This window comes from Bos grunniens, chromosome 21, assembly GCF_055505025.1.
Source record: "Bos grunniens cultivar Pamir isolate PY7600 chromosome 21, Bosgru_T2T1.0, whole genome shotgun sequence".
Classification (NCBI taxonomy): domain Eukaryota; kingdom Metazoa; phylum Chordata; class Mammalia; order Artiodactyla; family Bovidae; genus Bos; species Bos grunniens.
The window spans coordinates 1,340,942-1,401,889 of record NC_141185.1 but is presented as its reverse complement, the minus strand read 5'-3'; the positions used below and the strand labels follow the sequence as shown (position 1 = coordinate 1,401,889).

Here is a 60,948-nt window from a genome sequence, read left to right as displayed (position 1 = left end):
CGAGGGGTGAAGACCCTCAGACAGCCCAGACAACAGCGAGAGCAGACAGCCCCCTCGTTGACAAGAAGTCCTGTTCAAGTATAGAGAGGCAAACTCAGAGTGAAAGGGTGGGCTGAGTGTCTGTTGAATGATGAGCCATCTTTGAGCAGACATTCCTGGGCTGGCATCTACTTCGGGGAAGGCCCTGACCCTATGCCACCCCAACACCCCAGCCTGGCCGGCCCCTCACTGGGAGCTGGCCTGACCCGTGGGCACTCCAGATGCTAAAGGCCTTCTGTTCCCGTCTCCCTGTCCCTCGGGGGGCCAGCCTAGTGAAGGACAGGGTGGGACGTGGGCGGGCATTACAGCCTCCCTTGCAGGCCAGGCTGCCCCGCTGGGCCTCACTGACCCGGGGCCACGATTCACCAGGCCACCCTGCCAGGGAGGTGCCTCCACAGCCCCGCCTCCAGGAAGGTCTGGATGTTCTGGGGTCTTCGCCCCTGGCTCATCCCCTCTTGGCCCAACCCTCCCGGATGGGACAGAGATTAAGGTCACGCTTGTGTCCGTGCCCGTGACCTTGAAGCCTGTCCCAGGCCAAGGAATGTCCCTGGGGCCATCACCCCATCTCCCAAGGGGGTCCTGTGGGAAGGAACGGCTCAAGCCCCTCTCTCTGGCCAGCTGCCCCCACCACGCCCCAGCTTCAGCTTCAAAGGCACCCCCTGGGTTTCCACACAACATAGGCCACGTTGGGCTATCATTTACTTGAAGTCTGGGGATCATCGGGTACTGCTCCCTTTTTTATGGTGTTAAAATGCACACCTCCCCAAGACCCTGCTTTCCCCTCTCTGGGGCACATACATATTTGCAGGAGCGGGACTGCCGCGTCCCGTGGTGGTTCCAGCTGTTCTGAGGAGCCTCGTACTGTGTTCCACGGGCTGTGCCACGGTGCGTTCCACCAGCGCACAGGCTTCCAGGCTGAGGCATGTTTGTTTCTGAACTTGGTCCAGAGCATGCTTAGCAGGTAACATTTGGCGTAGTTTGGTTTCCAAGAGAGCTGCTGCATACTAGAGAGAGCCGAGAGTCCGTCAGAACGGGCCCAAGGGACCACCCAGAGAACTGGGCGGCTCCAGAGGCACCCCCAGGCCTGGACTGACCTCCAGCACCCCACACTGCTCAGGCACCCCGTCCAGCACAAGCGGGCAGCCGCCCCACTCCAAGGAATGCCTTGTCAGGGCCACCTGCCCCGGAGCCTGGAGAAGAGATGGCTCCTGCCCGTCCCCCCGCGCAGGCGCCAGGCCCTGTGACTGTCCAGCCCCCACCTTCAGGGCAGAGCCCACTGGAGGGGAGAGCGAGGCCCCATCCCTCCCTGCTTGTGCCCCGGTGCTGCGCGGCAACTTCTCTCTGCACCCAGCAGGTGGCGCCCGAGGCTCGTCTTAGACACCCTGGCCCCCCCGCCCAGCTGTCCCAGGCTCGCTGTGTGACCCCAGGCAGGCTGCCCTCTGGTCCTCTTAGGTCCCAGGGCCTGGTGGTGGCTGGACTGTCTGTCCTAGCCAGCAGTGGACCCTGCAGGGTCCCGGTCCGTCCTGGTGGTCAGGCCTGCTGCATGGACGGTGCTGCTGGGCACACAGCTGTGCAGCCTGGATGGCCTGCTTGAGGTGTGGGGCTGGGGTGAAGCCATGGGCACAGGGGCAGCCAAGGCATTTCCTCCGAGTCCCTGGCAAATCCTGCCAGAGGCAGGTGAGGGACACCTTCCCTCTCAGGTCGTCCCCGGGCCTCCAGGCAGGCCACCTTGGGCGCGGGAAGGCCAAGTGCGCCCTGCCAGGGGCTCAGCCACATGCTCTTCCATCCGCCACCCAGCAAAACGAGCCACAGAGTTGAAAAGCAATTTTTATTGAAGAATTTGGAGGGAAAGTCTCATAATAGTAAAAATACTAAAGTTGAGTATAAAAAAACGCCTTGGTGCAGCGCAGCGTCTGGCCAGGAGGCGCACAGGGCGCAGCAACGGCCCCTGTAGAGGGCGCCGGGCAGGGCTGGGGCGACAGCGGGAGTGAAGCTTCTAGAAGGACAAGTGCTACCGGGGGGAGCCATCGGAGAGACGGTCCCAGTGGGAAAGGGGCGCAGGGAGGGCTTTCTCCTGAGATCAGAAACCCCAGTACGCACAGACAGCGATAGGTGGCACCCGGCCCCTCTATCTTGCCAGAGCCCCAGCCCGGCCTGATCATGGGGGCCACCCTCCTGCAGCCTCCGCTCAGCCCCTCCCCAAGCGAGAGGGGGCTGGGCCAGCACCCCACAGCCAGACGGCTTCCAGGGCTGCGGGGTTGGGGGAAACAGGGGCAGCCAGGGACAGCTGACCGGACGGATGGATGGAGGGGCCACGGGCAGGGCCCATGGGGACCCGCGTGCACGCGGCTGCAGAAGTCCTCGTTTTCCTACAGGAATCTAATCATTCCAAAGGCCGAGGCAGCGTCTGGAGAACTGGATGAATAAATTAAGAGAAACCGCAGAACGTCTTCCTCCCGAGCGGGCCGGCCAGGGGCACTCTGCCCCCAGTGCGGGCGGCCCTGCCCATGGCATGGGGTGCCTCCCCATCCGTGTTGGAGGATGGCGTGGTTCCACTCAAACGCATCCAGAAATAAAAAACATTAAATACAGATCCTCCGTGCGAGGCTTCCTCCCAGTCCTCGGAAGCGTCGTCCAGAGCACGTGGCTGCCCATGGCGGTGTACTGAGCTCGGCCCAGCGGGCCCCTCAGGCCGTGCCGCTGGCCGAGTAGGAGAACTGGGGGAAGTGGGGCCTCCGTTCGCTGTCCACCCCCTCCATGCTGTCGTCTGTGGACAGGAGGGGCAGCTCAGCTCCCGGGCACCGGGGAAACCCAGGCAGGCCCCGAGGGCTCACCCCCAAGACTCCACAACAAGCCTCAGTGACCCCCGCCCCCACGATCCCGGGACCAGGGGACTGCGGCCCCGGTGCCCACCCTGCAGAGGGAAAGTGAAAAGTTAAATCGTTCAGTCGTGTCTGACTTAGCGACCCGATGGACTGCAGCCTACCAGGCTCCTCTGTCCATGGGATTTTCCAGGCAAGAGTACTGGAGTGGGGTGCCACTGCCTTCTCCCCTAACAGGAGAGGGGGCCACCCAGTAAAATGCTAAACAGAATTCTATTGTCTCAAGAGGAGGGGTCGGTGGGAAGGGCACCCTCACCTTGGTCAGGTGGCGTAATGGTGATCATCTGGGCCGTGAACTCCTCATCAAAATACCTGGTGTCCGTCTCAGATGTGACCTGAGGCTTGAAGGGCGGGCTGAGCTGCAGGAGGTAGGGGTGGGTTACAGCCTTGCTCCGTGCTCCCTGGCACACCTGGACCCAGACACAGCTCCCCACCCAGGAGACAAGCCTGTGGCCAGGCCTTCCCCTGCCTGGGTACCCTGGGGGACCTCGCCCTTCAGGGACCCACCTGCAGGGCTGCCCACCTCACTCTCGGCCCTGGGCATCAGTGGCCAGGCAGCGTCAGGCTGCAGAGGACCCACCATGACAGAGGATTCGAGGGCAACTTTAAAGGGCCAGGCTCATGGGAGGAAGCAAAGACCCCCGTGTGCTCCACCCTGGACTGGGGTCAGGACTGCCTGGGAACTAGCAGCAACTAGCAGGCTGGGTCTTGCTTGGGTCAGGGTTGGCACCAGAGCCCTCAGAAGGCAGGGCCAGGAGGCAAGCAGGCCCTAGGGCAGGATGCTGGCTGGAGAGGGGCAGAGTCAGGGAGCCCCGTCTCAGGGACAGAGGTCCAGCTGGCTGTGTGCAGCCTGCAGAGAAGGGGTGTGCTGGCAACAGGGTGGAAGCAGGCTTCAGGAGAGACAGCTAGCAAGCCTAGGGACCAGCTCCCTGGGTCTGTGAGCCACGTTGCCAGCACGGGCCAGGGCCTGGAGCTCGTGGGTCCCACAGAGGGCAAAAAGCAGAGAACCACGTGTGCAGGAAGCATGCTGCCTCAACCCTCGAAAGCCTCCTCATGTGTGTGGGGGTGTGAGCACGTGTGAGGGGTGTGAGATGTGAGTCAGGTGTGAGCAGGTGCAGGTGAGCGGGTGTGCTGGCTGGGGCACGGCCCCACGCACCTTCTTCTCGTACACGTCCTGCCACACGATGCTGGCGAAGAATCGGTGCTGCATGATCTCCTTGGCGTCCTCAGAGCCCCCACCAAGCCTGGGGGGGGGAACGGTAGCCACGGTGACCGGTCGTGCCTGCCGGGCCCGGGCCGGGCTCAGGCTGAGGCCGGCTGCCAGGCAGCAAAGAACAAGAGGAGCCCCTTCCGCGGCAAAGTCCCGCAGGTGCGGGCACTAGGTGGGCAGAACCATGAGCCGGGCAGGCTCTTCCTGGCCAGGTATGAGGGGCCGCCCTGCCTGGGCCAGCCCAGGCCAAGTACATCACACACAGCCACCAGCAAAGCCTGCTGAGCAGTGCCTGGGGGTGTCGGGGGACAGGCAGCTGGAGGGCGGCTCGGGGCAGGGCTCACCGCTGCTTGGGGTCCTTCTTGAGCAGCCCGGAGAGCAGAGACTTGGCCTCCGGGCTGAGTGTGCGGGGGAAGCGGATCTCCTCCATGAGAATGAGCTCAAAGAGCTTCTCGTGGTCCTGGTTGTAGAAGGGCAGGCGGCCGCACATCATCTCGTACATGACCACGCCCAGCCCCCACCAGTCCACTGCCCGGCCGTAGTCGTTGTCCTCCAGCACCTGGGGGTGCAGGGCACGGGCTCAGAGAGCACAGGGGACATGAGGACCCGGCGGGGGGGGGGGGGGGGGGGGGAGGCGGTGCGCACCTCGGGGGCCAGGTACTCGGGGGTCCCGCAGAAAGTCTTCATGGTGGCGCCGTCCTTGATGCCCTCCTTGCACAGTCCGAAGTCGGTGATCTTGATGTGCCCGTCCTTGTCCAGCATGAGGTTCTCCAGCTGCAGGAGTTGGCCTCCAGCTCAGCCCGCCTCCCAGCCACCTGGCGCCCGGCGCCCGGTGCCCCAGGCCGGCCTCCCCTCCCCCCTCCCCCAGCCCCGCCCCGACCCCCCTCTCGGCTCCGCCCCGCCCCGCCCCGCCCCGCCCCGCCCCGCCCCGCTTCTCCTCCCCACGTCCCGGCCCCACCCCCGCTCGCCTCCCCCACCCCAGCCCCGCCCCCAGCTTCTTCCGCGGCCTCGCCCACCTTGAGGTCCCTGTACACCACGTTCTTCTCCGAGTGCAGGTAATCCAGGGCCGACACGATCTCGGCGCCGTAGAAGCGGGCCCGGTCCTCGGGAAACACCCGCTCCCGGGACAGGTGAAAGAAAAGCTGCGGGACGAGAGCCTGAGCTGGGCCAGCCACCTGGGCCAGGGCCGCGGGGCAGAGAGCCTAACCCGGCGCGGAGTGGGGAGGGTGGCCCCCGGACACCCGGGTCTCAGAGAGGGCCGCTCTGGGGTAGGGCCCTACCTCGCCCCCGTTGGCGTACTCCATGACGAAGCACAGGCGGTCGTGTGTCTGGAAGGAGTACTTGAGGGCCTGCGAGGGAAGCAGAGCTGGAACCCGGCCCTGGGCCGGGCAGGGGTCTGCCCTGTGGAGTGGGGGACCCCCGCTGTCCCAAAGGCCACGCCTGAGGACCAGCAGCTGCAGGTCCAGTGACCACGTGGAGACGTGATCACTGCTCTCACGCTTCAAGCCACAGGCAGCCTCACTTCAAAAGAAAGGCTTCTGATGGGATGGCCCGCTGGCTCCTGAAGATACAGACAAGAGACCCTCCCCCACGCCCTGCTCCATCCCCCATCCCCAGGGAGAGCCAGAGGGAGGCAAGCATCCCCAGGGAGAGCAAGTCTGGATCTCTGCAGGACTTGAGGTGGCCGGTACCCAGTGGAGGGCGTGACAAAGCCTGGCCTTCTCCTCACAATCCTCTGGCCAGACAAAGGGGAAGGCGCAAAATGAAGCCGAAGAGGCAAAGCCACGCTCATGCTAAGTCTGGGCGGACAAACACAGTGTCTGCTCTTAACGCCTCACGCTTCTCATGAGAATCTTAGGGACAAAAGCACCAGAAGCCTGACTGCTCCTCGGCTCTCTCCCAGCGTTAGACCAGGCGTCCCCTGGAGAGTAGACACCATGCTGAGCACAGTGGTCCTGGGGACAAGACTCTGGAGGCTGGCCCGGTCGCCTGACCGCTGACCTTCTGGAGCGCGGCCAGCCAGGCCTGGCGGCTGAATCCAGCCAACGCCTGGCTGCTCCCGAGGGCGCAGAGGGCTCAGGGTTCAGGGGTTTTCCATACATCCCCCCTGGGCCGAGTTCCCCCAGGACAGGGAGTGCCGTGAGCCTCCCAGGGGAAGCAGAGGGGTGGGCGTGGGGAGTGCAGCCTCCCGGGGTCTCAGCAGGACAGAGGGAGGCCGGGAGCCCCTGCTCACTCTGTGTACCCCCACGCCCCGCACCTGGCACCGCCGTCCGCCCCTCCTGCAAGCCCGCCCACCATCGGCCAAGCTCTGAGCCTGCCGGGTTGGCAGGGAGGACAGGCTGGGGTCCCGGCGCTGCGCATCCACGCCTCCACCCCAGGGGCATGGGGGGCACTCACCGTCAGGAACGGGTGCCGGGAGTTCTGGAGAACGCGGTTCTCTGTGAGCGTGTGGGCCACCTCGTCCTGGAAGACAGGCCCTGCTGAGCCGCCTGCCTGGCCCCACCCGGCCCCCCGCCCCCAGCCCCAGCCCCAGCCCCTACCTTGGCCACGATGACCTCCTTCTTTAGGATCTTCATGGCGTAGTAGCGGCCTGTGGCCTTCTCCTTCACCAGGATCACCTTCCCGAAGGTGCCTTTGCCCAGCAGCTTCAGGTACTCAAACTCATTCATGGTCTGAGGGCAGCATGCAGGCGCCAGGATCAGGGGGCAGCACGGTGACTGCTGGCAGCCCAACAGCGGAGGGGGGCTGGGGTCTCTGCGGGCAGCCTCGGGGCCAAGCACAGTGAGGCCAGGGCAGCAGGCAGGAGAGATGGTCCTTGCGGGTCCAGGGCTCAAGGGAGATAGGAGGGCTGTGTGCCCTGACTGGGAACGCTGGGGTTTGGGGGACGAGATAACAGTACCCAGGCCTTCCTGCACCCAGCATTTCTCCCCTGCTTCCATGCAGGGGCTGGGAGGTGGGATGTGGGGGGGCCGTGACTGCAGGGTCCCGGGCAGGGCTGGGACTTACCACGCGGTGCTTGGGCTTGGCCAGCGACACCTCCATCTCCTCGGCCCCCGAGTTCTCGCCGGGTGAGCCCGACCGGAAGTCCATCGTCTCCTCCTCCTGCCTCTTGAGCCCGTCGGCCACCGTCTGGATGGCGGTGGTCCACTCCTCCCTGCAGGATGCTCAGGTGAGACCCGCGGCTCTGCCCAGGGCCCAGGACCTCCCCGGCCGCGGCGCCTGCACTCCCTACCGCTCCTCGGGCGTCTCCACGTGGAACGTGCGCTCGATGACCGTGGTCCACTGCAGGCAGCGGATGATGAAGGTGTTGGGCCGCGGCCGCTCCGTCTTCATCAGCTGGCATTCTAGGGGCAGGCAGCAGCTTCTGCACAGCGTCCCAGCCCACCCACCGCAGGCCAGACCTCTCCAAGCCTCAGTCTCCCACCCTGTAAAAGGGGGCCAGAGCGCCCCTTCCAGCTGGGACCCTGCTGAGAGCTAGGCAGTGCCCCTGAGGGGGTGTCTGCGACTGGGCGAATCCATCTCCATGGTCTATTCTTTGGTCTCTGAGATCTCCAGCTGCCCAGGACACGGTCCTCAACCAGTAGGAGGGTGGGGGGTCTGGGGGGCCTGAGGAGGGGCTGGCGGGGAGGAGGCCTCTGGGAGAGCAGCTCCCCAGCTTCCCGAGCAGGAATGTCCCACCCCCCAGCCACACGAGGACCAGCGGGCTCCCTGTCTCAGCGCAGGGCCAGACCTGGGACGGAGGCTGATAATGACTCACCCTCTGGAGAGGCCGCCTGTCCGCTCCAGAGGCCACCTGGGCTGACCCTCCCCACACTGCTGCCCGTGACCCCGGGTGCACGCAGGAGCAGAGACAGGCTGGCAGGCCTGGGAACGCACGCACGTCTGGAGCACGCATGCCCCAAACATGCACACCTGCAGCAAAGGAGCTGTGGGTGTGTCGGGGCCTGGAGCAGGGCTGGGTTCCAGCTCGGCCTGTGTGAGGCAGGAGGGGCCTGGGGCCAGCGCAGGGGCCTCCGACATTCCAGCATCTAGGCCCTGGCAACCGCGAGGGGCCCCGCCAGGCTCAGCCGAGCGCAAAACAAGGAACGGTCTGCCAGGCTAGGGACCAGGGCAGGGGGCTCCCGGGCGGGGTTGGGGGGCGCGGTGCTGGAGGCCCGCGTCTACCGGGGGCAGGGGAGGGAAGAAAATCTGTGTGGCAGCCTTCTGGGTCTGCACACCCCTCCTCCAACTCACTCCGCCCATCGAGACCACCAGGAGCCCCCAGGACCCAGGCGGTCAACCCCCATCCAGGGCCTGACTTCTTGCCCCCACCCCGGGAATCCCTCCCCAGTGAACAGCCCCTGCTCCGGAGGCCCCTGCGGAGCCGCCGGCCCCCTCTCGGCTCTGCTCCGGAGCTCCTGCGCCTGCGCGCCTGTGGCCTGCCTCAAGCCCCGCCTCACCTGCTGCCGGAGGCCCCCGGGGTGGTGCCCGCCTCCCGTGTATCCCGACGGCCCCCACACTCCCGTGCTGGGTTTGGGCAACACTCCTGAGGGACGTCCTCCCCCACGAGGTGGCAGCTGCCCAGCTGAGCATCCTTCCTAGGCCCAAAGCCCCCAGCCCGGCCCAGGGGGACCCGTGGGGAGCCCAGACATGCGGCCACGGGGCTGCCGGGAGGGGGATCTGCCTCCGTGGCCCCCGCCTCTGTTCTACCTGCTGCTTTGCTGACACCTGAGGAGCCTGGGAGGAGGGCTCAGGGCTCACGGGAGCCGGGCCCTGGTAAAGCACCCCAGGGGGCCCCCAGCCAGGGCCTCGTCAGGGCCAGGTCCTCTGCTCCCCATGTTGGAAGCCCTGGGGTAGGGTGTGCCGGCTGGGCCTCCTCGCAGCACAGACAGCCCAGGGAGCAGGCAGGCCCCACCCGGGGATCTGCAGGCACAGAGGCTGGGGGATGGGCCATGTGCTACCCCCCGACCCTGCACCACAACCCCCATTTGATGCAGGGTTGGGGAGCTGGCAGGCCCCGGGCTCCCAGGGCTCGCGGCAGGGAGGGTGGGGGGCTTACGAGGAGCCGGGGTGGGACTGGGCCTGTGTTCTGTGACCCAGCAGCAGGTGGGCGGGCCCCGGGGCCTGCCAGTCAACAAGCCATCACTCACCCACCCCCAGGCCCACGTCCTGGGCCAGCCCTGGGCACGGCACCCGGGCTGGAGGCCCTGCCAGGCCGCCCGTCCTCACGCCTGGGTCCCCCCCGCCTCGGGTAGAGTCGCACCTGCCGTCCCCCTACAGGTGCATGAGGCCATGGCAGCACTTGCTTTAGAAAAAACGCGCCCATCCGTTGAGCCTCCTGAGACACCCCGGGCTGCACTGCGGCACCCACCCAGCCTGCACCCTGCTGAGGTGGGCACACGCGCCCCCACAGGGCCAGGGCCTCTGAGAACCTGTGATGGGAAGACAGAGGTCCCCAAAGCCGGGCGCTCCGGCCTGCCTCGGGTCCGGCCTTGGGGAGAAGCCCTGGGGGCCCGTCAGCGCCTCCGGGGGGAGCACTCCACCCCCAATAGCCCTGGGCCTCGGCTCAGAGACCCGCGCAGCCAAAACCAGCGACTAACAGTCCCCGAGGGCTGCCGGCCCGACGCAGAGGCCGGGGGGCCCACGAGGGACTGCAGATGTGCAGGGACCCCCGCCCCTGGCTTCCACGCACTTACGGGCCACGGAGAAGTTGTTGAGGGGCGACTCACGCTGCTCCAGGTCCTGCGGCCGCTCCTTGTAGCCGATGAATGTGCCGTCGTTCTTCAGGAGGAAGTAACGCGGCCGCCACGTCTTGATGTACTCGCCTGCGGAGGCGGCGGGCGTGAGGCTGGGCCGCTGCGCCGCGCACCGGGCCCACACACCCTCATCCCCAGGTCGAGGGTCAGGCCAGGCTAGGCACGGACCCCGATCCCAGGGTGGAGGGCAGGTGGGCGTGAGGCTGGGCCGCTGGGCGGCGCGCCGGGCCCACACACCCTCATCCCCAGGTCGAGGGACAGGCCAGGTCAGGCACAGACCCCGATTCCCCTGGGGTGGAGGCCGGGTGGGCAGGCGGGGCTTGCTGTGGGATAGCACCCACCTCTGATGGACAGCCCACCCCAGCCTGTGTTGGAAAGGGGGTCAGGTGGGCGCCTGGACCTGATGGAGGTTGGCCCAGTCCTAAGGGCCCTCCAGGAACCTGGCGTCCAGCGCCGAGCAGCCAGCACCACACTCGAGAGTAAGACGCCCGGGCTCCCCTGGCAGACGCGAGCCCACCCTCAGCAGGTCCCCAGGGTGGGCACTCGGAGCAGAAGCCCCTGCCCACATGATGACCCTCCTGCCGTCCAGGGGAGCCCAGCACGCTATTGTGAAGCCAGGCCTGGAAGGCCCTGCGTCCCACCCATAGGTCACCCAGGTCCCCGGGAAAGTTTCCCCCCAAGTTCTGCAGCATCAGCCGTACACGCGCCAGAGACCAGAGCAGATGTCCTCCGTGACGTCCCAGCGACTGCCATTTTTCATACTGACACCCAGGAAAAACGTTTCATTTCCATTTTGCCGAGCAAGGAGTTTGAACGACAGAAGAGAACTTACTAATTAGGCACCCGCTTCCACAGAGGGCCACCGGGCAGTGGAGGGGAGGGGGCCAGGCTTTCCTGGACACGGCCACCTGCAGGCCAAGCGGGGACCAGACCCCCTCCCCTCGCCCACTGCTCCGCCCCAGCCCACTCCCATCCAGGGCCTCTGGGGGATGCGAGGGGCATCCAGGAACTCCCTGCTATCCGCCAGGGATCGCAGGCAGGGGTCTCCACCAGGCCCAGACACTACTGACCCACCCGGGAGGGCCCAGGAGGCAGCCAGTGACCTGCCTCCACTCCGGCAGCATTTAGCAGGGTCCCCACCCAGTCCTGAGACCCAAACCCCAGGGGAGGTGGCCAGCACGGTGCTTCCTGTCCCAGGACTGGGGGCCCCTTGCCAGCCTGTACCAGCGCTGGGGGAGGAGGGCGGGGGTGGGGGGCAGAGCTGGCTGGGGGCCGCCCGCCCGCCACTCACCCCACCCACCCGCCCGCCCGCCACTCACCCCACCCGCCTGCGCGCCAGTCTGGAGCTGTCGGCCCCTGATGGAGAGCCTCCCGTCCCGCCAGCTGCCGCTCCCCGGGACGCTAAGTGCGCTGGGAGAGCGATGCACGCCGCATCCAAGCAGCCCCCAGATCCATCTTCATTCACCAAATGCTGCCGCCCCCACAGCGCCCAGCGTGGGCCCCCAGCGCCGTGCCCCACGCGGGCCGCCAGCAATACCCCCCCATGCCCCAGCCCAGGCCTCAGACCCCACCCACTCTCCCCCAACGAGCCCACTGCCAGAGCCACGCGGGGTCTGGGACCCGACCCGGGCGGGTGGGGGTGGCAGGGAGCACGGGCCGAAAGAAGCCGAGGGGCAGGCACTCAATATGGACAGACCCGTGAGGAGGGGTCCCGGGCCGGCCGCAGGCCTGCTGGGCTCCCCGCCAGCCCGCACCCAGGGCACTAAAGGGGGGCCAGGCAGCCCACAGTGGACACGACGGCCGGAGGAGGTGGCCTCTTGCCGCACCCGCCTCGGGCCCCCAGCAGCCGGCACACAGACCCCCGGAGGAGGAGCAGGAACCCTGCTGCAGTGGGGGGACGGCAGGAGGAGGCCAGGGCTGAGGCTCGGAGACACACAGACCCCGTTCTTCAGTCTCTGGGACACTCCCGCCTGCAGACGTCCAGCCAGGCGGTCACTCGGGGGCCGCCAGCTGCGACCTGGGCTGTGGCCTGCATGTGAATGAGCTTGGCACAGGCAGGGCGTGGGGAGGGCCGCCGGCCCAGGGCCTGGCCACACCATGCTGTCCACTTGGCCGTAACATTGGGGGCCGACGACGGGGGAACGGCAGGACAGACACCCCCAGCCCGTGCTGGGGACAGACAGGGAAGCCCAAGGCGGGGACCCCTCCTCTCCTGCCCCCCAGGTTCCCCTCAGCATCCCCAAGTACGGTTTGCCAGCAGGGCCCTCCCACCGCGCCAGCTCATCCCCAGGAAGCGGCTACAGGACTCCCAGGGAAGGGTCGGGGGGGCGGGTTCCTCTCCAGCATCTCTGGCCTCCCACAGCCGGGCCGGGGACCAGCTAGGAGACAGGACGAACGCAGGCTGACGGCCAGCCCCCCACATCCCCCAGCACATCTCCCAGTGTGAGTCCCAGCACGGGTCCCAGCGCATTGTGGGTCAGGGCACCCGGGCAGGAGACGCAGAGGCCGAGACCCGAGCTGTGGGCCCCGGGGAAGCAGCACGCGGGCTCTCAGAACCCGGGCCTGCCACGGGCACACCCTCCCCCGCCGGGGGTCTGGCCCCTCCGAGCCCCACCCCGAGCCCCCTGCATGGGCCCCTGAGCCAGTCCAGAGTCCCCAGCTCTCGGGGAAACTGCTGGATGAACGCACTGCCACGGCAGTGGTGGGTGGCAGGCAGCGGCTGGCAGGGGGCCAGGCAGCACTACGCTGCTTCTCCAGAGCAGAGCAAGCCCCAGCAGGCCCGGGGAGCGGGCGCCAGCTGACGGTGCTTCCTGTGCGGCGCCCCCACCCCACAGCCATCGGCCACTGACAGCCACCGCGCGCCCCAGCCAGCCAGGCCCACAGCCGGCCGCGTCCCCACGTCCGCAGGCCCCATCCCACCAGCAGGACACCCAGCCACGGACGGTCAGCACACGCTGAGAGCCGGTGCCAGGGAGGGGGCACAGCCCACCCCAGCGGAGCCCGGGTCTGCGCGCAAACCACACCGCCGGCTCCTTGCTCCTGGGGACGCAGCATTCACAAGGTCCTCCTGGGGGCACAACGGGCAGTTCGGAGGAGCGGAGAGGACAGGCGTCCAGTCCTGGCCCAGCGGAGGTGATGGGGGGGAGGGGTGCGCCCCCACACGGGCCCTGAGCCGTCCCCGGCGGCCCGCAGGCACAGAAGGGGGAGCGTCATGACTAGCCGCTCCCTGGGGAATCCGAGGCCCGAGGCAGGGGCTCTCGAGGTCCCAGAGAGGCGGCTGGGGGCCAGAGTCAAGGTCCTGCTGCCAGGCCGGGCCCGCTTCTGGACAGACTGAGAAGCCGTGAGGTCTCTGGTTCTGACATCGAGTGGGCAGGGCCCAAGGCACACAGACTGCAGAGGAATGCAGGGAGGCAGGGTGGCAGACAGGGGTGCAGTCGGGGGGCATGCTGGGCCCCCCCTACCGAGGCAGAGCAGAAGGCCCCGGGGGCTGCCCTCCCGCTTCCCGCTGCCCCAGGGCAGCACCGGGCCTCCAGGCCTCTTGCCACCCACGACCCACCACTGCCCTGCCTGCACGCCCACCCAGCCTGGACGTCCACCAGCCTGGCCACCCTCTCTGAAAACCCCGCCTCCGCCTTGGGCACCAGACATCACCCACTGTACCGGCTAGAGAAAACAGCCGCCCTGACCCCGGCCTGCGCGCATCCGGCCGGCACTGGGCCCCAGGGAACCCCCTCCCCGCGCCCTCGCCTCAAAGCTGCCCCCCTGGCTCTGTCCCGACCCCGGCCTGCACGCATCCGGCTGGCACTGGACCCCAGGGAGCCCCCCCACCCTGCCCTCACCTTGGAGCTGCCCCCCTGGCTCCATCCCGGGGCCTCTGCCTGGGACATGGGGCCTCCTGCCCAACCCACGGCCCCGCCTCTCATCTCCCTGTCCTCCAGTGGCTGGATGACCCTCACCCACATCACCGCTTACTCAGAAACCTCGCCTGCCAAACGGCCGCAGCCCCATTGCCCAGGGGCCACCATGGACCCGAAGAGTTCTCCCTACGGCCACCCGCCAGGCCTCATCCGCCACCCTGGGCCTGCGTGGGCGCCCAGCCTCGCTGCTGCAGGGGCGTCTGGGGGCCTGCGCTTTCGGGATGGGAGGTGGAGGGGCAGCCCACAGGCCTCTCAGTCCACAGCTTCCTCCCTCAGCTGCTGGCCTCTGGGTCACAGGCCCTGGCCCTCGGGCAGGGCTGCCCAAAGTCACGTGCACGCACGTGCTGGGTTTCCGCAACGTTCCCCCGGGGACATACCTCTCACCCCGCGCCAAGAGCCCAGGATGGACCCAACCAAACCCAGGAAGGCGCCAGGCTCCACGGGGCAGGGCAGAGGAGATGCCCAGGGGGAGGCGAGTGAGCAGATGGGCGGCGCCGGCTCCCGGGGGGCAGCGGGGCCTGCCCTGTGCCCACAGCCCCCACCCGCCGGCCCAGATGCTCAGAGCGGGCATCTAAGTGAGCCCGGCCTCCCCACGGCCAAGAGGCTCTGAGCACCGACGTCCCCCCAGGAGAGAACACCACCCGCACAGCAGAGGAGTCAGCGACCTCGGGACTGTTGGGGGCCCCCACCACCCAGCTGCCCGCCGCCGACTGCTCCCCAGTGTGGAGCCCGTCGCAGTGGCCCCTCTCCCGCGGGCCCCCCTGTGACCGGCCGGCGCCTGGCCCTGCCTCCTCACACTCCCAGCCACACCCACCCTGGCCCTGTCCCCTCCAAGCTCCTCAGAGCCCCCCACTCAGGTTCGCCACACACCCTGCACCCCAGCCTGGGGCAGAGCAGCACACCCTTGCGGCCAGAGGGCTCCTCTGAGGTCAGCCCGGTGTGGGGCCCCCGACCCTGTGGATCCCGCTGAGGCCTCGGGGCAGGCAGGCCCAGCCAGGCCCAGAGGGCAAAGCCCAGGGTTCAGGGGGATCGGTCCTGGGCGCACACCCAGTGGCCCCAGCCCCCAGCCCCAGGGTTGGCAGGAGCAACGGCACATGTAACCAGCCCCCCATCAATTCCAACATTCCTGAGACAGGAGTCTTATTTCTGACGGTTAGGGAGCCGCGTGACACAGGCGAGAAAGCAGGGAGGGCGTGCTGCGTGGGGCACACGCGGGCCCGAGTCGGGGCCCTCTCCCAAGCGGCCAAAGGGGGCCAGGTCTGGGCCAGGGACCCCCCCGGGGGGCGCACGGGCAGACACCAAGGGCACCCACCCCGTGGGAGCAGTCACGCGAGGCCCCCAGGGCAGCTGCGGGCCAGGAGCCTGGCCGGGGGGGGGACGCCCACACCGCCACCACACTTCTAGGAACTGGCCTGACGCAACCCGGCCCAGGCTGCCCCCGAGGACCGCGCCGGGCGGGACGCGCTCCCCGACCCTGTAGGGGCGCTCGCTGTGCTCCCAGGGGCCAGGGCCCTCCCCGCCTGCCAGCGTGGGGCCAGGAAGCAGACAGGGGCAGCGTCTGAGTCTGGGGACCCGGGGCGGGGGCGGGGATGACCCCTCACCCCCAGCGCAAGGACGCCGGAGTTTCCTCTTTTGTTGTTTGTTTTGAAGGGAAAATTCAGCCTGCTCACAAAACAGGAAGCTCGGCCCCACACCGGCCTGCGGGCCTCAGCCTCAGCCACACGCCACGGCCCCAGGTCGCCACCGCCCGCAGGCTGGAGGCGCCCCTCCAGGCACGGCCCGCCCCCAAGCGCCGGCCCCCACCCTTGGGGTTGGCCGTCCGCTCAGAGCGGCGCAAGGGGACCGCCAGGACCAAAGCCACGGCCCCCGAGACTTGACGCGGAGGGAAGCTGGGCACGCCTGGCCGGGCCGGACACTGGAGCCCGGGGACCCAGCTCAGCTGGCTTTCCGGGCCGGGGCACACAGCACGGGGAGCGGCCCCCGCCCCTGGGGCTCCCACGAGCCCCGTGTTCTGGCCAGCAGAACCTCGGCCTCCTCGAGAGGAGCAGGGCTTCACCCCCACGGCCCCGCCCTGTGAGAAGCTCAGGCCTGCGGTGGGGGGGAGGCTGTCAGCGCGCGGGACCACCATCTCCCGGGCCTAGAGCCAGCAGAGGGGGTAGGTGAAGCCCAGGGCGGCGGCCAGAAGCAGGAACCGGCCAGGACTGAGGTGGGGGCGGGGGAGGCGCCAGCACGGCCCAGAAGCCCACTCCCCACCAGGAGGGCTGGGAGCAGCTCAGTGAGCTGGCAAGAGCCTGGACCAGGGAAAGGTCCGGGCCAGCCACTGGCTAGGGTCGGGATAGAGGCAGGCCTGAGGCGCCCCCAGGACCAGACCCCGCCCCCCGCCCCGAGCCCGAGGAACGCAGGGCCCCGCCAGGCGGGCCTCACTGGGGGAGTGGGGGCCAGACCCAGGAAGGCTCCTGGGCAGGGAACCCCGTGCCCCCAGGCCGGCTCTCCGCCCGCCTCTCAGCCCCACGGCGTGGGGGCTCCTGCTGGACTGCAGGCCAAGTCCAGACAGCCCTGCCTCCTGGAGGAGGGCTGGTTTTTCGAACTGTCCACCTTCAGAAATCAGACGGCACACATCCAAGACAAGACCTCTGCGAAGCTGCCTTTGTGAGCCGCACTGAGCCCGCTGTCCCCAGCACCTGCGGTGGAGCTGAGGGGCGACTGCCCGCCCCTCCGGGTGTCCACCCACGGCTGGGGTGTCTGCCCGCCACTCGCAGCATCCTGCTTTACTCAGGGAGGCCGCCCGCTTCTGGGACATCCACTCGTACTCGGGACGTGCAGCTGTCTCGCAGGAGCTCTGCCCCCGGTCCCTGCAGCCCCACTTGGTCCAACCCTCGTCCTTCCGAGCCTCTAGCAGCTTGTCCCCGGCTGCTCCCGGGACGCCTGGGGACACGGAGGCCCGGAGGCCGCGCCGGGGTGCCGTGGGGCGGTGACGGATGCTGGCCGCCAGGCGGGCTCTCCTCTGCCCGCTCGGCTGCTCTGGGCCAGAGCACGCGTGTCAGTGATGCAGCCCCTGAAGGGCGGGGGAAGGAGCCGGGCCCGGAGGTCTGTCCTACACAGATCCTGGGTGCCGCCCTTCAGCTCTCAGGCCAACACCTGCTCGGCTCCTGAAGTGTCTTCGCCCCTTGCCCACCGGCCCACAGCAGCCCCCTGACCTCCATAACAAGAGGCACCGTGGGGGCACTTGGGGGTCCGTGAGGAGCTGGAGGAGAGTCAGAGCCCCCCCCACTCAGAATCAGACCCCTGGCGGTGGGGGTGGGGAGGGGAAGGTGGAGCCCCCTGCCCACTCCCGGCCCGGGTCCCCACTCCACCCAGAGCCACGGGGGGCCTTGGCGTCCTCCTCCGGCCGGTCCTGAGAGGTGGGGGCAGGGCAGGTGGGGAGCACACAGGAGCAGCTCACACCGCCCCCTCCCGCCCACTCCAAGGGGCTGGACGCGTACAGCCACCGGACCCCCAGGACGTGACCCCCAGGACGGAAACACAAGTTCCCCCTGCAGCCCAAGAAATGGCACGCTACAGCCCTCCAGCCCCGAATCAGGGTCACCCTGGATCCCCCGACCCTGGCTGTGACCTCTGCCCCTTTTACCCTTTCACCCCAAAGCGCAGCACACAGGAAGAGCCCACACTTGAAGGGAGAACAAATTTGTGGAAGACGCACGGATGTAGCGAACAAGACGGTAGTGACACCGGGGTCCCCCAGGGGCACTGGGGGGGCCGTGGGCGTGGACCCGGGGCGCCCCCTGGGCGAGGCACGGCCCGTCCTGGGCCACACTGCACACAGCCCGGTGAGCATGTGAGCCAGAGAGAGGGCGGACGCAGGACCTCTGTCAGGCCTGAGGCTGGCTGCACTCCGCCCAGGTGCTGGGGGCCCACCCCTCCAGGCCCGCCCTCCACTGCTCCAACCGTTCAGACGGGCACACAAAGGCCTGAGGACGCAACACACTTGCCCGTGGAGAAGGACACAGTGACGGGGCGCTGCCTGGACGCCCCCTGCCCCTCCAGAAGGCACACACCCTGAGTGGCCCTCTAAGACGCACCCAGGCATCAGAGGGGCGCTTCTACCCGAACCGGGCTGGCCAGTGGACACCCCAGGAGCTGGGCCAGGGGCCCCGGCAGCCCTGAAACCCTGGGCATCTCCCAGGTCAGTCCCTGGTCAGTCAGTCGACGAACGCTTGCCAAGGATCAGAGGCCCTGGCCCCCAGGGTGTGTCTGTGCTTCCACCAGGTACAGAGAAGACGACAGGGACCCGGGCTCAGGCCTGACCCCGAGGAGGGCGACGAGGTGAGGAGACAGGGCGGGACCTGGCGGGGGTGGGGGGGTGGGGACCAGGAAAGGGTCAACGCTGGGGGAGGGGACCCAGAAGGCTGGCCGCAGCAGGAAGCCCTGGGGGGGCCGGCCACGGACCACAGGCCCCTGCAGCAGCCCCACCTCCGTCCAGAGGCCGAGCACTGTGCCCCCGACCGCTGCCGGAGCGAGCTCTGAAAGCTCACGCTGACCGCATCCGTGACTCCTGATCCGCCCAGGGTCTCATCTCCGTCTCTCCTGTGCTTCCCAACCTGCTCCGCGGGGCAGCTCCTGCGCATCCCGCAACACGCACTTCCACTGCAGCTCCCCGGCTGCCCGCCTGTGCCTCAGGTCCCCCTCCCAGTGGCCTGTGGGGTCCTGAGTTGGAGAGGGGACACGGTCCCCGGAGGGCATGCGTGAGGAGGGGGGCTAGTGGCTAGCTAGTGTAGGGCGGCCAGAGCTCTGGGAGGGAGCTGGTCTCCAGGAAGGGGAAGTTGGGGGAGCAGGTGGTGACTAACCAGCCCCCGGCCTGGAGCAGGAGAGCACGCCCTGCCTGAACGCCTCGGACACCTCGACCTCCGGCCTGTCCTGCTCCCGGGGCCTGTCCAGCCTCTACGGGACAGGAGGCAGCAGGGCCACAAGGCAAGGGGCCCGGGCCCAAGCTTCCATCCCACCGGCTCCCTGAGAGCCCCTCCCTAGGCACATGGGCGAGCAAGAGGCAGGCTGGGCAGGGGCCAGGGCCTGGCAGCACCAGCGTGAGCCTGCCGCACGCCGGGCCCCGGGCAGTGCGGAGCCCCCTCCTGCCCACAGCCCAGCTGAGACTGGCCCCGGGCCAGGCCTGCCAGCCCTGCCCTGCCCTCAGGAGCCCTCGGGCAGTGCCCTGGGCCGCCAGCGTGCCAGGCCTTGGACGGGCCCCAGTCCTCGCTGCCTTCCAGGAAAACGGGTAGTTCTCCCCGCCCACAGCCTCGGCCAGGCGGCAGCTCCACGGGCTGCATGCCGGCCTGGGGTGCACGTTCCCACCCAGGAGGCCCTGCGGGGCCTGTGTCCCCCAGGCCGCAGGGACGTCAGGCCCCGGACGCACCGTTGGGCTGCTCCCAGAGTCCAGGCAGGCCCTGATGGTCCAGCAGCCACAGCCACCCCCAGCCCCTGAGGAGCCATGGGCCCAATTCGGGGTCCTCACGGGCCGGCCCGCGGGCACTGACCTCGCTCAGCCCAGCCCACCCCCAGCCCCTGAGGAGCCATGGGCCCAACTCGGGGTCCTCACGGGCCGGCCCGCGGGCACTGACCTCGCTTGTGCAGCCAGCCCTCCTTCACGATGGCCACGTCGTTCATGCTGCTGTGGCTCCCGCGGGCCAACACGGCCCAGACCTCACTCTCGTGCCTCTCAGCGGGGTCCGCCCCACGCCCAGCGGGCCGCCGACAGCCTCTGGAAGAAGCAAAGGGAAGCGTGAGGCTGTGCTGGGCCTGGGGAACACTCCTCAGAGCCTCAGGGGAGCCCAAGAGGCCCTTGGTGCCTGGGGCCTTGGCCCAGGCACGCCTTCCCACATGACCTGTCCCCCTTAGCCTTCAGAGCTGCCGCCGCCCCCCACACGGCCTTCCCACCCTGGCTCCAGATCCCAAGTCACTCACATGGCTCCCGGGGCCAGGCCTGCCCTCCCCCCAGGCTGTAAGCCCCCCTGCCACCACCCCTCCCTGACCCTGAAGCCCTCAGAGCTCACTGTCCCCCTCTCTGACCATTCCCATCTCCCCTGACCTTTGTACAAATGACCCCTGTGCCCAAAAGGCTCCCCATGGTATACCCCAGCCTCCCTAACCTGCCAACCCAGCAGAGGCCCTCTCTTCCAGGCAGTCCCCCTGACTGCTTTGGCCCACACCTCCTGGCCTCCCCAGTCCCCTGGCAAGGGCACCCAGGTCGCCCTGTCCATGATGCTCCTGCCCCAAGGCGGGCGTTCCCGAGAAGGACCCAGGCCTCCTCCTCTCCGTCCCAGTGTGGGTTAGAGGAATTCCAGCGTGGAGAAGGCAGGGCCAGTGCAGGCGGCTGCTGCAGACAAGCCGGAGCCCTCCAGGGTGACATGAAACCCCTCACACACCCACCCCAGAGAAACCCCAGGCCCCTCCTAAACCTCAGCGCCCCCACCGGCCTGAATCCAGTTCATTCATTCGGCCAACATGGACCAGGCATCTCTGGTTTTGCCAGGCTCAGCACTGGGCACTGGGGACAAAGAGAGGTTCAGACGAGTCCTGTCTGTGAGAAGCACCCAGTCCAGGGTGGTTATAGACCCATAATTACAGCATTCAGAAGGCAACAAATCAGGAATGGGGGGACTGTACAAACACAGAGGCCCAGCACCCGCCCTTCGGAGGCCCACCAGCAGCCTCCTCGTGAGCAGACACTTTGGCCATTGATCCTGTGTGGCCCACCCCTCTGCTCCCCTGTTGGACGAACTCCTAGGCACCCCTCAAAACCCAGCGCCCACATCACTGGTTCTGAGCATCCTGGGAAACAGCATCCTCCCCACAAGCAGTCCTCTCCCCTTCTAGTCGGGCACCCAGGAGGGTAGGCCTGGAAAGACCTCTCTGGGCCCTCAAGCTGGGCAGACACCCCTAAGTATCTCCGACATGGGATATACGTACATATACACTCTTCCTATACACACTTCCTATATGCATCTCCCACAGCCCACCCTACTGGGCTCCTGGAGAAAGCCGCTGTGCACTGTCCATCTTGGGCTAAACCTAGAAGGGTAGGAGGACCCACTCTCTGGTTTGCGTCTGATATAAAGGAAGCCGCTCTTTGACCCCCCTCAGCAGGCCCACGGGCAGGCGTGGCAAGTGAGACTGGAGAAGGGACCACCAGGGCGGGGACTCAGCCAGCCTGGCACACACAGGGGGCTCTAGTGGCACGCGAGTGGGCGTGGCCTGGAGGCAGAGGGCTGGACTCAAAGACCTGTGCACAGGGGGGCCCCGCACCCCCACGGGCCGAGCAGGTCTGCTGCTGACAGGGCCAAACAGCTATCGAGAGCCCCGCGTGTAAAAATATATCTGCACACACACACAGGACGGTGTGCCTGTCCACAGAAAGGTGCACGCGGAGCCGGGCCTGGGCTGCCTCCCACAGGGCGGGCGGCTCGAGGGGACCTCTGCTTCCCCGGCTTCGGTCCTGCAAGCGCCTTCACCACGAAGGTGAAGTACTGCTATGGCTGTTCAAGTCACGACCTTCCAAAAATAATACTCTCTGCTCCGAAAGGCCCCTCCCTTGGCCTCCAAAACACCCGCTTATGAACTAGACGTTCAGCTGCAGGGCAGAGAACAAGCCCCACCAATGCACCCCACTCTTCACGTGAACCAGAGGCCCGGGGCACCTAGGAGTGGCCTGAGCAAGGTGGCAGGGGGCCAGGGGTGAACGTCGGGGGGCTTCTCTGGCCACAGAACACAAGCCCACAACCCCAGCTCTGTCCACCCCAATCCCACCCACCAAGTTCACCAGCTGCCCCGGGACCCCCCCGGCCTGTGGCAGGAGCCCCAGCCTCTGGGATGGGTGGGCAGCACTCGCGAACCCACCCAGCTCCGGAACCGTCTCAGGGCCCAGGAAGGCTGTAGTCCTTTGTGGGAGGGCCTGGGCACCCAGCCACCACGGACAACTTTTTGTCCATGGGAAAATGAAGTCCTTTCCAAGGGCCCACCCACAAACTTGAACGAGAGCCGGGTCAAGTCTTTTCCCCGGGCCCCCGAGCACCCAGTGTGCGCCGGGATCCCGCTGGCCGGAGCCCGGGGAGCCCTCTGCCGCCACGGACCCCCGGCCCCGGCCCCCGGCGCGGGCCGCACCCCTCTGCCCCGGCCCGGGCCTCGCCCGCCGGGGCCGCTTCCCCAAGGTCATGCGGGAGGCCGGGGCCGGAGGCCCGCCGCCCCGCCGCCCGCTCGGCCCGCGCCCTCCCCGCCCAGGCCGCGCTCGGCCACTTCCTGCTCCCGCGCCTCCATTCTGGCCGCGCGCGGCCCGCGCCCCGGCCCGGCGGCCGCGAACAAAGCGGCCCGGCCGCGGGGAGGAAATCCGGGCCCCGGCGGCGGACGGCGGGCGGCGGGCGGGCGGGGACTCACCGGGCGCCGCGTCCGGCGAGAGCGCGGGCCTAGCCGGGCCGCGGCCTCCGGCGCCCGCTGCTCCGCATCCCCGCGGGCCGGCCGGCCGGGGCCGGGCTGGAGGCCGCGGCGGGCGCTGCTCGGGCGGGCCTCGCGCGCCGCCGGGCCCGGAGCTCGTGCGCGGCCGCCGGCTCGCTCCTCGGGATGCGCTGGCTGCGCGGCTGCGCTGGGCCGGCCGCCCGCCCGCCGCGCTCGGCCCCGCCGGCCCGCCCTCTCCCCGCCCCGCGCCCGCCCCGCCCGGCCGCCCGCCCACATCCGCCTCCGCCGCCCGGGGCGCCCCCTCCGCGGGGAGCGGGAGCGCGCGGCGAGAGGCCCTGGGGCCGGGCCGGCCGCCGGCGGAGCCCGGCCGCTCCCGCCCCTCCCCGGGGCCTGTCTCCGGGCCGCGGCCTCCCTGGCCTCGGTTTCCCCGTCTTGTCCGGCCAGCCCGCACTTCTCGGACCAGTCCGGCCCCGACCCTGTTAACAGGGCCTGCGTGGGCTGAGCCGCCTGCTTCTGACTCCCTCCGGCGGGAGCAGGGCTGGAGTGTGGGTTAGTCTGACTTTTAGAATATTCCCCAAGCTGGGGAGCTGTTGGCTCCAGGGGCCACGGTGGGCCTAACAGACCCAGTCCAAGGCCCTTTGCCTAGCGCAGGCCGCTTGCGGGTGGGGTGCCGTGCAGGAGACTGGCTGGAAGGTGGGCAGTCATCTGTCCGTGGGCTGAGGGCTTGCTTGGGTCTGGCCCTGGGCTGGGCCCTCATTCCTGGTGGGGGTCTTCCAGAAGCTCCCCTCCCCAGAAGGAACACACACACATCTGGCAACTACAAAAGCAAACAGGGACCTCACGTGGGGACCAAGGCCCAGGGGAGGGGCGCCATTCAGCACGCCTGGCCTGGAGGGACCCCCGAGTCGGTACAGACCCCCAGAGGGGGTGCAGGAGGACAGGCTCCAGGAAAGGGCCGTGACAGCTGGAGGCAGCCCGGGGTCCTCCCTGATGTCCCTGGGGGTCCCGGGCACTCATGGGGCTCCAGGGGCCAGCGAAGGGGCCAGCATGGCGCTGCAGACAAGCCCCCACCCGACCCCTCCCTGGGCCCGCTGAGCACAACCTTTTCCAACAGCTGCCCCTCCCCCCACCCCCCAGGCCTCCAAGTTGACGGCAATCCCTTCGCGAAAGAAAGACTTGGGCTACCTTCCTGGCGTTGGTGTGTATTTGGGGGAGGAGGACATTTTTGTTCTTCCTCCAGAGTCAGAGTTTTAGCCTGGTTGGGAGGGGTGGGGTATAGACACTTCATCTGGGTCAGAGGTACAAGCAGCTGAGCACCCAGGGCAGCGTCCGCAGCTGTCCCTTCCTCTTGGGTCTGAAAGAGAAGGACCAGGGACACTTGCTCCTTCGGGAGAGGATGCAAACCTCTGAGCCTCTGCCCTCGACACCCCCACCCTCCCACCCCAGCGAGCTGCCCCAGCGCTGAATGTCCACCCCCAGGCCCCTGTCTGCAGGGGCCAGGGGGGAGGCCTGACCGGTCTGGGCTGCTGGGGCGCCTGACAAGCACTCACCCCCCCCAAACCCTCCCCTTGGGCCCTCTCTGGGACCATCCCCCCCACCCCCACCCACCATTCTCCCAGGAGGGCTTTCCTCTGCACCCGCCCCCCCATCCTGGGCTGGCAATGCCAAGGAGAAGGCAGGGAAGCCCTGGTGGCCTCGAGGCGGGCACTGGGGGCCCGGGAGGGCGCCCTCTCCTGGGTCCTCTGGTGACTCGCAGCCGCCCTCGCCATCAGAAGACAGACAGTGTCTTGGCCAGGAGTGTCTCTGTGGTGGTCAAGCCTCCTCGGCCTGGTCTGTGTCCACGCGGTGAGCCCCACAGCCATGCCCTGCAGCATAGCTGGGAGCTGGCCCTACGGCTGGAGCCTCTGCGGGCAGGCCCAGTGCCCTCCTCTGGCCTCCGGAGGGTAAGCAGAGCCCCTCTCCTCTAGAACACCTCCTGCCCACTGCCCCCCAAGCTGAATGTTGCTGCCCTGGCTGAGGCTGGGGCCGCTCAGGAGCCCCCGAGGCAGATGTTGGCCACAAAAACTGCTGCACCAGCCTCCGGGGAGGGTGGCCACCTGCCCCTCCTAGAGCTCAGGGTCCTGATGCCCTGTCACCTCTGCAGCTGCCGGCCCTCGGGCAGGACTCGGGGGCCCGAGGCCTGGGCTGCCTGGTTTCCGCAGCAGCTGCAGGGCGGGGCCTCAAGGCAGCTCCCGGGCCAGATGGCCGCCTGGCTGGCCGTGTCCAGTGACGTTCGGCCCCCACCGTTGCGACAGCCTCCTGCCATCCCTGTGCCTCAGGCCTCGCCAGCCACAGCGGGGACACACAGGCCAGGCCTGCTGGCTGCCGGTGCCCTCTCAGGTGGCCTGGTGTGGCCCCTCCCGGGCCCGAAGGAGGATGTGACTCCAGGAAGACTGGAGACCTTCGGACCAGGAAAACGCAGGGGCCTCTCCCCCTGTCCCCTCCCCTGAGTGATGTCCCTCCTCCCTTAGCCACTCCTACCCAGCACACCCCCAGCCTCTCGCTGGCCGCATCGCCTGCTGCTACGTGGACCCCCTCCGTGCCCTACGACCTCCGTCTGGGCCCCAAGGAGCCCTTTGTCCCACCAGCCAGGCAGGGCAGGCCAGGACACTCTGCCCACCCCAGGGCCTTCTCCCCCGGCCTGGCTGGGGAGCTGTGTGCCTGGGCTGGGCAGGTGGGCACGTCAGAGCACTCAGGATCAGGATGGGGCACCTGTGGGCATTGGACAGACACCTCCACCCTGCTTTCACTCAAGAGACACGACTACACCCCCTGCCTTGTGCCAGGCCAAGTCTCAGCAGCAAGGATCCGGTGGAGAGCGCTGGGTGGCAGGGTCACGTGACACGGGAGCTCCTTGGAGAAGGCGAAGGCCCCAAGAGGAGATCGTGGGACTGGGGACACCTGAGTGGGAGTGATCAAGAAGGCCCACTCCCAGGGGGTGCTGCTGGAGCAGAGACAGGACTGGGGAGGAGCCAGGAAGGGCTCTTGGGGAGACTTGTGTGGAACCTGAGGACTCACGAAAGGCCCCAGGGTCTTGCCGTGTGCTGGGCCCTCCAGTTAATCTCCCCCGTTTGCAGATGAGAATATTAAGGTCTGGAGAGGTTAAGGGTCATGCCCAAGGTTGGAAGGGGGTAGAGGCAGGGCTCTGAGCAAGACTCCGAGAGGCAGTCCCCTCTGGGTTCACTCTGACCTGACTTGAAATCAGCTGCCCAAGCTGGGGTGGGGGCGGGGCGTGGAAGTGAAGGAAGGGGCTGACCTCCTCAGGAAGGGGTCCCCAGAGTGCCTGGGCCTTGGGAGCCAGGGCAGTCTTGCTGGCTCTGAGCACAGTGCAAGTCCAGGGTACCAAGCCAAAGACCGCTGAATTTAGGAAATAAAAATGCAAGCTGCCTGGTGAAATCTGAATTTCAGATAAACAAGTAATAGATTTTAGTATAAGAATGTGTCTTTCCTTCCCCCGGACTTTAAGTCCTAACTGTGGTGGGCCCCAGGGCCTCTGGTCACTCTTCAGGCCCCCAGCCCACCAGAGTTTAAATAGGACCCCTGGAGCCCCACCCCTACCCTCATCTCACAGCCAGGAACCCCCCCGCCCAGGGGTCCTGGCCTCCCAAGAGCATGGCTGGGGGGCTCCCCACCGCGTCTTGCTGCCTCTTTGCCCTTGTGTACCTGGCTGGCGGGGGTCCTGCCTTTGTAATCCAGCACCCCCGACACCACCCCTGCTTCTAGTCAAGGCCTCCTTTCTACTGCGCTGAACCCCACCCCTGCCCACCCTCTATCTCCCGGGGTTCTGGGCTGTGCAGGTGAGAATGCAGGAGACGCTGCCGGACTTGGATCCTGGTTCAACAACTGACTGCCTGCTGTGTGGCCCTGGCGCCTTCCGAACCAAAACCAGTGTGATAATCAGAGTGCCTCACTAAACCAACAGGGCGGCTGGGATAGCTGAGCAGCGGTCCACAGCGCCTCCATCCTGCTCTGTAAAGGCAGCTGGGAAAAGACTGCCAGCCAACAGTCACCCCCGCCCCGGGGGTCCCAGCCTCTCCAAGCTCATTGCTCTGTTTTTCTCAGGCTCCTTCCTTAACCCAGGACCTAGGTGTCCCTCACACCTTCACGTGGCCTTGCGCCTGAAAGGCCAGCTCAACCCCTTCAAGGCGTCACCTCTCCCTGAGCACTCCCCCGTCCCCCCTCCCAGCCCCCGGCCGGGCTCTGGGCTTTGGGTGCAGTTCCCTCTCTCTCCATCACCGCGATAGTCCCCTCACCCCATCATGCCTTCTGGGACCGGCACGGTCCCCAAGGCTCAGAGCTCCGTGCACCTGGCTCCCATCAGAGGCTGCGCTGGGTCTGCTGAGAGGATGAGAGTGCCCAGTTTTGGAATACCAAGGCTGAGAACCCGCCCAAGCGTCTGGAAAAGGGGCCCAGCTAAATTAAATTCAGTACGAGGCTTTCAACGAAAGGGGGTGTCATCTTCTGAATATATACGACTCCCCCCGCCCCCTCCTCCATCCCAGGGCGGGCACCCCCCGAGGTGGCGGCGCGTCCCGGCTGCGCCTTCGGGAGACTGGCGCTGGCGCCGGCTGGGAGAGGAGCTGGTCCTCGGAAGGGGTCTCTTAACAGACGGGCGCAGTTGGGACCCCATGGGGGGGACCTCGAGGATGAAGCGGCAAGTATCGCGAGAGAGCCCCCTCCCCCGCCGCGTCCCGCGTCCCCTCCCACCCCAGCGCCCCAGATGGCGGCGCGCGGGGCCCGGCCGGGCGGGGCGGACAGGGAAGGGGCGGCGTGGGTGACCTCAGCGGTTCCGCCGCTCCGGGAAGTCGCCTCGGCCCGCCCCCTCCAGCCCCCGCCCCGAGTTTCGCTCTCTCCGGGGCGGGGCAAGCGGCGAGTGCTGCCGGGCCAGCCAAGTTGGAGCGCGCCCCGCCCGGCGCCCTCCCCGTCCCCGCGCCCTCCCCGCCGGGGCGCGCTGCCCGCAGCTCCGCACGCGCCGGGGCGGCACCGGGGAGGGCGCGCGGCGCGGGAAGCGGCCGGAGAGGAGCTCGGGGTGGCGGAGGTGAGCGCGGGGGGCGGGCGCCGGGCATTGCCCGCCCCGCCTGCCGGCCCGCTCCCCGCGGTCGCGCTGCCTTAAATGGGGCCCCGCGGCGGCGGCGGCGGCAGCATCTGGCGGGCCGAGCGGCAGCTGGAGGCGGCGCGGAGGCGCGGACCAGGGGCGGCGGCGGCGGCGCGGCGACTCGGGCGTCGGGGGACGCGGCCGGCGGCCGCCCCAGAGTGAAGTTCAGGGGCGCCCGCGCGGGGAGGGGCGCCCGGGGCGCAGACGCGCGCAGGTTCGCGCGGCTCCGGCCCCCTCCGCTGGCGCCCCGGGACCCGCCCCCGCGGCGGAGCAGCTCCTGTTTACTTTCGATCGAGTTTTTCCTGCTCGGGGCAGGTGCCCAGGGCTGCTCCGGGCGGGCAGTCGCGCGCGGCGCCCCGCGCCCCTCTCCCCGCGCTGCCCGCACTCGGGAAGGGCTGGTCGGGCGCCTGGGGGGCGAGTGGCGGCCGCGGCGTCTCCAGGCGCGCTCACGGGCGTCCCGTTTGTGCCCAGGTGATGACCGCGGCGGCATGGAGTTCCCGGAGCACGGCGGGCGGCTGCTGGGCCGCCTGAGGCAGCAGCGCGAGCTGGGCTTCCTGTGCGACTGCACCGTGCTCGTGGGCGACGCGCGCTTCCCGGCCCACCGCGCTGTGCTGGCCGCGTGCAGCGTCTACTTCCATCTCTTCTACAGGGACCAGCCCTCGGGCAGCCGCGACACGGTGCGGCTCAACGGCGACATCGTTACGGCTCCTGCCTTCGGCCGTCTGCTGGACTTCATGTATGAGGGCCGCTTGGACCTGCGCAGCCTGCCGGTCGAGGACGTCCTGGCCGCCGCCAGCTACCTGCACATGTACGACATCGTCAAGGTCTGCAAGAACAGGCTCCGCGAGAAGGAGCGCGCGCTGCCCCCGGAGACGCCCGCCCCTGGGGCAGAGCCACCGGTTCGGCCTCCGGGCCCTCTGTCTGCCTGGGCCCCCGCGCCCTGTCCAGCCTCTCTGAAGGCCAGGCTCCCTCCCGCTGGGCCAAAGGCCACCCGCCCTCCGCCCGCGCCGGGACCTCTCCCCTGGCAGACGCCTGGAGAATCAGACGGGGCCCTGGACCTGTCGCTGAAGCCCGGCCCGAGGCGGCCGCCCGTCCGCCCACCCTGCGCCCTTCAGACCGCCCCCTGCCGCCAGAAGCAGCCCGGGGCCCAGCCAGTGGTGAAGGAGGAGCCAGACTCGGAGTCCGAGCGGGAGGACGGCAGCAGCAGCCCTCGGAGCGCCCACAGCCCCCTGCGGCCCCCCGGTGTTCCTGCGGCGGAGCCCCTGGTCGGGGGCTTGGGGCCGCTGCCGGTCGGCGGGGTGGGCAGCGGGGCGCCGGGGCCCGAGGCGGAGCGGGGGGAGCTGCAGGCCGCGTTGCGGCCGAGCGGGCGCCTCTGCCTCTGCCCGCTGTGCGGCAAGCTGTTCCCCGGCGCCCACGTGCTGCAGCCGCACCTCAGCGCCCACTTCCGCGAGCGGGACGGCGGCCGCGCGCGGCTCTCACCCGACGGGGCGGCACCCACGTGCCCGCTCTGCAGGAAGACCTTCTCTTGCACGTACACGCTGAAGAGGCACGAGCGCACGCACTCGGGCGAGAAGCCCTACACGTGTGTGCAGTGCGGCAAGAGTTTCCAGTATTCGCACAACCTGAGCCGCCACGCCGTGGTGCACACACGCGAGAAGCCGCACGCTTGCCGCTGGTGCGAGCGCCGCTTCACGCAGTCGGGGGACCTCTACCGCCACGTCCGCAAGTTCCACTGTGGCCTGGTCAAGTCCCTGCTGGTGTGAGGGCCGCGGAGGGGCCGCCGGAGGGGTCGAGGGAGCGTGAGGGCCGCCGGAGGGGCCGAGGGGGTGTGAGGGCCGCGGAGGGGCCGAGGGACATGACGCCCGGAGCTCAGCAGGAGAAGCCCCCAGGGCTGGGCCGGCCCAGCAGAAGGAACCCTGCTGCCCTGGGAAAATGGCCCCAGACTTGGACAGCCCTCCTCCAGACTTGGCCCTCCGTGCCAGCTCACTCTTGTCCCTGGACCGGCCCTGACCAGACACTGAACTCCGTCCAGTCTGTGAGCTCCTCTCTCCAGCCTGTCCCAAGGAGTGTCCGAAGGGCCCAAAGGGCCCAGCCTCCCCAGCGAGAGGAGGCCAGCTGACCCTCCTCCCAGGCTTTCCTGACCACCCCACGGGCAGGCTTGGGGGCACCCTGTGAGCCTGGCACTGCGCTTGGTGAAGGATGCCCACTCACAGATGCTGTCAGTGTGAGTCCCAACGGGAGCTCGGACGGAACAGACCACTCCTGACGGGTGGCAGTGGGAACCCCTGCGGGGCGCCCCTGGGCACAGTGAGCGCCAGCAGGGCCCTCAGGGCACAGCTGGTGTCCCAGGGGTGCGGCCCCAGCAGGAACCCGGATGGCAGCAGCAGAACCAGCTGGGGGCAGAGGGCTGCAGAGTTGCGGGCGCTGGGGAGGGAGGCAGGTCCTCCGGAGCTCTGATCCTGCCCACACCGCAACGCAGGGCGGAGAGTGGGGTTTGGAAACATTTCTCTAGATACAGGAGCTTCTGGAGGTTGCCAGATGTTGGTGTGTGGGTGCTGGGCCCTGCCACTCCCCTGCCTGAGCACAGGGACCAGTGTGCCTCCTGGCCTCCCCAGGGGGGTGCCGAGGGGGGCTGGGAATGCAGCCCCCCGCCTGGAGTATTCCTGGTCAGTGGTAGGCCTGACCCTGAAAGTCATCTCTCCACCTGATCGTGGTCTCCCTGGAGCTACTGGTCATTGCCAGAGTGCTGTAGGGGGACCAAAGGCTGCAGTTTGGATCAGAGCCGGGTGGGCAGAGTTTTCTTTCCCTACGGGGAGTGGGGGGCGTCTGGGTGAAAGCAGGCATTGCTCGGGGCAGGGTCGGGGGAAGGCATGTGGCCTCCAGGCAGCGGCCACAGGACCCCACACACCGCTTGCAGAGGCTGATGCTCCTAAAACACAGAAGGCTGCTGATTTTGTGCTTGGTGGAGGCACTCCGCCTCGTCTGCCTGCTCCCTGGGCAGGTCTCGCTGCTGGGTCCCAGTGGGTGGGCAGAGGTGGGGCCGCCCCAGGTTCTGGGGGTCTTGAAGGCGGCAGAGCCGCCCAGACTCCTGGTTTCCCCAGAGCGTGGGCTCTTTCTGCTGTGACCGGAAGTGGTGCTGAGGTCCGAGTTCAAGTTTTAAATTATTGCTCGGCTCCTGACAACACTTGATGTCGTATTTATTCGTTTGCCTGATCTGGAGTGAGAAGTCTGTTGGCTTTTGCAGCAGGTGGGCAGGCGGGGGCCATCCCCCAGCAGGCCCTCAGCCCTCCTGGTGTGTGGGCAAGCTGGCCTGTGGACCAGAGAGAGAACCGGGGGAAGGGGACCCTGCTTCTGAGTGTCCTGGCTCCCGGCCCTGCACCTCTCGAAGGGCTGGTGGGACCGCACGCATGGGTAACGTGCTCCATGATCGGATTTCCATGTGTGAGTGTGTGTGTGTGAGTGTGTGTGCGGTGTGAGACAGAGAGTCTGCCTGTGTGGGCATCTGTGTCCAGCAAAGGCGGGGCCCGAGCCGGACCAGCATCCGAGCCCCCGCCCCAGCGGGCAGTGGGGAGATGAAGCCTCAGCCTTGGTTTTCCCCACGGGGTTTCCACTGGGGAAGAAATTTATTTTCCTGGGGCAGGAAGCCAGCCTGTCCTGAGTTATCAACACTGGATTCATTGTCTTCTGCAAACAGTTACTGTGAAGTTGATGTACAGAGAAGTGGTCAGTTTTATGTTTAACAACTGACACAGTTCAGATAAAATATATATATATATACATACACACACACACATGTATTTAAGACACTAACCGTGTGGGATTGTGTCACGGAGGCGTGTGTAGAGAGACCTTACTGGGGGTGCCTGCTGTGTGGGGCCCTCCTAGATGGCCCAGCCTCCTGCCCCTCGGGCGCCGCTGCCCCTGGGTGGGGGGGGGAGTCCTCCGTGTGCCCAGAGGACAGTCGTTGGCGCTCAGCGGGAGGACTTCTGGCATGTGCCCGCCTGCTGTGACGGTCTCCTCCCCGTGCACGTCGTCGTCTCAGTGGTAATAAAGCCCACCCCAGGTGGAGATGGCCGTGGTTGTTCCTGGGGACACCAGTGCAAGTGGGAGTCGGAAGTGCCGCTGGTCTTCGGGAGGACCCGGGTGTGCAGTGGGCACTCTGGGAGCCCTGTCCTGGGTGCCACCTGCCGCGTCTCCTGGGCGCAGGGGGCTGCAGCATGCTGTGTACCGGTGATGGACCCTCTTTCCCCAGATTGTGACCTCGCCCCCACCCCGAATCCTGGGGAGCAGGCTGCAGGCTGGGACCTGGTGAGGCGGCTCGTGGCCTCACCTGGTGCAGGCTGCCTCCTGAGGCCCTCAGCCCTCTGGGTCTGGGTCTCGGCCCCTGCTCCAGAGGCGGTCCCCATCTGCCCCCCCTCACCCTGTGCCTCTCCCCTCCCTCCACACCCTGTTTGTACACCCCTGCCTCCCCCTGGGCGGGACCGACCCTCACGAGGCGAGCAAGGCTGGGCGGGGGTCTTGCGCCCGCCACCCCCACCTCCACCCTGTGGCACCCAGTTGATCTCGGGACGGCTGAGTGGGACCGGGTCGGGCGAGTCAGGCTGGACAGGCTTGACCGCTGGGGTTTCTAGGACCCCTGAGCCAGCTCCAGCTGATGGCAGGGCTGATGGGCAGTCTGCATGGGCATTCCAGCCCCCTCCCCACACAGGGGCCTGAAACTGGCTTCCCTGAGCCCCATCGCCGGGCCTGGGGCACACAGCCTGATGTGTGTCCCTGGCCGTAACACCCAGCAGGAAGAGCTGAGACGGACCCTGGAGGGGGTGGGTCCGGGGGCCTCGCTTGCTGAGAGGACCCCAGAGGCTGGCCGGGTGAACTGGTGCCGGGAGGACTGGGTCCTGGGCCTTTGAGGCCTTCCCAGCCCGGACCCTGAGTGCACGCGTCCTTGCTTCTGGGAGGTGGCACCTGCACCTCCCCTGCCCAGCCCAGCCTGCTTCTCAAGGAGCCTTCCTCCTGGACTGGAGCCACTGTCCTGCAGGGAGGCCCTGCCCTGTTCCCAGCTGGGCCCGTGACTCAGCCCAGGCCTTCTCAGAACCCAGAGGAGGCTGTTGCTGTGCCAACCCGGGCAGGGCAAGAGGGCAGTCAGAAGGTACCTGGAGGGGGATGTTGACCAGGATGGGCTTCCGGGACCCCTCCTGCCAGCCCGGTTCTGCCCAGCTGAGCTCACACTCTGCCCCCGTGCCCATCATTGAAGCTGCTGCCCCCATGCCTGGGGGGAGCATCTAGCCTAAAGCACATGAAGGGAGGGGCCTGGCTGGCCTGCAGTCGCAGAGCCAGTGGGTGGCAAACCCAGGCGCTCCTACAAACCTCAGCTGATGCTGCCCTGCTGGTGCTGGGCGCTGCCCCTCCCCCTTGGCGCAGTGGCACTAGAGGCAGTGTTAAGGGCAGGACTCTGGGCCAAGAGACGTCCGCACGACCACCAGCGGGGCGGGCTCTCAGGACCCTCCAGGAGCGCATGGCACAGGTGCCCCAGGCCGCAGGCCGCCCTGCAGAGGTGGCAGTGTGAGGGGCCGTGTGTGAGTGGGTGCAGATGTGTGGTGCCCAGGGTACCCCAGGGAAGCTGCCAGCTTTGAGGCAGGGAGCGCCCAGGACAGGTCCAGCCAGCCTCGGGCCCCCCTCCCCAGCTTCCTCTGCCCCCCGCCCCGGGCTCAGCTATCTCCCTGCCCCGGGCCTCGCCGCTCCCAGCACTCGTTCCCGCTGGTGAGTGAGGTCCACCTTCAGATCCTCAGGACAGATGCACAGGCTTCTGGCCCACCGGCTCCATCCCAGCCTGGGTGGGTGGGCTGTCCAGCCTCTGCCGGGTCCCCTGGCCCGACACTGCTCACGCTTTTCCACAGCCCCGAGCCCGCCCGGCCACCGTCACTGGCATCGTCACAGTGCCTCCCCTCCACGCCCCCTGCTCCGCATCCAAGATCACCTCCACCCACCCTTAGGCAGGGCCCCACAGGACCCCCCATCGAGCCCAGTTTCCAAGCTGAGGGCCTGGTGCTGAGCAGCCACAAGCCGAGGAGGGGCGGAGACGGTGCAGCCCCCCCAGCGGCATGGCTGTCTGTGCCCCTCCTGTGCTGCCCCCGGCCCATCGCCTCCCCCCACCTGCTCAGAAGAACAGATGTCTGCGCCCTCCCCACCCGGCCCGGCCACCTGGCCTCCCAGCACCTGCCCCCAGGTCCCGTCCTCTCCTGCCTCTGAGCCCTCGCGGGGGAACAGGCACCGTGGCAGACAGCTGCTGAGGGGAGCCTGGGCACGGCCAGCGGGCATGCCAGCGGCACTGCAGCTGACGATGCCAACAGGGAGGAAGGCGCAGGGCTTGGCCCCGGGGCTCCCCAGAGCAGGGGAGCGCGTCCCCAGGGTGCTGGCCGTGGCGCGGGGTGTGGGGCCTGCCGGCACTTGGAGGAGCGTCACTTTCGGGTCCCAGGCCTCCTGGGCCACCATGCCCCCGGCCTGCCTCCTCCCTCCTGCAGCCGCCCCTACCCAGCCCTGGGGGGCTGTGGAGGGTGGGAGGTGGTGGGCAAACCCCAGCAGCCGCGGAGGAGTCCAGGGATGGCTGGTTGGAGGGCCAGGACCCGGCGGGGACAGTTCAGAGAGGAAACCCACTGCTCTGACTCGATGTCCAGGCTGCCCGGCCCCAGCTCCAGCTGGGCCAGCAGGTAGCCCCGTAGAGAAGTCTGGCTCTGGGGCAACCAGAGCTCACCTCCCTGAGCTGGGATTCAAATGGGTTCATTTTCACCAGTTGGGACAGAAATCTGTGTGCAGAGAAAGCCCATTTCCTTGCCTTCTTCAGCAGACAGGTGGGGCCTCAAAAACTAGGTTCTGGAGCCAATTCCAGTGTGAGCGCGTGTGCCCATGCGCACGCATGCATGAACGTGCGTTGTGCGGGTGTGCACGTGTGTGCACGTGTGTGTGCACGTGTGTGTGCGTGCGTGTGTGTCTTGGGGGGAAGGTGTTCCCACCCCTCCAACAAGCAGTGCTCCAGTACCAGCTGGGTGGTACAACTCAATCCCATTCTGACACTGTCTACCCAGACAAAGCTCAGACCCACGTTTAAGGGCTCAGTCCCACGAGACAGTCCTGCCCCCAATTCTGATGCTAGTCCCAAGCCCGGGTTGTCCCCTGTACCGCTAACACTTGGGTTATGGAGCAGAGGCTCCCCTGACCCCAGGAAAACAGTTTATTACATCCTTGGCTTATAAAGAAAAAGGATATAATTCAGGATCAGCCAGAGGGTTCCTGGGGCGAGCTGTAGGAGCAGGTATGAGCTTCCAAGCCCCCTCTGGTTGAACTACTCGCCCTGAACCTCCATGGGCTGACCAGCCGGGACGCCCCGAACCCCGTCCTGTGGGGGCTTCCTGGAGGCTTTGTGCCTGGGTGCATTGATTAGGTCACTGACCGTGGGTGATCAAGTCCGTCGCTGGCTCCCCGCCCCCGAGAGGTCAGGGGGCGGGGCTGCCACGCCTGGTGGTCCTCCCGGCAGCTGTCCCCACCCTCAGGGGCCTCCAGTCACCTCCTTCACAGGAAACAGGTGACAGCTTGATGGGTTTCTTCACGCAGGAAACGCTGAGGGTTTCGGGGGCTCTGTGCCAGAGACAGGAACGAAGACCAAGTATGTATGTGTGTTTTTTTGGTTGTGCCTGCCATGTGGCTTGTGAGATCTCAGTTCCCTGACCAGGGACTGAACTCGGGCTCCGGGCAGTGAGACCACAGTCCTAGCCCCTGGACTGCCTGGGATTCCCTGTATTTCTCACTGTGAATCGTGAACCGCAGCCTGGCGTCTGTCTCTACTGGTACTGCTGGTTGGCTGGCACTGCCCTCACACAGCACCGCGGGGGCCTGGACCACGGGCATCGCCGCTCACCCCTGGAGCCTGGGACCCCGGATCCAGGAGCACAGGCCCGGCTCCCCATGAGGCCTGTCTCCGTGGGGTGCAGATGCCATGTCCTCACGTGGGGGCCCCTCTGTGCCTGTCTCTGTCCTCACCTCCTCTTAGAGGGTCTCCAGTCAGACTGGACGAGGGCCCACCCTGGGACCCCAGTTTACGCTCATCACCTCTTCAGAGACGCCACCTCCAGAAGCAGTGACGCTTGAGCTCTGGGGTCAGGGTCTGCACGATCTGAATTTGGGGGCACAGTCCAGCCCATACCTTTGGTGTTTCAGAAGGGCATGCAGGCTGGCAGACCCTGGCCTAGGAGCAGGGAGGCTCAGACCCCAGCCTGGCCCTGTCTGGATCCAGACGAGCCACCGCCGTCTTCTTGGAGGTGAAGTTTGTTGGTGTTTCCGTTTTGCCCTTCAGCCCACAGGCCGCGGGCTGCAAGGCACTCAGAGCCACAGCTCTGGGCACGCTGCCCTCCTCAGGAGCCCACAGGCCAAACCCTGTTCTGCCCACACCCTCCCCAGGGGCCACAGCCCTTAAACTCCCCCGCCCCAGGTGGCCCGCACGGGTTCCACTTCCTCGCAGGGGGCGCAGACGGACCTTTTCTCCTGTCAGCCCCCACCAGCCGGCCGGGAATGGAGGCGCCTGTTTCCCCATCACTCCTCACAAGACCCCAGCCCGCTCGGGGCGCAGGCGTCCAGGTAAAGCCCCTCCCTTCCTCACGCCTCTGGGCTCTCGGCCCACCTCCCCCCTCCATCTCCCCCTCCAGGTGCCAAGGCCCCCAAGACTCAACCTTGTGCAGGAAATGCAGCCAGCACCCCGCCCTGGGCTCCCAGGCCTCTTCCCTGCCCCCTCAGCCCCACCCCCGCCTCCATCACCACCAGTAAGGGCATCTGCTCCCGGACTCCTTCCCTCACCCCTGGCCTGATCCGGCTGCAGTAATAATTCAGCCTTGCAGGTATGAACCCACCAAACGTGTCACCTCCTCACCACGCCTCCCCCTGCCCCCCTCTCTGTTCACTGCCCCTGCCCAGGCCTTGAGCCACTGGCCCTCTTTTTTGATCAAAGCCCAGGGCAAAACTGGAACCTGGGCAGCTGTAAGTGTTCCCTTCACTGTGGAGTCCTTCAAAAAGGCAGGGCTGATGGCTCCAGGACTCGTGGGCATCTACCTGACCGCCTCCCGTTTCATAACAGAGACGCCAGCGAACCTCGAGGTCTGCAGCGCTGGGGCAGCACGGCTACACTGCCCCTCAGTCCAGTCGCTCAGTCGTGTCCGACTCCGACCCCACGGACCGAAGCGCGCCAGGCCTCCCTGTCCATCACCAGCTCCAGTGCTCAGTCGTGTCCGACTCTGACCCCACGGACCGCAGCGCACCAGGCCTCCCGTCCATCACCAGCTCCAGTGCTCAGGCGTGTCCGACTCTGACCCCACGGACCGCAGCGCGCCAGGCCTCCCGTCCATCACCAGCTCCAGTGCTCAGGCGTGTCCGACTCTGACCCCATGGACTGCAGCGCGCCAGGCCTCCCGTCCATCACCAACGCCTGGAGCTCACTCAAACTCACGTCCATTGAGTCGGTGATGCCATCCAACCACCTCATCCTCTGTGGTCCCCTTCTCCTCCTGCCTTCAATCTTTCCCGGCATCAGGGTCTTTACCAATGACTCAGTTCTTCACATCAGGTGGCCAAAGTATTAGAGTTTCAGCTTCAGCATTGGTCCTTCCGATGAATATTCAGGACTGATTTCCTTTAGAATTGATTGGTTGGATCTCCTTGCAGTCCAAGGGACTCTCAAGAGTCTTCTCCAACACTGCAGCTCAAAAGCAGCAATTCTTCGGCACTCAGCTTTCTTTGTAGCCCAACTCTCACATCCATACATGACTACTGGAAAAACCACAGTTTGGACTAGACAGATCTTTGTTGGCAAAGTGATGTGTCTACTTCTTAATATGCCGTCCCCTACCCCCATGGAAAGTAGTGAGAAATTCTGGGCCAAAAAAAAAAAAAAAAGGTGTGTTTAGAGTAACAGTCGGAAGGCACCGGAGAGCGAGTGAAGCAGAGCCTGGGCAGGAGCCTAGCTTTGAACAACAAACACTGCAACCAGCCAGACGTGTGTGTTTGTGGCTGCAGGGACACCAGATACGTCCCAAGGGAAGACACACACATAAATGGCTGAGAAGCTCGTGCAAGAGCGTGAAACTCACAAAACCACAGTGAGCCGTCACCACACCCCGTCCTGAAAGTCGGTGACCGACACCACCGAGTGTGGGTGGAGACGTGGAGCAACCAGAGCACCCCCACACTGCACGGAAGACGGACTGAGCTTCTTACCAAGGTCAACATGCGCCCACCATTGGAGGAAGCGATGCCGCTCCAGAGCGTGGCCCAGGAGAGCTGACGCACGAGTGTACAAAGGGGCCTGACTCAGATGTTCACACTGGGGCTTCCCTGGCAGGCCAGGGGATGGGACTCGGCACTTCCACTGCAGAGCGCGTGGCTTCAATCCCTAGTTCGGCAACCTAGAGTCCACATCCCTCGAGGCACAGCCAAAGTATTAAAAATTTTAAAAGCCTTAAAAAAATGTTCACAGTGGCTTTCCCATATTACGTGGAAACTAGATATGGCCTGAACGTCCGTGAATGTGACCGCTGCACACTCACACCACACGGTGAAACAGACCCAAAGGGAACCGGCGAGCAAGGCGCGCCGTGGGTGGACGTCAGCGTTCCCAGGGGACGAGGCGGATGGGGTGCGTGATGCCTGCCAGGAGCTCCAGGGCAGGCAGAGCTGTCTGGGGGAAGCCGCAGGAGGGCAGCTGGGCAGAGGAGGGCAGGCCAGGCAGGACACCGGGCACGTGCGGTGACAGGCATTTCCAGCTTCATGTGGGGGTGTGCCATGCAGGTGCAACCATTTGTCAAGATTTACAATTTTTTTTGTGTGTCTTTCCGCGCACGTGCTGTTAAGACTGCAAGACAGTTGTGGGAAAACGAGGGCAGTTGGGGGTCTGGACACGAAGAGAGCGGTGGAAGGACGGGTCGCTGAGACCCATGATGGGGCAGGGAGTTCACTGCACCGTTGTATCTGAGACTTCATGAAACAGATGTTTAGGGGGGAAAAAAAGAAAAAACGCAGTACACAGGTACATTCTGCATCAGTCTGGCGAAGCTGACAGCCTGGCTGGACCCAGGCGTTCTAGGAGTCTGCCCTACAGATAAGTGCACACGAGTGCCAGGTGACTGACGTGCGAGTCTTCCTCAGAACCTCGTTCGTGCAGCAAGCTGCTGTAAAAGGCTTCGATGTCCAGGGGCAGGGACCCAGTTAGTGACACCATGGCCTGCACAGTGGACAGAATACGTCACAGCTGCGGAGTGGAGGCGCCCCGTGTGGGTCAGGGTGATCTCCGCACCGAGAGGTGAACCTAGGAAGTGCGGAGAGGTGCTGGGCCACCCTCTCTGCGTAACTACAGGGCACCTTCTGTGCACGGGGGCATCGCCGGGGCGTGTATAATATCTCTGGAAGGATACTCAAATAGCTAACTTGGGAGTTTGGATCACTCACGTGGCTGAAAGTTGGTGTCTGGTGTGGGAAGTCAGGGGGTCCTCCCAGGGGGCCCTAGTGGTAAAGAGCCCGCCTGCCAATGCAAGAGACGTGAGAGATATGGGTTCCATCCCTGGGTCAGGAAGATCCCCTGGGGAAGAAAACAGCAACCCACTCCAGTGTTCTTGCCTGGAGAATCCCATGGACAGAGGAGCCTGGTGGGCTACAGTCCACCGGGTAGAAAGAGTTAGACACGACTGAAGTGACTTTGCACATGTGGGAAGTGGAGGACCTTTTTAAATTTTTAATCACCTTACCAATCATTTGTTCCCAGATCAAACATTAATTAAAACGTAAACTTCTTTATCCCACACCTCCTTCCACTTTTCATGACTGGTTAGTTCTGTGTACCTTCTATTTCCTTTTCCCCCGAACTACTGTGTTTCATTCTTTATCATTAAAAGACACACATTGGAGTGCTCCCCGGATGTAAATTCCCTGCCCGCTCTGTACCCCATCTTTGTTGCTGTTCGGTTGCTAAGCCGTGTCTGACTCTTTGTGACCCCATGGACTGCAGCACATCAGGCTTCCCTGTCCTTCACTATCTCCCAGTTTGCTCAAACTCATGTCCATTGAGTCGCTGATGCCATCCAACCATCTCATCCTCTGTCACCCCCTTCTCCTCCTGCCCTCAATCCTTCCTAGCATCACCATCTTTTCCAGTAAGTCAGCTCAGTTCAGCTGGTAAAGAATCCGTCTGCAATGCAGGAGACCCCGGTTCGATTCCTGGGTAAGGAAGATCTGCTGGAGAAGGGATCGGCTACTCACTCCAGTATTCATGGGCTTCCCTGGTGGCTCAGCTGGTAAAGAATCCGCCTGCAATGCAGATCTGGGTTCTGATCTCTGGGTTGGGAAGATCCCCTGGAGAAGGAAACAACTACCCACTCCAGTATTCTGGCCTGGAGAATTCTATGGGCTGTATAATCCATGGGGTCACAAAGTCAGACACGACTGAGCAAGTTTCACTTTCACATTAGGTGGCCAAAGTATTGGAGCTTCAGCATCAGTCCTTCCAATGAATATTCAGGACTGATTTCCTTTAGGATTGACTAGTTTGATCTCCTTGTGGTCCAAGGGACTCTCAAGAGTCTTCTCCAACACCACAGTTTGAAAGCATCAATTACTTGATGCTCAGCTTTCTTTATGGTACAACTCTCACATCCACACCCTGTCTTTACCTCCGCCATGATTCACTTCTAGTGTATTCTCTAATGTTTCCTTTTATAAATACAGGCAAATATTGTCTCCCCCATCATCACCCCAAAATGTGGCATACCATACACGATGTTCTGCATGTTGCTTTTTTTTTCACTTAAAAAAAAAACGGACCGTGGAGACCCTCTCCCGTCAGCACATAGAAAATTTCCTGACCCCGTTGTTGAGGGCTGCAGTGTTCCCTGGTGTGACTGTCCTGACACGTATTTGGTCCCCTAGAGGGACACCTGGCTGGTTACCACTTTTGCTGTTATAAGCAGCGCCTTGGCTAGTTAACCTTGATCGAGCGTCCTTCTGCACAGGAGGTATTTGGTGTACATCCGCAGTGGGGGAAAGCGCCCGGGATCCAGTCAGGGGTCAAAATGCCTCCTGGGGGCGGCCCCTCCCCTCGCCCCCCGCACCTGCTTCCCCGCCACCTTGGCAGCCGGGCATGGCAGCAGCCTCTGGGACTTACAGGAGGTTTCCCCCCGTCCGTTACGTTTCTCCTGTTGCAGGGGCTCGGTCCCCTCCCCCGGGCGCTCACTCCCAGCCCCGCCCACTTCCCCAGGGGTATCTCCACTCCAGTGCTGACGGTTCACCCGGTTCTTTCTAGCACACTTAGTTTCACTTCTTTCGTATCTTTGTTCGATGCTTTCGTTTTAACTGGTACGTGGTCACACTGAGGACCTGACATTCTCATTACTCCGATGAGCAACACTATTAAAGTGTCCGCCTGCACCTTCGCTGACTGGAGAGTGGGCCCCGAAGTCCCACGTGCGTCCAGGCCTGTTCCCTTCCACTGCTCCCCCAAGTCCCTGCCGCCCAGTTCTGCGCTGGACTCAGTAGGCCTTGAGACGTGTTTTGATCTCTGGCTGGGAGAGCTGCTCCCTTTTTTTCTGGGTTCCTTTGGCGGGGGGTTCTTTCGCTTGTCCATCTACATGCCAACTCGAGCATCAGCTCCTCTAGTTCAAGGGGAAGAGTTCTCTTTATTCTGCAATCCTCTCCAATAAGTTTCTCTCTCAACAGGCCACCAACATTGCAGGTCGCCAAGCCCTGTCGCCCTGCTCTGACTTCTCAGCTGACCACCCTCTGAAAGCCTGCTCCTCAGCATCTCCTAGTTTTCTTTCTACCTCACTGGCTTCTCTCCGCCCCTCTCCTCGGCCCCCAGGCCCCAGTGCCACCTCCCTAGGGCCTTTCCTCCTTGCCCCCGAGGTGGAGGGTCTTGCTGGGGCCTCCTAACGTGATGCTGCCTGTCGCCAGCTCCCTTCCGGTCACACAGGTGACACCCACACATCTCCTGAGTGCCTTCCAGGAACACAAAGTGAAACCCGGACTTCCCCGCCAACACACACCGTCCGCCCCCACTACAGGAGAGCTTCGGGGAGCCTGCTGATCAAGCCGCCGCCTGGAAGTCACGCCTGCCCCCCGCGGCCCACAGCGGATTCTGGAGCTGCGTGCAGAGCACACCGGGGCTCTGTCCACCTCCACAGCCGGGGCCCTGGTCCGGGCGCCCTCGCCCATCTCCGCCATCCCGGGTCTCATCTCCCAGCATCGTCCGAGCCCTTCCTCTCTGAGGCCCGGCGCCACGGCCCAGCCCAGGGCCCAGGCGCGCCGGCAGGGGCTGTCCCTGGCGGGGAAGGTGGTCCCTGCAGCGGCTCACGGGGCGGGCGCCGGGCCCGGGCCTCTGTGACCAACGCCCTGCCCGTCCTCCTGTGCCGCCCGCGGAGGCTGACAGGAGACAACTTCTCGCGCCCCCTCCCCAGGAGGCTCTGCAGCCAGACGGGCGGCGACAGAAGCCGAAAGCCGGGCGGCCGCTCGCCCAAAAGGACAGCGCAGCACAGCCGGCGCGGGAAGTGGGCCTGGCGGCCACCGCGAATCCACTACGCTCAGCTCCCGCCCGCAGCTCCGCCGGAAGCGCCGGGCGCGGGTCGCGCATGCGCGCCCCCGCTCCGCCTCGCGCGCGCTCGCACGTCACGTGGGACTACGCGCCGGTCGCTCCGGGAAGTCACCTCCCCCCGCCCCCCGGAAACGCGAGCCGCGCGGCTTCGGGTTCCGGCCCCGCTCGCTGGGCGCCGGGTGACGCGTTGCTGGCGGACGCTGCCCGGCGCCGCGGTGTGTGGCCTGCGCGCGGGGCCCCCGCCGCGCCCAGCACGTCCTGCACGCTCGGTGTGCGCGGCTGCGGGAGCGAAGGCTCGGCGGTTCGCTGGAGTGCGGCGCCTGCGGGCTGGGCGGCGGTCGGCCCTGCCCCCGTGCCCATCAGTGCGTGCGGGATCGCTTCACGTTGGAGGCGAGACCGAGGAGACGTGGGAGATGACATCGGCCGGCGCGCCGCGGCCACCCTGCGGGAAAGCGGGCAGAGACGCGAGGCCGAGAGGGGCAGGGCAGCGCCCGGGTCCCGGGTGACTGAAGGAAACGGGGAAACCTGCCCACGGAGGGCGCCCAACCTGCTTTCTTCAGGTTTCACACTCCCTGTGGGGCCCTCCTGTTTCCCCTGCGCAGCTCCAACCCTGCCAATGAGGAGCGGCCATAGGGTCCTCGAAACAGGAGGCCACAACCCCTGAAAGACTGATGCAGCCCAAGGGTACAGCATAAACCTATTAGAGTCAAACGGGCCCACGATGGCAGACGAGTCAACTTTGACTGGACATTCATCCTCGGTCAGCACGCTGAATGACACACCAGGCTTCCCTGGTGGCTCAGAGGGTAAAGAATCTGCCTGCAATGCGGGAGGCCTGGGTTTGATCCCTGAGTCGGGAAGATCCTCTGGAGGAGGGAATGGCAACCCACTCCAGTATTCTGGCCTGGAGAATCCCATGAACAGAGGAGCCTGGCGGGCTACGGTCCATGGGTTGCAGAGAGTCGGACGCGACTGAGCACATACAGCTGACACCCCCAGAGGCGCCGTGACAGTTCCATCGTAGTGCTAGTCACTGAGCCGCGTCTGACTCTTGGAGGCCCCACGAACTGTAGTCAGCCAGGATCCTCTGTCCGTGGGATTCTTCAGGCAAGGATGCTGGAGTGGGTTGCCATTCCCCTCTCCAGGGGAGCTTCCTGACTCAGGGATCAAACCCAGGTCTCCTGCATGGCGAGCAGAATCTTTACTGTCTGAGCTACAGGGAAGATCCCTTTCCAAGGCACCATCAAAAGACCAAAAAGCGGTTGATGGCCCAACTCCTGGAAGTCTCCACCCCTTCCCCAAAGTAGTTGGAATAATCCTCGCACTCATTAACCTGTGAAACTACCCAGCGCGTAAAAGCTAACCAGGCCACACTTGGTGGCTGCTAGACTCGCCTTCTACGATGGCCCACGTTCTGCGGAGTGTGTTTCTCACTGAAGAAATCCACTTCTTATCACTTTGTCTCACACTGAATTCTTTCTGTGATGAAACATCAAACACCTGAGGTTCATTAGGTCTCAAAACCAGACACTGTGGGTTTTGGCTGGGTTTGAGTCCCAGCCACGTGGGTTGCTGTTGTTTAGTCATGTCCGATTCTTTGCGACCCCACAGACTGCAGCACGCCAGGCTTCCCTGTCTTTCACCATCTCCCAGAGCCTGCTCAAACTCATGTCCAATGAGTCGGTGGGTTAGAGTCCCAGACTGGGTTTTGGCTGGGTTTGAGTCCGCCTAAGGTAAACAGTTTCAGTCCTGATGGTCCTTGCTCAGCCCTGGGGCACAAGGCCAGGGCGGCTGGGAACTGACCCTCAGCAAGGCAGTCAGAGTGTCTTCCAGGTTCAAGTCTCTAATTAGAAACCCTTCCGTTGCCTGACTGGACTGGGCTTTGGGGAGACATCTTGGTTTTGTCCGAAACCAGGCTCACCCCTGAGCTCACCAAGGAGGTTGGGTAGAAGAGGGTGATGGGGCCAGACAGCAGGGAGCTCCACGGGTGGGTGTCTCTCCAGGGCGCAGAGGGACGTTGGGGGCAGCAGGGGGATGGAGGGGATTCCGACCCATCTCCAAAGCCTGAGATAAGTGAATTCTAGGAGAAAAGCTCCACTACTTTAGAGGACTATAGTGTAAGTGGTATCCCCACTGGACAGCTTGGTTTTGTACAAATCTAGGAAGCCTTCAAAACTGTGCATTTCCCTAATCCTACTTCTAACAGTAAACAACTTGCTACAGAGGACTGGAATAACTCCATATCCATCCCCACTTCTGTCTTCCAATTGGTTTCCGTGCCTCCTCTTCTTATTCCAAGTCTTCAAGTAAATTTAAAACGTCCCTCATTTCCTTAAAACCACTGTAAATCCGTGCACACTTTCCCTGTAAAAGTCAGTGTTGACCAGAAAGACACAAGGTGAGAGTTGCAAGTTAAGTTTTTTGGGGGCAAAATGTAGACTGCAGTCCAGGAGACAGCACCTCTCCGGGAGATAGCTCTGAGAGACTGCTCCAAAGAGGCAGTGGGAGGAAGGTCAGTGTATAAGACTTCAGCAAAGGGGGAGTTCAGCGCAATCAAGTGCTTACTTTACAAAGGTTTTCTGCTAGTCACGAGGAGCTGATGTCACCATGAAGGGATTTAGTGATTTTCTAGATAAGAAGAAGTGCAAGGATTGGGATCATGGAATCAGTTACTGAAAATATCTAACTATCTAAAGACCTGTTCCACCAGTTTCCCTGGAGCACAGAGTGCCTCTCTCCACCCTGAATTCTCCTCGAGGGGGTGGGGATGTGCAGCCGCACAGGGTTCAATCTCCACAGAAACTGAAGTCGTTCAGTCGTGTCCGACTCTGCGACTCCATGGACTGTAGCCTACCAGGCTCCTCCGTCCATGGGATTTTCCAGGCGAGAGTACTGGAGTGGGCTGCCACTTCCAGATGGCAAATGCCCTTGTTGTTAAGTCACTGGCAAATGCTCTTGGCAAGTGCCCGTTTGTAGTTGACACTAGGGAGATGGATGGACAGTTGGACCTGTTAACCAAAAATAATGAAATAGTTATTTTTACCAGCAAAGCAAGTTTATTCTGGAGCCGTAAAGGATTGAAATTCTAGACTTGCAACTATGGCAAACCATATGAAATTGTGGCAAAGCCAAAGAGAGGAAACTCTTTTATAGAGGAGAAAGGAAGTTGGGAGGGGCTGTTATAAACACAAAGTCTGTTGATGAAACTAGGAGATCAGACTATAGTGGGTGTTCATTGGCCAAATTGTGACTGTCTCTTATTGAGTGAGCTGTTGCCAGGCAAGGAAAAAATCTTTCTTCCTCCTCCTGATAATAAAACAATGTCACTTCCTGCTGGGGATGTAGGGACCGTCTTCCTGTCTGAATCGTGTTGCTGTGGTACCTGTACTGAGCGGTACGTGTGTAAGAGCGCCTCCTTCTGGCCTCTTAGCTCCATTTGAGTGAGCTTTGCCTTACTGATTTTCAGATACATGAATGGACAGTTGGATGAATGCATGGCTGGTGTATCCGTTAGAAGCACTCTCGGTTTCAAGTTCCCTGGTGGCTCAGACGGTAAAGCGTCTGCCTACAATGCAGAAGACCTGGGTTCGATCCCTGGGTGGGGAAGATCCCCTGGACAAGGAAATGGCAACCCACTCCAGTACTCTTGCCTGGAAAATCCCATGGACGGAGGAGCCTGGTAGGCTACAGTCCATGGGGTCACAATGAGTCGGACACGACTGAGCGACTTCACTTCTCTTTCGCTTGGTTTCAAGTAGCAGTAATTATGAAAAGTGCAGTGGTTTGGACCAACAGGGGTTTATTTTTCTCCCATAACAAGAGTCCTGGAGGCAGGCACGTCTGCTCAGCAGCCCAGTCATGTCAGACCAGCATCTCTGCAATCATGTTTGGCTTCTGTCGTGCTCACAGAGGGTTGCCACAGCTCCAGACATCACATCCATGTTCCAGGCTAGAAAAAGAGGGGAAAGGATAGTGAAAGGGATGTCTACCTCTTTTGTCACAGAAATGAACTCCCCAGAAGCTCCCCAGTAGTCTTCAGTGACATCTCAGTTGTCAGAACCATGTCCCCCGTGACCTAGTACAGCAGAGCTGGGGGAGTGGGCACGAAGTCTTTCCAGCGTCTATAGCAGAAAACAGAAAGGGAGAGGAGGCCGGAGGTGTGACTACGGCGGACGCCAGGCGTTGCGGCCTCCCAGCATCTTTTGAATAGCATCTCTGCAGTTGGGTGGTTCCCACATTGTGAATCCTGTCCCTCCAGCTTGGAATCCAGAAGGATTGCGTTGCCCAGCCTCCCCTCCCCACTAGGGGCAGATGTCCAACTTGACCCAGGAGGGGGCAGCGGCACCAGGACCCCAGTGGGCCGCTGTGGCAGCGGTTTTGCTGGACTGGTCCTGGCAGAGGCAGCTTGTTTCTGGGGCTGGGGGTGGTGTCCACCTCCTGCTGCCACAACGGCTCGGGCGTGGTGGGGGTAGCAGAGCCCATAGCCAGACCAGTCCTGGCAGGGATTCTGGGCACTGTTCCTGGAAGCTGAGCCAGATCTGCGAGCCCTCTCACAGCTCCTTATAAATCCACACGTGCGTAAACAAGCTAGAGTGGATCCCTTCATCCACAGCTGTTAGGGGCCGGATGTGTCTCCCCAGATGCTGTGTCCTCATCCCATACCTGCGATTGGGACCGTGTCATCAAGTCACCAAGAGGTCCTTGGGTTGGGCCTCGGTCCAGGACGCTGGTGTTCTCATAAGAGGGAAGCGTGGAGACAGACCCCCAGGGGAGAAGGCCGCGTGACTGCAGGGACAGACTTCGAGGGGCTGCGGCTTCGAGCCCTGGAAGGCCAGACTGACGACATCTGGAAGCTGGAGGCCACTCCCCCAGACCTCCAGAGGGAGCACGGTGTGTCCACACCTGGATGCTGGACTTCTGGCCTCCGGAGCCTGAGAGAATAAGCTCCTGTGGTTTTAGGACCCCCGGTCTGCAGATCTTTGCTGCAGCAGCCTCAGAACATGCGTACAACAGCCCATCCCTCAAACAATCGTGAGTGTCAGGGTGAGGGGAGAGCAGGCAGATGGACACGTACCAGACACGAGTTGGGGGGTCTGCTCAGTGGCGAGGCGCCCCCCTCCCCAAGAGAGAGAGCTTCAGCAGGGGCCCAGATGCCCTTTCTTGTGCTTCCAAAGCAAATTCTGTTGAGGGCTTTGCCAGCCAGGGCCGCCAGCCTCCCGCAATGCCCCACCATCCGGCCTGTCCTGCCCCAGCCCAGAGAGGATGGGTGGGGAGAGCCGCCAATGCTCAGGCCGAGGGAGTGCCCCCTCCTGGACCACCCCTCCTCCCCGCCTCGTCATTCTAGAGCTCCATCCACAGGGGTTGGGTTTATCCTCCTTGAAGGTGGCCGCACGTGGGATACAGTGCCCACCCTCCTGGCATTTCCAAGGGCTAGAGGCCTCTTAGAGCAGCAGGCACCCACGGATGAGAGACAGGCTTGGTCCACGGGAGAGCCGGGGAGAGGGGGTGCTGCAGAAAACAGCTTACCCTGTGGATTCAGACACAGAGGCAGCATGAGGGGCCTGTTCACAGAGGTGCGGGCAGGGGAGGGGGGCAGGGCAGGGTGAGGGGCGCCCAGCAGTGCAGCGGCTGGAGGGGTCTAGGGGTCCGGCCCAGTGCGGAGCCTGCGGCCACCGTGCCTGCTGCTGGGAGCACCCTGGGCGAGGGCCGCGGGGTCCTGGTGAGGAGTGTTGGACTCTGCGCACGGGGCCTTCCTGTCCACCTGATTGTAAAGCATCCCCTGGGCAGCAGAGGCTTCTGGGAACATCTCCGCGGGACACAGGTGTCGTCACGCTCTGCCCGTTTCAAGAGCCTCCTTAGAAGACCGCTGCCCAGCTCTCCATGCCCCAGCCGCCGCCCTGTGGGCCACCCCCGCTCCCCCTGGGGGCCACACCTCGTGAACCAGGCGGTCACACTCCAGGCGGTCCTTGTGACCACTCAGAGGGTGGCTTGGCCGTGGTCCTCCGGGGCCTCCCCAAGCTGGGCTGTGCACCATGGGGCCAGCTGCCCACTGACACCCCGTGCCAGCTCGTCCCATTCTCTTCTGTTCACCCATCCAAGGTCACCACGTGAGGCTTACCCACATCTGGATGGAGCAGCTGCAGCAGAGGCCTCCACGTCCGGCAGACATTCAAGGCCCCTGGACCCAGTGGGGCCCGGCCTCATGTCTGCTGTCCTCAGTCAGAGACAGGGGTACATGGGTGGGTTTAACTCTCTGTTTGTGTGGACGGAGGATCACTAGGGCACCAGGGTGGCTCAGGGTCACCTCCTAACCCGTGGTCTCATCTCCCGGGGCCAGCAGCTCAGCCAGGAGCTGCCTGTCGCTACCAAGGCCACGCTACCAAGGTCATACCCGCCACCTCAGGGTCCAGCAGTTCCCCTGTTAGGGCTGCCAGAGGCTCCCCCCAGAACCCTTTCTTCTCTGGCATCTCAGCAGCACCAGCCCCAGTGGGTCGTGGGTCCCAAATGGCACGGTGGCCTGGCCCCCGCCTGGCCCCAAGCAACAGCTCTCACTCCTCTTGATCCGGCCCCACTCAAGCCTGGAAGCCCTCATGTCACTCAGTAAATGTGTTGGGAACCGTGGTCAGGTAGTGCGTGTTGCCTCCAAAATCCAAGATGGCCCACCACGGGAATTACCCGGCAGTCTAGGAGGGCTCCACAGTTCCACGGCAGGGGGCACAGCTTGGGAAACTGAGGTCCTGCATGCCACTGGGCACGGCCGAAAAAAAAAAGTTCCAAAATGACTCACCAAGCACGGCGCCCCATTTTTCGAGTGGGCAGCACAAGTTACGGCAACTCATTTTTCACTCTGGGGCGAGGGCTGACCGCCACCGTCCAGATCACGGGACCCTGGAAGTATCACCACCTGAACTTGCGTGAGGCTCACCTCCCACCCTCTGCGCACGTCTCCCCGTGGCATCTGGCTCCCTTACCGCTTCCCAATAACTGGGTCTGATAAGCATGATACAGTCAATGCAGGGGCGCAGAGCAGTGTATCAGCTGCCGGCTGTCAAGTGACCAAGTTCCCCGGGAGCCAGGCTGTGACGGAGGCAGGGTATACTGATAGCCCTGCCAAGGGAAAGCAGAAGGCTTCTGATTTTTTCAGATTAGTCAGAATTGAGGGGGAAGCGAAACGCCAGGCGGGCGACCAGCTGCGCACTGGGCGCAGAGGACATGGTGTTTGCGCCACAAACGCTCAGCGTCCAGGAAAGCTGTAGATGTCTTATCACAGTCTGATTAAACTTATCACAACCTCCCATTGGTCTTTACACCTAACCTGTGGACACACAGGCAAAATAAACTCACGGGACAAGGGAATGTGTTAGTTTCCTGTCGCTGCTGTAGCCGATCACCACAGACTCAGGAACAGCGTTTATTCTCTCTCGGTTCTGGAGGGCAGAAGTCTGATATCGAGGTGTTGGCAGGGCTGAGTCCAGAGAATCATCACCTCTGTGTTTTCAAGTCTTTCATGATGACGTTAATTTCAATCCCCTTGGGAATAGTTTTAGCAAGGTTGGAGGCCTTACCCTTGGGTGTTCTGCTTGGCCCTTCCTCCCCATGATGTAATAAAAAATGAATTTGGTTTTTGTCCCCATCCCTGACACAGACCTCCTAAAATCCTTGGAATTTTCTGAATGATAGGGAGTGTCTTTTCTTCTTCATAAGGAGGCCTTTTTTGATAACGCCTGGATTTATGCTAACGAGTGGTCTGGGTTGGGGCCCCTGGATGGCCTCAGGATGGAGTTGGGCACCAGAAAGGCCCAGTGGTAGAGGACTGGAGTGCTCAGCCCTGCCCACTGAGCTCCTGGGAAGCCAAGGGGGGTGCTGCAGATCAAGCTCTAGGAGAACTCTCTAACAACATGAGTTTCTGGGTTGGGGAGACATCCAGGCGCTGGGAGGGTCCAGTTCAGTTCAGTCACTCAGTTGTGTCCGACTCTTTGTGACCCCATGGACTGCTGCACACCAGGCCTCCCTGTCCATCTCCAACTCCTGGAGCTTGCTCAAACGCATTTCCATCGAGTCAGTGATGCCATCCAACCATCTCGTCACCCCCTTCTCCTCCAGCCGTCAATCTTTCCCAGGATCAGGTCCTTTTCCAGTGGGTTGGCTCTTGGCATCAAGTGGCCAAAATATTGGACCTTCAGCTTCAGCATCAGTCCTTCCAGTGAACATTCAGGACTGATTTAGGATGGACTGGTTTGATCTTTTGGCAGTTCAAGGGACTCTCAAGAGTCTTCTCCAGAACCACAATGCCAAGGCATGAGTTCTTTGGAGCTCAGCCTCCTTCTTTGTGGTCCAACTCTCACATGACTACTGGAAATTAGTAAATGTAAGGAAACATCCCCCTCAGCTTTGTGAGGCAATCTACAAATTATTGAACCTGAGGAGGGCATCATGGGGCCCCTGACATAGAAGCCTCGGAGTCAGAAGCATGGGTGACACGCTGGACTTGCGCTTGGTACACAGGGGATGGGGCCGTCTTGCAAACTGAGCCCTCAACCTGTGGGGTCTGTGCCATTTTGGGCAGACAGTACCAGGACCAAGTTGAATGGTAGGACACCCAGAGGGAGTCCGCCGAAGCCTGGAGGGGACACCTGGGGTCTGGAGTATTAAGACCTGAGTCTCCCTAAGGTGGCTTCTCCGCTCTCCTTTCCAAGAGCAGGAGCCCATCACTCCTGTGCCGTGCCTGCCTGAGCTCAGCACACCCAGGAGTCGGAGGAGTGACCGCGGCCCATTGGCCTCACCCTGAAACGGACTCAGGCCAGACTCTCCCATCACTTGAGCTCCCAAAGCCTGCCCTCTGACACGGCGGCACGTGGAGGCTGGCCAGCATGTGGCCACCCCCAGGACACGTGCCTGTTCTTCCCCAGCTCACGTGGTTGGTGACCCCGGTCCTCTGGGACAGGCCTGGGGAAAGGTCTGTGGTGGACACGTGAGGCCCCACAGCAGCAGCCTTCCTCGGGGGTACCCAGACCCTCCCTATCACGGAGCTTGGGGGTCTACGGCCTGACTCGGAGTGGGGAGCTGGGTGAGGGTCTTGAATCCCCAGCCTGATTCTGCTTCGGCCAACAGCCAACAAGCTGTCAGGGCTTCCCCTCGTCACTCTGACCCCAGCTCTGTCTGCGTGCACCCACCAGGGGGTACACGGCTCCACCAGCCTCACATCCCGCCCTCCGCGGCCGCACCCCCTGGGTCTCATCCTTCCACGGACAGACTGATTGCTGCCCAGGTGAGCAGGTGAGCTCTGGCGACTCGTCTGGTGTCCGGTTAGCTCCTCCTGGACCTTGCCTGCAGGGGTCCCCCTGACATGTGGGGTGGCAGTCACAGTGGTGAGGCAGGGGAGCAGGGGACGGTTCCCCCGGGGACGCCATTGGAGGGCTTCTGGAGGGTGGCTCCGGCTGACCCATCTCTGCTGACCGCCTGAGTGGCGGAGGTCGCCATGTGCCATGGAGTTTCGGCCTCTTCACGGGGCTCGGGCTTTCATCAGTCCTGAGACCGATCGGCAGGTCTGTTTCCTGGGGACACTCCTGTAGCCAGCACTGATGTCGGCGAGCCGTGTTCATCCCAGACATTTTGGATACAGACTCTTTACCAAAGGCGCTATTTATGGAGAGGTGGAGCCGCCTTGGGGACCAAAGGGGAGATGCAGGGGCACTGGAGGCTTGCAAACAGGACACTCACCGTCTTTCGAGCTGGAAGGACGAGGGTAGCAGCTAATGTTTCTGGAACCCACGAGGAGCTGGGCCCACGGAGCAGGACTCCCCAGTGGCCGTGGTCACGGAGGGGCATGGCTGCTGCCAGAGGCTGGGCACTGAGGCTGGGCGGGCACTCGGAAAGGTGACCTAGACTACCAGGGAGCTCCCTGCCCTGGGCACTTGTTTGTGTCTGCCTCAGGCTGACCCAGCTGGAAACTAGCTGGCATGGGAGCCAGCCTCCCAGGGCACAGGGCAGGGTGGAGGCCTGTGAGGGGGAGGGGAGGCTGGGGAGGAGAGCCTCAGGGGGGCAGGCTGTGACTAGGGGCCGCCACCGTGGAGAAGGGCTGCAGCCAGGGACTGCTGCTGGGGGCTCAGCAGAGGAGGGGTCCAGCTGAGGCTGCCCGCTGCCCCAGGACAGCCACGAATGGCCTCCACTGCTGCAGAGGCATCAGACTACAGGGATGATGAAACCTGGCCAGAGCCTGGGAGCAGGAACAGGCCTCCGCTACAGTGTTCCTTGCTTCCCCACCTCACCTTCTTGCCCCCAAACAAGAAGGCCGAGGCCCAGGAGAGGGAGGTCAGCGATCTTCTCGTGCCAGTGCTGGAGCGAGTGAGCAGACCCGCCCCCGCCCCAGTTCAGAGCCTGGGAGTCACAGGTGTGGCCAGCAGTGGGATTCGCGAGGGAAAGCGGAGGGCTGAAACTTGCTATGAGATGCACATTTCAAACTGTCTGGGGTGTTTTGATGCCTGAACGTTGTGGCCCCTGCCTAAGCCTGAGATATGATTATGAGAGAGAAAGGGGGATTGGACAGAGGACAGGGACTGACAGACAGCTCATTACACCCTAAGAGCTGAGACGCCTCAAAACAACCAAACAAACGAGTACAGGTGGATGACTGGATGGATGGACGATGGATGGATGGCTGGATGGATCAGAGTTGTCTGGGTGGGTGGGTGGGTAGATGGATGGATGTTTGGGATTGATGCATGGACAGGAAGATGATTGGATGGATGGATGGATAGAAGGGTGCATGGATGGTTGGTTAGAAGGATGGATGGATAGATGGATGAATGACTGTGTGGGGTGGATGACTGGACAGCAAGATGGTTGGATGGATGGAGAATCAGCAGGGGTGCTTCCTGAGAACTCTGGGAGGCTCAGAAACTGGACCATGTCCTCCAGTGGATTACTCTGCTGCTCGTCTGTTCCCCTCTGCTGCTGCTGCTAAGTCGCATCAGTTGTGTCCGACTCTGTGCAATCCCATAGACGGCAGCCCACCAGGCTCCTCTGTCCCTGGGATTCTCCAGGAAAGAGTACTGGAGTGGGGTGCCATTGCCTTCTCTGCTGCTCCCTTCTACCCTCTGCCTATGTTAGTGAAACCCTGACTCAGTCACTTGCTGTGTGGGTTGAGAAGGCAGGGGTGGGGCAGCTTTCTCTCAGCCAGGTTGGGGTCAAGGGGAGGCACAGATCAGAAAGAGGAGCAGGTAGGCGCTGGGGTTTGGTCTGGACTCTGCCGAGGAAGCTCACCTGGGCCCTCCAGATGATTACTGAATGGGTGTTTGGGATTGATGCATGGACAGGAAGATGATTGGATGGATGGATGGATAGAAGGGTGCATGGATGGTTGGTTAGAAGGATGGATGGATAGATGGATGAATGACTGTGTGGGGTGGATGACTGGACAGCAAGATGGTTGGATGGATGGAGAATCAGCAGGGGTGCTTCCTGAGAACTCTGGGAGGCTCAGAAACTGGACCATGTCCTCCAGTGGATTACTCTGCTGCTCGTCTGTTCCCCTCTGCTGCTGCTGCTAATTACCTTCTGGATGGGGCTCATGAGGGCAGGTGGCAGAATTCCGTGGCCCTATCAGCAAATAATAAAGTACATACTGTGGACCAGCCTAGAGAGCATATTGAAAAGCAGAGACACTACTTTGCCAACAAAGGTCCGTCTAGTCACGGCTATGGTTTTTCCTGTGGTCATGTATGGATGTGAGAGTTGGAGTGTGAAGAAGGCTGAGCACCGAAAAATTGACGCTTTTGAACTGTGGTGTTGGAGAAGACTCTTGAGAGTCCCTTGGACTGCAAGGAGATCCAACCAGTCCATTCTGAAGGAGATCAGCCCTGGGATGTCTTTGGAAGGACTGATGCTAAAGCTGAAACTCCAGTACTTTGGCCACCTCATGGGAAGAGTTGACTCATTGGAAAAGACTCTGAAGTTGGGGGGGATTGGGGGCAGGAGGAGAAGGGGACGACGGAGGATGAGATGGCTGGATGGCATCACTGACTCGATGGACGTGAGTTTGAGTGAACTCCAGGAGTTGGTGATGGACAGGGAGGCATGGCGTGCTGCGATTAATGGGGTCGCAAAGAGTCGGACACGACTGAGCGACTGAACTGTGGATGCCAGATCTGCATATCGGTGGGCTGGGCGGGGCGGGGCTTCTGGCTGACCGGGATCTGTGAGCAGAGGCTGATCCAGGCAGACATTGCTGGTGCGTTGGGGGCGCAGAGAGTCTGCGGATGAGGGAGAAGAGGAGGGCGGACGGGGCGGGGGTGGGGGCACACAGGCCTGGCGGCCGCAGGGATTTCCAGTTTGAGTGGATTCCATCCCCTGAGTGACAGGATGGGCCCTGGGTTCTGGCCCCTCTCTGGCTGCCGCGTGGACAGCACACAGCGCAGGGCAGGGGGAGCAGAGGTCAGCCAAGAGGGCACTGCAGTAGCGCGAGCAGAGCAGGGGCTGCGCAAGGGAGAGCTGGGCACCGGGGCTTGAGAGGCCAAGGACGGCGCTTAGGACGCTCGGGCCGGAGTGGGCACCGCCCCTAGGGTGGGCCGCAGCTCGCTCAACTAGTTCTGCGGAGTAAACGGAGAGCCTTGGTGTCTCCACAGGAGGGCTCCGGATCTGGAGGCTGCGGGCACTAGGACGCTTGGGCGGCGCGTCCCACCTAGTCCTCTCGCTCCTCGCCCGGGAACGCCGGCCTCGAGCCGGGTGTCGGCGTGGAGAGCGCCCTTTCTTCCCGCACCCGCGCGCTCCCCGCCCCCCGCGCGCTCCGTGGCGCAGCCCAGCCCGCGACCAGCGCGCCCCCTGGCGGCAGCGAGCCGCAACGGCGCCGCGTCCGCGGCTAAAGGGCTTCGTCCGCTTCGCAGTCACAGCCCTGCCCCGGGGCAAGGGGCTTGCGCGCTCACTGAAGCTATGAGCCACGGCGTCCGGAAAAAAAAACCAAGGTGGGTGGGTTGTAGTGAAGAGTTCTGACAAAACGTGGTCCACTGGAAGAGGAAATGGAAACCCACTCCAGAGCTCTTACCTGGAGAAGCCCATGGACCAGTTCAGTTCAGTTCAGTCGCTCAGTTGTGTCCGACTCTTTGCGACCCCATGAATCGAAGCACGCCAGGCCTCCCTGTCCATCACCAACTCACGGAGTTCACTCAGACTCACGTCCATCGAGTCAGTGATGCCATCCAGCCATCTCATCCTCTGTCGTCCCTTTCTCCTCCTGCCCCCAATCCCCCCCAACTTCAGACTCTTTTCCAATGAGTCAGCTCTTCGTATGAGGTGGCCAAAGTACTGAGTTTCAGCTTTAGCATCATTCCTTCCAAAGAAATCCCAGGGCTGATCTCCTTCAGAATAGACTGGTTGGATCTCCTTGCAGTCCAAGGGACTCTCAAGAGTTTTCTCCAACACCACAGTTCAAAAGCATCAATTCTTCGGCACTCAGCTTTCTTCACAGTCCAACTCTCACATCCATACATGACCACAGGAAAAACCATAGCCTTGACTAGATGGACCTTAGTTGGCAAAGTAATGTCTCTGCTTTTCAATATGCTATCTAGGTTGGTCATAACTTTTCTTCCAAGGAGTAAGCATCTTTTAATTTCATGGCTTCAGTCACCATCTGCAGTGATTTTGGAGCCCCCAAAAAGAAAGTCTGACACTGTTTCCACTGTTTCCCCATCTATTTCCCATGAAGTGATGGGGCCAGATGCCATGATCTTCGTTTTCTGAATGTTGAGTTTTAAGTCAACTTTTTCACTCTCCTCTTTGACTTTCATCAAAAGGCTCTTTAGTTCCTTTTCACTTTCTGCCATAAGGGTGGTGTCATCTGCATATCTGAGGTTATTGATATTTCTCCCGGCAATCTTGATTCCAGCTTGTGCTTCTTCCAGCCCAGAATGTGGTCCACTGGAGAAGGGAATGGCAAACCACTTCAGTATTCTTGCCTTGAGAACCCCATGAACATTATGAAAAGGCAAAATGATAGGATACTGAAAGAGGAACTCCCCGGGTCAGTAGGTGCCCAATATGCTACTGGAGATCAGTGGAGAAATAACTCCAGAAAGAATGAAGGGATGGAGCCAAAGCAAAAACAATACCCAGCTGTGGATGTGACTGGTGATAGAAGCAAGGTCCGATGCTGTAAAGAGCAATATTGCATAGGAACCTGGAATGTCAGGTCCATGAATCAAGGCAAATTGGAAGTGGTCAAACAAGAGATGGCAAGAGTGAATGTCGACATTCTAGGAATCAGCGAACTGAAATGGACTGGAATGGGTGAATTTAACTCAGATGACCATTATATCTACTACTGCGGGCAGGAATCCCTCAGAAGAAATGGAGTGGTCATCATGGTCAACAAAAGTGTTCGAAATGCAGTACTTGGATGCAATCTCAAAAACGACAGAATGATCTCTGTTCGTTTCCAAGGCAAACCATTCAACATTACAGTAATCCAAGTCCATGCCCCAACCACTGATGCCAAAGAAGCTGAAGTTGAACAGTTCTATGATGACCTACCTTCTAGAACTAACACCAAAAAAAGATGTCCCTTTCATCATAGGGGACTGGAACACAAAAGTCGGACGTCAAGAGATACCTGGAGTAACAGGCAAGTTTGGCCTTGGTGAACAAAATGAAGCAGGGCAAAGGCTAACAGAGCTTTGTCAAGAGAACACGCTGGTCATAGCAAACATCCTTTTCCAATAACACAAAAGACGATTCTACACATGGACATCATCAGATAGTCAATACCGAAATCAGATTATATTTTTTGCAGCTGAAGATGGAGAAGCTCTATATAGTCAGAAACTGTAGAAACAAGACCTGGAGCTGACTGTGGCTCAGATCATGAGCTCCTTATTGCAAAATTCAGGCTTAAATTGAAGAAAGTAGGGAAAATCACTAGGTCATTCAGGTATGACCTAGATCAAATCCCTTATGATTATACAGTGGAAGTGACAAATAGATTCAAGGGATTAGATCTGGTAGACAGAGTGCCTCAAGAACTATGGACGGAGGCTCAGAACATTGTACAGGAGGCAGCAATCAAAACCTTCCCAAAGGAAAAAAAATGCAAAAAGTCACAGTGGTTATCTGAAGAGGCTTTACAGATAGCTGAGGAAAGAAGAGAAGTGAAAGGCAAGGGAGAAATGGAAAGATATGCCCAACTGAACGCAGAGTTCCAGAGAAGAGCAAGTAGAGATGAGAAGGCCTTCTTCAATGAACAGTGCAAAGAAGTAGAGGAAAGCAATGGAATGGGAAAGACCAGAGATCTCTTCAAGAAAATTGGAGATATCTAGGGAACATTTCAGAGATCAAATTGCCAACATCCGCTGAATCATCGAAAAAGCAAGAGAGTTCCAGAAAAACATCTCTTTCTGCTTTATTGACTATGCCAAAGCCTTTGACTGTGTGGATTACAATAAACTGTGGAAAATTCTTCAAGAGATGGGAATACCACACCACCTGACCTGCCTCTTGAGAAACCTATATGCAGGTCAGGAAGCAACAGTTGAAACTGGACATGGAACAACAGACTGGTTCCAAATAGGAAAAGGAGTACGTCAAGGCTGTATATTGTCACCCTGCTCATTTAACTTATATGCAGAGTACATCATGAGAAACGCTGGGCTGGAAGAAGCACAAGCTGGAATCAAAATTGCCGGGAGAAATATCAATAACCTCAGATATGCAGACAACACCACACTTATGGCAGAAAGTGAAGAGGAACTAAAAAGCCTCTTGATGAAAGTGAAAGTAGACAGTGAAAAAGTTGGCTTAAAGCTCAACGTTCAGAAAAAGAAGATCATGACATCTGATCCCATCTTTTCATGGGAAATAGATGGGGAAACAGTGGAAACAGTGTCAGACTTTATTTTTGGGGGCTCCAAAATCACTGCAGATGGTGACTGCAGCCATGAAATTAAAAGACGCTTACTCCTTGGAAGGAAAGTTATGACCAACCTAGATAGCATATTGAAAAGCAGAGATATTATTTTGCCAAGAAAGGTCCATCTAGTCAAGGCTATGGTTTTTCCAGTGGTCATGTATGGATGTGAGAGTTGGACTGTGAAGAAAGCTGAGGGCTGAAGAATTGATGCTTTTGAACTGTGGTGTTGGAGAAGACTCTTGAGAGTCTCTTGGACTGCAAGGAGATCCAACCAGTCCATCCTAAAGGAGACCAGTCCTGGGTGTTCATTGGAAGGACTGATGCTGAGGCTGAAACTCCAATACTTTGGCCACCTGATGCAAAGAGTTGACTCATTGGAAAAGACCCTGATGCTGGGAGGGATTGGGGGCAGGAGGAGAAGGGGATGACAGAGGATGAGATGGCTGGATGGCATCACCAACTCGATGCACATGATCTTGACTGAACTCCAGGAGTTGGTGATGGACAGGGAGGCCTGGCGTGCTGCAATTCATGGGGTCACAAAGAACTGGACATGACTGAGTGACTGAACTGAACTGAGGGAACATTTCATGCAAGGGTGGGGACAATAATGAATAGAAATGGTCAGGACCTAACAGAAGCAGAATAGATTAAGAAAAGCTGGCAAGAATACACAGAACTATACAAAAAAGATCTTCATGATCCAGATAACCACGATGGTATGATCACTCACCTAAAGCCGGACATCCTGGAGTGTGAAGTCAAATGGGCCTCAGGAAGCATCACTATGAAGAAAGCTGGTGGAAATAATGGAATTCCAGCTGTGCTGTTTCAAACCCTAGAAGACGATGCTGTGAAAGTGCTGCACTCAATATGCCAGAAAATTTGGAGAACTCAGCAGTGGCCACATGACTGGAAAAGGTCAGTTTCCATTCCAAACCCAAAGAAAGGCAATGCCAAAGAATGCTCAAACCACCTCGTTTCACACGTGAATACGGTAGCACTCAGAATCCTTCAAGCTAGCTCAGTACATGAACTGGGAAGTTCCGGTTGTACAATCTGAGTTTCAAAGAGGCAGAGAATCAGACGTCAAATTAGCTAACATTCTTTGGATCATGGAGAAAGCAAGCGAATAACACTTATACTTCATTGACTACACTGAAGCCTTTGACTGTGGGGATCCCAACAAACTGTGGAAAATGCTTAAAGAAACTGGAATGCCAGACCATCTTACCTGCCTCCTGAGAAACCTGTATGCAGGTCAGGAGGCAACAGTTAGAACCGGACATGAAACAACTGTTTCAAAATTGGGAAAGGAATATGACAAGGCTGGATATTGTCTCCCTGCTTATTTAACTTACATGCAGAGTGCATCATGAGAAATGCCAGGCTGAATGAATCCCAAGCTGGAATCAGGATTGCTGAGAGAACTATCAATAAGCTCAGACATGCAGACAACACCACTCTACTGGCACAAAGTGAAGAGGAACCGAAGAACCGCTTGATGACGGTGAAAGAGAGTGGAAAAGCTGGCTTAAACTCAACATTCAAAAAACTGAGATCATGGCATCCGGTCCCTGCACTTCATGGCAAATAGATGAGGGAAAAGTGGAAACAGTGACTGATTTTATTTTCTTGAGCTCCCAAATCACTGTGGATGGTGGCTACAGCTACGAAATTAAAAGATGCTTGCTCCTTGGAAGAAGAGTTATGGCAAACCTAGACGTGTATTAAAAAGCAGAGACATCACTTTGTTGACAAAGGTCTGTCTAGTCAAAGCTATGGTTTTTCCAGTAGTCGTATATGGATATGAGATTTGGACCATAAAAAAAGCTGAGCGCTGAAGAATTGATGCTTGAGAGTGCCTTAGACAGCAAGGAGATCAAAGGAGTCGATCCTAAAGGAAATGAACCCTGAGTAGTCACTGGAAGAGCTGATGCTGAAGCTCCAATATTTTGGCCACCTGATGCGAAGAGCTGACTCATTGGAAAAGACCCTGATGCTGGGAAGTTAGTTAAAGTTAAGTCGATCAGTCGTGTCCGACTCTTTGCGACCCTATGCACGGTAGCCTGCCAGGCTCCTCAGTCCTTGAAATTTTCCAGGAAGGATACTGGAGTGGGTTGCCATTTCCTTCTCCAAATGCTGGGAAAGACTGAAGCAAAAGAAGGGGTCCCAGAGGATGAGATGGTTAAATGGCGTCACCTACTTAGTGGACACGAGTTTGAGCAAACTCGGGATGATAGTGAAGGACAGAGGAGCCTGGCTACAGTCCATGGGGTTGCAAAGAGCTGGACACAACTTAGCGACTGAACAAAAACAATGGGCTTCTCCACAGAAACCCTCATGGCCTCCAGAGTCCCGAACTGTGGGCAAATGCAGCCCTTCAAACACACCCGACCCTGGTGGACCAGAATTGCGCCTGCTCGGGGGGAAGGGGTCCTCACAGGGTTAGGAGATGGACGCCTGGGGTCCTCCCTTGCCGGGCCGCGAGGGGTCGCGGGGGTGGGGAGTGCTCAGAGGGGCATGGAAGGGCAGAGCTCAGCTCTCCGGGAAGGGCCAGGGTGGCCGGGGCCCTGGCCACACCCACTGAGGCCTGGTGCCCTGGATGCTCAGTCCCTCCTGACCTATGGGCAGCAGCAGCCCTGGGGTGGCAGGAGGCAAGAGAGGAGCGGGGTGAATGGGGGCTTAACCGGAGGGTCCCAGGAGAAGCGGGGGAGCACGCGGGACTTTGCAGCGGGAGGGCTGCTCAGTGTCTTGGGGGAACTGAGAGCTGGGGGTGGGCTGCTGCCCAGATCCCCAGGCCCCAGGTGGTGAGGGCCTCAACGGGGTGGGGGGAGGGAAGGGGCGTGAGGCAGGTCCTGGGGGTGCCGCTCCCCCTGCGTCTCTGGACCCGCTTGCGCCTCCTGCTGCCCCAGGTCCTGTGTCAGGTGGCCGGAGGTGCTGTCGGAATCCCTCGGGGGGTCCCCTCTGCCCATCGCTTCTCCAGGGGTCGGTCATGGAGCAGGGGTGGGGACCATGCGGACCACTTCCACCTGCAGCCATGGGTGGGTGGAGTGGGAAGCGGGCTGGGGGCCGAGCGGGCG

The 60,948-nt window shown here is 62.5% G+C and overlaps 2 protein-coding genes and 2 long non-coding RNA genes across 5 annotated transcripts; 1 reads left to right on the top strand and 3 right to left on the bottom strand.

Annotated features, from left to right (window-relative positions):
- Positions 1–1,853: 1,853 nt before the first annotated feature.
- AKT1 (AKT serine/threonine kinase 1) lies at positions 1,854–22,433 on the bottom strand. Of its 2 annotated transcripts, XM_086365051.1 has the most exons (14): positions 22,205–22,433; positions 19,396–19,535; positions 9,807–9,935; positions 7,364–7,475; positions 7,138–7,285; positions 6,672–6,803; positions 6,529–6,594; positions 5,412–5,480; positions 5,148–5,273; positions 4,777–4,905; positions 4,476–4,690; positions 4,078–4,165; positions 3,178–3,280; positions 1,854–2,806 (listed from the first exon to the last, which is right to left on the bottom strand). In XM_086365051.1, the coding sequence occupies exons 2-14, from the start codon at positions 19,439–19,441 to the stop codon at positions 2,727–2,729; spliced, it is 1,443 nt and encodes a 480-aa protein (XP_086221177.1). In that variant the 5' UTR covers positions 19,442–19,535; positions 22,205–22,433; the 3' UTR covers positions 1,854–2,726. The 2 variants fall into 2 exon arrangements, with proteins under 2 accessions (XP_086221177.1, XP_086221178.1); XM_086365052.1 differs by lacking the exons at positions 9,807–9,935; positions 19,396–19,535; positions 22,205–22,433 and adding an exon at positions 7,889–8,532.
- Positions 22,434–23,408: 975 nt separating this feature from the next.
- On the bottom strand, positions 23,409–24,688 carry LOC147348859 (uncharacterized). Its single transcript, XR_015150221.1, has 2 exons — positions 24,358–24,688; positions 23,409–23,576 (listed from the first exon to the last, which is right to left on the bottom strand). It is a non-coding gene; the product is annotated as an uncharacterized LOC147348859 (long non-coding RNA).
- A 2,438-nt stretch (positions 24,689–27,126) lies between these two features.
- ZBTB42 (zinc finger and BTB domain containing 42) lies at positions 27,127–31,424 on the top strand. The gene is made up of 2 exons (XM_086365053.1): positions 27,127–27,299; positions 27,828–31,424. Exon 2 carries the CDS (start codon positions 27,845–27,847, stop codon positions 29,117–29,119), a length of 1,275 nt encoding a protein of 424 aa, XP_086221179.1. The 5' UTR covers positions 27,127–27,299; positions 27,828–27,844; the 3' UTR covers positions 29,120–31,424.
- A 14,325-nt stretch (positions 31,425–45,749) lies between these two features.
- On the bottom strand, positions 45,750–48,893 carry LOC147348857 (uncharacterized). Its single transcript, XR_015150220.1, has 3 exons — positions 48,755–48,893; positions 46,630–46,898; positions 45,750–45,916 (listed from the first exon to the last, which is right to left on the bottom strand). It is a non-coding gene; the product is annotated as an uncharacterized LOC147348857 (long non-coding RNA).
- Positions 48,894–60,948: the final 12,055 nt, after the last annotated feature.

Excerpts from the sequence above, each read along its gene's own strand:
- AKT1 (XM_086365052.1), bottom strand. The coding sequence starts at position 8,159 with ATGCTGGAATGTCGGAGGCCCCTGCGCTGGCCCCAGGCCCCTCCTGCC. Across the intron at positions 7,476-7,888 it reads ACAGGCGGCCTCTCCAGAGG|AATGCCAGCTGATGAAGACG; the intron begins GTGAGTCATTAT and ends GCCTGCCCCTAG. Across the intron at positions 2,807-3,177 it reads CATTACGCCACCTGACCAAG|ACGACAGCATGGAGGGGGTG; the intron begins GTGAGGGTGCCC and ends TCCTGTCCACAG.
- ZBTB42 (XM_086365053.1), top strand. The coding sequence starts at position 27,845 with ATGGAGTTCCCGGAGCACGGCGGGCGGCTGCTGGGCCGCCTGAGGCAG.